This window comes from Hemitrygon akajei, chromosome 3 (assembly GCF_048418815.1).
Source record: "Hemitrygon akajei chromosome 3, sHemAka1.3, whole genome shotgun sequence".
Taxonomy (NCBI): Eukaryota; Metazoa; Chordata; class Chondrichthyes; order Myliobatiformes; family Dasyatidae; genus Hemitrygon; species Hemitrygon akajei.
The window spans coordinates 138,084,381-138,156,469 of NC_133126.1; positions in this window are offsets into that span (position 1 = coordinate 138,084,381).

Below are 72,089 nucleotides of genomic sequence, written 5' to 3' on the forward strand. Positions count from 1 at the left end.
TTCAATATAGTTATTGTGAATTAAACCCCACCTACTTCCTGTATGGAGTTCGTACAATCTTCCCTGTGAACACGTGGGTTTCCTCTGGATGATTCGGTATCCTTCCACAGGCCAAAGGTGTACTGGTTGGTAGGTTAATTGATCATTGCAAATTGTCCCTTGATTAGGCTAGGATTAAATTGAGGGTTGTCGGGTGGCACAGCTCAAGGACCGGAAGGACCTTTTCTACATGGTATCTCAATAAAATAAAGCATATGTGGAAAAGTGATATGAAGAATCAAATGATTTGTGTTCTTTAGTTTGAAATTTAATTCTGGAACTGCAGTATCAGCCATCATAGGAGCATCCAGGAACCCACTTGATTGCATTCAAAAGTTGGATTCACGGGTTAGAAATAGATTCCCTGCATTTATTTCTAAATTAGCCCTGTATTTTAAATATGTTTCTTTGACTCTTTTCACAAGGATTGTCTGACTGCACCATTGTGCTAGAGCTCATGGACCAGCTGATGCTTTTCTCTTTGCCTTTCTTGTTCATTCGTTGAATACCAGGTTGACTATTTGAGAAAACAAACCTGGTAAAAATGGTTCATGAAAACTTCATACAGTATGTGGCCTGTGATGCTTTGATACTGAATATGTGCAACTGATACTATTTTAGACAAACTCAACTATTTATTAAATGCTAAACAGAGGAAAAGGGGAGGGAGGACCTTGCCTATTCTCAACAGCTTCCACAATACATGATAACCAACAGAATTTTAACTGGTCCATACATACAACCTAGCTGCAGTTGACATTTCTATCTTCAAACATAAAGTCCTCGACCTTGCTTTGAACTCCATTAAGTTGTCCCTGACAATTTCAAGGAAGAATTCAGTAGCATTATGCATACTTCTTTAAAAACATAATTCAATATTTTAGTTGTCAAGGTTGAACTTCATCAAAATCCTTGCTTGCTGTTTAATTAACTGATTGAGGGGCATTCTGTATCCCCCTCCTCCTCATTTTAGCTGCAAGTTCTTGTACGATAGATGAAATATTGGAAGAAAGAACTTCCACTTTAACTTTTTAATTGGTGTGTAAAAATGGATAGTGATTGATATATCTTATGAGAGGAGGAGCTGTAATCCTTACAGAGCAATATGATAACAGCATCCAATTAAACACACTGAAAATTACCACAATCAGGAGGTGGTGAGCAGCAGCATGAGGAAAAAATATTTCTTAAAGCGTAATCTTTAACAAAGTAGTAGTAAATTACAATAAAGTGTAAAAATATATTTTACCGTTTCAATTCAGAAGATGATTTGGGATTGAGATTTAACATATTATGCCCTTTTCATTTTACTGGATTTTTTAAGATTAGTAAGTAAAACAGGGATCTGAATTGCACAACATTGTGCTGTGGGTGCTGCGATTGTAATGCATGCTTAATTCACAGCCATACAATCTCATGTGGAACATGTACAGAATTCATGCTCCAACTTCGTTAACATGATTCCAATGACAAGTGAAATCTAGGTGTGAAACCTATTGCATTGATGATTAACCACAAGAGCTTTTGTGGTGTATTTTATATTTCAGTAATTTTTGAGCAGAATTGTAAATACATTGTTTGATTAAGCATTCCTTGTTTATTTCATAATTCATAGTGGGTGATATATAAGATGTATATAAAATCATACAGCCTAAACCCATCACATCTTATGTGAGCACCTCATTAAAAAAAAGACTAAGTTGACAAGAATCCTAGCTTGGGTGTTTTTCTTAAAATTAGTATTTGAAGTTATAAAGCATAACAGTTGTGATGAGGAAGTTAAAAATAAACCCAAGACAACTGTTGAAACACAGCACATTTTTCTTCAGTAGGGAAAAGAGGCATTCAAATTTAAAAAAAGGAAGAAAACAGATGAAATTAACAAGCCACAGGTTCATAACCAATGAGTGCCGGGTGGTAATAATAAATTCTTAAAAAGCAGAAATGGATGGATACATCAGAAAGATAGACATATTCAATTGCACAACAAATATCTGAATGAAGTGAGCAGTATTTTGAAGCAAATTAAATAGCTGATGAAAATTGAGTGCCAGTGTTTAATGAGTGCAATGGGTATAAAAGCAAACAGTTTGCCTAGAAATTTAATTCCTCTGAGCAAAGTAGCTGAAATAAACTTTTCTGATATTCTGAACATAATGCAGGAATACTTAGAACCAAAACCATTGTTGATTGCAGAACACTTTAACTTTCATAAGTGGAATCAAAAGGAAGGGCAGTCCATTTCAGCTTATGTGGCTGAATTGAAGAAATTGTCCAAGGGTTGTCAATTCAGTGATCAACTTAGTGATGCACTGAGAGATTGTTTAGTTTATGGAACCTTAAAAGAATGCATTCAAAAATATCTCCTAACTGAAGCAGAACTTACATTTTAAAGAGCAGATGAAATCACTGTAACAATAGAAACAACAGCTAAAGGCGCAATTGAGTTGTAATCAGGAATGAAAGGGAGCATAAGTGAAATTACAACATCTAAACATTGCAGCCTACTTGGCTGAACAAATTGTGTTACCATTGTTGCAGGGGCCAATGCAGGTTTAAAGTCGTAACTTGCAGAAAATTCACCAAAACTGGACACATGCAAAGATCATGTCAGGCAGTCAAAAATAAATGGACTTCACGGGGAAGAGATAAAGAAAAAAATTCAAGTTGTAGTTTCAAAGAGAATACTAATCTGCATGCTGTTGATGAAAAATCTGATAATGATGTGAGTGATACAGGACATAGCAGCCTTGTGATTTACAATGTGAACACTAACAAGAGACAAGCAATATGGCTTGCAAAGGAAGTGAATGGCAAATTAATTAAAATAGAATTGAATACTGGCTCAGATGTTTCAGTCATTCCCCAAAATGAGTTGGAACAGTATTTGAAAGATATTGAACTGAAATCTGCTGATATCCAAATAAGAGTTTATACAGGAGAAAATATAACTGCTCTGGGAATGACATTTGTAACAAGAAACACTTCAACAAAATTAAGCCTACCTACAGATGGAGATGCAGAGATGGCAGGAGAATTCAAAGTGTTTCTCACCATAAATACTTACAAAGGGCTTTATCATAATAATAGGCTTATTTCTGGAGTGGCAGCAACACCTGCACTCTAGCAGAAAGCTGTGGACCAGGTGCTGCAAAGCTGGCCAGGCTGACATCATTGTTACCTGTGAGGATGACAAGGAATATCTCCAAACCCTGAAGACAGTATTGAAATGATTAGAAGATTATGGCCAAGAGTATGATGTGACAAGTATCACTAACTGTGGTCACACCATTGATGCGCAAGTTTTACACAATTGTGCTGAGAAAATTCAAGTAGTGATGGATGTCCCAAGGTCAAAAGAATTGCCCATTTAGGATTTATCAATTACCTTAACAGTTTCCTGCCAAATCTGGCTACTGTGCTCCACCCCATGATTTCATTACTACTGACTGTGAATAAGTCAGTGTGAGGTGGTTTCCAAAATGCAAAGGAAATGGTGATGTTAGACACTATACTCACACATTATGATCCACATTGTCCATTGAAGCTTGCCAGTGATAGCTCACCTTGTGGTACAGATGCATTCATGTCACATGTTATGAGAGATGGAAGTGAGTGACCTATAGAGCCTTTGCATCATGTTCCCTCAATGACACAGAGAAAAATTACATACAGATTGACAGAATGGCCTTGAGTCTGGTTTGGGGTGTAAAATGTTTCAACCAGTACTTGAATGAGTGAGAGTTTAGCCTCATTACTGACCATCAACCATTGTTGTCCATTTTCATTCCACAGCAACAGCACAAATGCAGAGATGGGCCCTGTTTCTTGGAGGACACAATCACAAGATCGAATTCAAGGGGACAACTAATCATGGTTCGAAGCATTGGCTTGAAGATTTTCTCTGGTGACCTAGGATAGATCAGCAGATCGAGCAACTTGCCATGCACCGTGCGGGATTCCAACATGTCCAGAAGATGCCTCTCCATCCCTGGGAATGGCCTGCATTGCCCTGGCAGAGGATTCATGTGATTTTTCTGGACCATTCATAGGCAAAAAATTCTTGGTGGTAGTGGATGCAGCTACAAAGTGGCCAGAGGTGTTCCCACTAGGCTCCACTACAGCCTCGCATGCTGTTGATGTGTTAAGAAGCCTTTTCTCAAGGACTGGTGTTCTATTACACCTGGTCAGTGACAATGGACCACATTTTGTTGCAGTACATTTTCAGTCATTTCTGAAAATGAATGGAATGAGACATATTACACCTGCACCACACCGCCCACCTCCAAATGGCTTGGCGGAAAGGTTTGTCCAAAGTCTAAAGAGTGCATTGCAAGCCATGTCAGCAGAGCACACTACACTGAATCAGAAGTTTCCTCTTTGCATTTTATAATGCAGTTCACTCCACAACTAACTCTGCTGTTCCTGGGTCTTCCCTTGTGCTCAAACTGAATCTCAGAAGGAGTATGCAGGGCAAACAGCTGAGACAAATTGAAGGCTCCTCATTCAAGGAGGTTTGATGTTTCACTCCTGGGCAAGTTGTCCTGGCAAGGGACTACAGAGATGATCAAAAGTGGGTACTTGGAAAGATAAGGACAGAAATAGACCATTTTCCTACACAGTGGAGGTTGAGCCTGATGTTATCTGGAGATGACACATTGATCATTTGAGGAGAGTGGAGTACATTTTTAGAGAAGAAAGGTGTCCAGAGCTGTTGGAAGTACTTTCTGCCTTCCCAGAGTCAACTCTTTCAACCACCACAGAGGAGGGCTCAGAATCTGAGATTGTTTCACCTGCCAATCAGAGTGACCAACCCCATCAGGAACAAAGTTATTTCATGAGAATAAGAATAAGAAATCCTCTGCATATATAAGATGACTAGAGGACTTTGCATATTTGAGTTGTGATGCAGTCTATCATAAGACCATGAGATGCAGGAGCAGAATTAGGCCATTCAGCCCATCGAGTCTGCTCTGCCATTTCATCATGAATGATCCAATTTTCCTCTCAGCTCCTATCTACTGCCTTCTCCCCATATCCCTTCATGCCCTGACCAATCAAGTATCTATCAACCTCTGCATTAAATATACATAAAGATTTGGCATTCACAGCTGCCCACGGTGAAAAATTCCACAGATTGAGTTGGAGTTTATAGCTAAAGAGGGCAGAGTGCATTGCATTTTCTACTTTGGTAATATTTGAGCAATATTGCAAATGCATTGTTTGATTAAGCATTCTTTGTTTACATAAATCATTATATGTAAGTATATGTTATACGTAAGTACTGCTTAAATCATATACTGTACATCATTACACCACCATGTCATATGTGAGTATATCACTAAAAAATACATAAGAAGACGCGGCTCCTGTTTTTTCTTCAGTTAGTTTCTGGAGTTACAATACATAACAGGTTTAAAATTAGAGAAAAGGTTTTAAATGGGATCTGAGGATAAGCTTTTTTATGCAAAGTGATTGGAATTTGGAACATGTTGTCAGGGGAGGTGGTAAAATTAGAGGAATTTAGACAACCACATATAGGGAAAGCATAGAAGGATATACTGTAGTCCTATGGTGGGTAAATGCGATAACTATAATTAAGATAATTTATAGACACGTACATGATGGGCCAATAGGCTGGTTTCTGTGCTGTACAGTTCTACTATGCCATGATTCTCCAATTCAGCCCTCCAATTTTTTGCAGATGATTGCAGTGTGAGTTGACTAGGGCTGAATGAATCCAGCCTGCTCTTCTGGAATAATTTCCTGGAAATAGTTACTTTGACTTTGCACCTTGCTGGAAGAGAAGACAGACACAGGAGAGAGTTGAAAGACTCACCTTCCTAAGCAGTTCTTGGTGGTAAAGGTAGAGTAAATTGTGGAAAGATATAGAGTAAATGAAAGAGGCTCACACCAACAGTGGAATGAGAATCTACTCCAAATACTTACGAACAATCAGTGAGAGGAAACAAGAACTGAGGTGAAGGTAATTAGTCAAAGTGAGAAGTAGGAAATATTATCACATGCATAGCCATGTAAATAATTACAGGATCATACCTCATTTTCAATCACCTGAATCAATAGACTCACAAACAGCGCAATGCAATTTTTTCACCATATTCAACAACTAATATTTCCAGAGTAAGGTCTAGAACCTAACATCCAAATACTCCTCCAAGCGCTCACACAATTTACCAGTGGATCAAGGATCACTACCAGTTACTTGGTAACAGCATATATATTACCTATATGTCTAACACTCTGACTGATTCACTTCCCTCTGTCCTGCACGAGATTGGGGAACATATATGCCAATTGACAGCAAACTAGTTAAAGATCCTTCTCCTCTCCTTTTTCCTCATCCGGCAAATTGTCCTGTTCTGTGAGCATGGTCCTATTCCATTCTGTATTGCTAACTGATAATAAAATTGCAACAGAGGACCCATGTCTGTGAGTAACAGCATCCTCTTGAAGCTTGAAGCTAAAAACCAACACACACTCACTTCTTTCTGCAAGATCTACCAAAGTTGTTGTGAGACTTAGGACAGGACTAACCATAGACCTGCATCAACTAGCTATCCCCCAGTCTGCAAGTATCTCAGCACCAAACTTGATATTAATGTGTTGACCTCCTTAAATGGATTGAGTTCTATGTATAAGGGGAGGACATAAGTGATCCCCTTATGGCTACTTTGCAACAATGGTACTAAATCAGTGTTGCCTACTGGTTTACTAGACTGCCTATTCCCTGCTCTTCAGGATGAACAAGAGTCTCAAGCACTCCTACATTCTCAAGGTGGTGATTGGTGAGTACATTACGTTCCAGCCAAGATGGCAAATCTAAACAAGAGACAGAATGGAGTACAATCTCCTAGCTAATATAAGAATTATATAGAATAACAAATGAAAGAAAAGTAACATTGAAAAAGTAAGTGGAATTCTGAATGGATATCCCCCCCCACCCCCACCACCCCAGCCCTAATAGGATAAATCCTACAAAGCTAAAGGAATTAGCCCAGGTTTCATTCTTGGATTGGATGCTTTGTGTGGACAAAAAAAATGCTCATTGATCCTTCTCTGTGAAGCAGGATAAACCAGATGATATTTAATATGAGTTTTTAAATCTCATATTACCCTATCAGAAATAAAAACATGGCTCAGGAGAGTAGCCGGTTTGCATTTGTAACAAAGCAAGTTGCAGCTGATAAATTTATCAAAGCTCACTAAGGAAAACATGAGGTATACAGAGTAACAGAAAGTGATGCAGATGTGTATGTCTATTTTTAAAAAGTCCCGAAAGCATGTTGAAAATAGACAGCATGTGAAATCAAAAGAAATATGACCCCATATTTAGGAAGCTGGTTACAAGGCAGAAAACAGTCTCATCAGTAAAGGATTAGTTTGACAGGGGTAAGTGAGTAGTGGTATTCCCTATCCAACTACAAAATAAATACAAACAATATAAGTATGCTGTAGAAAGTGCATCAGTTGCTAATACACAAGAATCTTTTCATTGTGTAAATGAAATACTCTCCAACCGAGTTCAGCTCCAACTACGGTACATTCAAGAAGCTCATCATTGTCCAGCATAAAGAAGTTGGCAATCCAACACCCTCCATCACCCTTGCACTACCGTCTCTACAAAACATACACCACAGTTACTCACCTGGGCTTCTTTAAATCACCTCCCACAATGATAGCTTCTACCATCAAATAAGATGAAAATAGCAGGTACAAGGAAACACTTACGTAAGGTGTAAGGTACGTAACATTCTCAAATGGAAATATATTGTGGTTCCTCCATCAATGCTAGGTGCAAATTCTGGAATTCCCAAAAGATGTTGGCAGTAGAAGGCAGCAGCTCTCTACCATCCTCTTCAGCACTATTAGGGATGGACAATAAATGCTGTCATCGCCGTGAATGTGTACTTTCATAAAAGATGATTAAATGTGAAGGTCAATTTCTTTATAGAAAGTAATGACATTTTGGTGTCCCAAAAGTGCTACTAAAGCTTATGCAAGTGAAATTTTATATTTAAGGCTGGTAGGTTGTTGCTATTGAAGTTTATAGAACATTGGTAGGTAGATGGTCTAACTGAATGTTACAAGGTTCAAGGATCTGAATGGCTTACTACTATCACCAAGGTTTCATTTTGGAGACTGCAGATATTTTACTGCATATCAAAGGCTTTATCACCATGGCTTTACTAACTGTGAATGCAGTTGTTGGGACTACGTGCAAACTGGGGGTCATGGGATGGTTGTCTGTCACATCCAATGATGACAGGAACCTACGCAGAAGAGCGTTTAAAGTGGAAGAGGCATTGCACTGTGACAGTTCCCCTCTCTTGGCCTCAGAAATCCTGGTCCAGCGGTACAAACAAACTGGGAGCTTCCTGGATTGCAGTGTATGACCACGTTGTCTTCTGTGCCTTGTCGTGGCCTTCACTCTCCATGGAGCGTTGCAGTACCACCTTTTTGGCCATCAGATCGCACTGTAGATCTTATCTGTCCAGTCAGCTGGAGCTGACTTCGCATGCTAGGACAGACATGTCACTATCTCACCAGGGTATGAGGCTGAAAGGCTACATTCACCTGGTTTAGCCCACCTGCCGAAGCTGAATACCAGGGTCTGGCACTTCAAGTGTGTGAACAGCTACTTGGAGCCACATGTACCCACATGGGTAGCACCGGTCTTATTGTGTGAGACAAGTTGTCGCACTCTTTTGAGAAAATCAAATTACGCGAAGTGCTAATAGGCCATCAGAAGGTTCTAGGTATCAGAAGGAGGCACGAATAGAAACCACACATTTTTGGAAATAATGCTTTGTTTATAAGGAAAAAAACAATATGTAGAAAATATTTACATGAACAAGAACAATTCAAAATTCAAACATTCTGTTTAAATTCCAAATCTTAGATATCAACAGAAGCCAAATTCCTGTTCAGTTAGAATCAGTGATATTCATTAAAATAACTTTTGTTTCTCTAACTAATTAGATCTAGTGTTATTCCCTATTTAAAAGTTTACAGACTAAACTTACCTTTTTACTTAACCCTAGTTAGTTAGAAAACCAAATACAATTCCTATTGTCAAATAATTATAGTTAACTTCAGTTCAGTTCCAGGCAGAATTATCTAAAAGTTTAAATTCAAATTCAAAAATTAGATACACAGTATACGCATTTTAACTCATTTCACGACAATTCTCCAACTTCACAACTCTTAAGCAAAGTAAATCTCATTCAGTAACTTAACAAAGACTGCAAAAATAATCAGTTCTTGCAGAAAATCAGATTCATATTCTTCAAATGAAATAAACTTATACATCCAACCATACTGAATCCTCTACATCATTTTGTCCCCGCGCTGGTTCTTCATCTTGAGAGGTTCGCCATCTTGTTTCTTGGTTCATTGCATTGAAGTAGTTTATCATCCACAGAAAGTCGATTCACAAACTTGTACAAATACTTGACCAAATCCTTTGGTATGATTTTACAGAATTAATTCCTGACTACACAGTCAAGATCTTGGACAGTTGTCTCTGCCGATATTGTCTCATTATTGCTGCTGCATGTTATAGCCATAGCTTTAATAAATCTTTTATCACTATTGTCTCTCCTGCAGGGGTTTCACCCTGAGGGTTTCAAGTTAGTAGGGTAAAGATACTCACCAGTAATTCCACTCTTAAACAGTTCCTGTCTTCAGCTTCTAACCGTTGCTGCATCTTTCTCCTTGTCCATCCTGTGTCCAGCCCGCCCCGCCCTCGCATAGTGATTTTTTTCAAATTCTCCTTTTTTAAAAAAAATCGGTTAATCTCATTTTCATCCCTCTGCAGGTGGTACTTTTTAACATTACAACTTTGGGTTTAATTAACCTGGGTTACACACAGGTGAGAGATGTGTGTCCGGTGGGGACCAGAGATGAGGCTAGATCACTGGAGGAGATGGATACATTTTTGAAAAATCAGTGATGTGAGGACTATGCAGACTGGCACAATAAGGCTTGGAATGAATCAACCATGTCCATATTAAATGGAGGGCAACTAGTCCTGAGCCGATATTATTTATGTGTTCCTATCAGATGCAGGTTCAGTTGATACCTTGCTCCTCTCTTAGACTCACCACTAAGTATGGGATGTCTGTTAGCTGTCATACTGAGAGGCCTGATACACAAACTGTAAGCAACACCCCCCCCCCCATCTAACACAGTCCATTAATTTGATTATGGTCACAAATCTTCAAATAAACTGGATTCTTTAGCTATGTTTTAAATTTATTTTATTACCATTCATATTTCAATTGTTTGACTGTAGCTTTTTTTAGTTTTAGTCAATTAGCACTGTATTTAAATGCCTCTGATCAATAGTTTAGGTATCTGAATGATAGCCCAATAATCAAAGTTCAAAGTAAATTTATTGTCAAAGTACATATATGTTATCATATACAACACTGAGATTAATTTTCTTGTGGGCATACTCAGGACATGCTAGTCATTATGCAACCTCATCCATACATTATGCAATAGAATCCTTCGAAGCTGATTTGACAAAAGTACAAACATTTGTAGAATTGATAGGTGAAGTCCACATAGTAAGTATGCATGATTATTAAAGAGATTTAACAATAGTGTAACTGTTTTGTACCAGATGTTTCTAAAGGCCTGGTCACCATTCTTTTCACAGGATGACTATGCAACTTGGGCTAAAGGTCACTGGGGTTCATGCAGCCACAGATGGTTAATGGGACCATGAGACAGTGTGGGTGAGGGTGTGAATATCTCATCTGTTCCATATCTTTTCAACTGCTACTTCGGAATGTTTTGAAAGAGAAGAGAAAAAGATCAAAATACAAAGTGGGACTGACCCTCCTGGCAGACTGAGACAATCAGTTGCTTAGAATTGCAGGCCTCCTCAGTGTGTAAGGCACGAGGAAGCATGCACCTGCTTCACACACCATTTCTAACATGTAGGAACATTTAGTAAGATTCCATTGCACACATAAGGGTGTGGCAGCATACTAACATCTCAAGACCTGGACTATTGATCCAAATAACACGAATTTGAATCCTGCTGTTATAGCTGGAGAAGGCAAATATTGCTAACTAAATAAATCTAAGCAAGTATCATTGATGATAACCACGGAAGAATCTAATAGCCCCTATAAGAATCCAACTCATAAGTGAACAGCACATTTGTGTCTGGGATGCCAATGGTGATTGACTACCTTTGTGTCTGGATTATCCTGGGATGGAGCATTTCAGTTATGAGAAGTGACTAGGAGATTGGAGAGGCTGGGTTTTATTTTTTTCTTTTGGAGCAATGAAGGCTGAGGGGAGAGCTATTGAAGTATACTAAATCACAAGGGATGTGTTACGTTTGAAAGTGAGGAAGTATCTGCAACTAGAGGAAAAAGGTAGGGGGTTGGAGAAGTAGAGAAGATCTGAGGAAGAAAATATTCCCTACTGTTTAGGTACAATGGCCAGCATGGGCATAGAGGGCTGAAGGGGCTTGTTTGAATGCCACATGACTCTGTGACACAATGACACCAGAAAAGGGCTCTTGTTATCTGGCATTCAAATTGCCAGTCATTTGTGAACCTCACAAGGCTGTCTGCTGTGAACCGAGATCCATTACTTCTGATCAGCACATCAAGGATGCTATATCTTGTCCTTTCAGTTTGCAAGTGACTGTGGATGTGTGGATGGTCTTCCAGAGGTCAGTTGCCCAAAAATGTGTAAAATGCTCACCAGTTAAAAAGTGCTCATTTGGGTAGAAACTGATCCAAGGCAATTTTTATCCAGAATCTTTCAGAGACTGTGAAGCATTTCCTTTGGTTCTGATGTAAGTTCATGGACTTGATATTTTAACTTAATTTAACTCTTCAATGATGCTGGATGATCAAAGAGGATTTCTAGTATTTTCTCGTTTCTGTTTCCTTTGGCTTGTTCTTTCCTTCATGTCTGCAGGTGTCACACTGCTTCACAAGTTAACAGAACCCACCACAACTGCAAGCAAGAGTGTTATTCCCTCATTGGTTTTTGCACCTAATTTCTGAGCCATCAAGATCTCCTGTAATAAAAAAAACAGTTTCCAGGTAACAAATTTTTAAATAATAGTAAATAGGAAAGAAACACCATTCAGAATATTGTGAGAAGCATGTTTTTGTTATACAGTGATAGCTTTTGGGTGAGTGCTAAACTTTGTGATTTATAATGGGAGATTGCTAAACTCAGCATGATTGCTGATGGCATTAATTAAATTGTCTTAAACTGCCAGTGATATCAGTGTCCACGAACTCTGCAAAATTCCAAGCAACATCTCGTAGTAAGTTATGCGGAGGAGGAATTCTGCCTAGATAAGGTTTAGCGTGTTTTTAATACATCTCAGCATTTGTGATAATTACAGCTAGCTTTAGAGAAGATTTAATTGGATCACTTAACCAAACTGGGGTAAAATGTTAGGATTCATAAATGTTTTACATTTGCTAATCATTAACAACACAATTTAAGAATATAAACATAATTACAATGTGTGAATGTTATGGTTTATGATGGATGGTGGCCTTGTACAAATTTGCTTGATTTTCTAAAAGTCTGAAGTCTCAATAAAGCTAGTTTTAGATTACTGGATAGCTTTTCCACTACTGTCACGAACTTCTATTATAAACCATTAATTCTATTAAAAACCATTAATGCTGCAGACTTTTGATTTGTGGGAATTCATTAAGAGTACAACCTTACTGTTTTACCAAGAGTTAAAGTTCTATACAAGTCATTGTCTACATTAGGTGTCGTTACTGGATCTGTGAAAGCAGTAGTTGAATGCAACAATCATTTTTCCTTGAAGCATAGTTACTTGGGATAATCAATTTGCACATAAAATATACCACAATGTGAGATGCAGATTATCACAATATTTCTTTGGAATATTCTGTAAAAATTAGCAACTTGTTGAGGTTCAGAGGATTCCAAACAATGCTAAATGAAATGCACGAGAGTCCCTGCAACTAGATCCAAAATGTACCCATTTTCTTAAAGCATGCTGCAGGTACTGGCCTGCATTACAAAATAACAAAAAAGCCTCCCAAGGACAATAGGCCTGATAGCCAGACTTTCCAGTCGCCTGAAAGAGACAGTCGTAAGATAAACAGAGAAGTGCAAGGTCATTTGCCCCATCTCAACGCCCATACCCAGACAAACTGTTTCTCAGGCATGTCATATAACTGTTACTTCAACAATTTCAGTTTGCTCTCTAGCAGTATGACCTTTGTATATTCCAAGTGTGATGGAATAAAAATAAAAATTCAGCATGTCAGGCAGCATCTGTGGAAAAAGAAACAGTTAAGTTTTCCAGTCCAATTTGCTTCACTCTCGTCAAATCCCATACAGATTCTGGCCAAAATATCTGTCAAATCCGTTCTTACTGAATGAAAAAAAATGCCACATGCTGAAGTTTCATATTGGCCTCTGGTGAAAACTATAATTCTCTAATAAATATTCTTGTCTAATATAAAAAAATCAGTTGGCATTATTTTTGAAGGTGAAATCACTATAAAATGCTTCCCATCTAGTTTTAAAATAAGGCATTAGACAACCAAGAGAGAGAAAAAAGAGTATCACTAGTGTCAGGATTTTTTTGTGCAGAACTCTAATGCAATTTGCAGAAACCCTGTACTTATTATGTAAGAGTGACGCTAAGCCTTTGTTGCTTGCTACTTTACTTTATACAAGGCACAGAATGCAATTTTCAGCTAATAACATTTGAAATGACAGTAAATAGGAAAGCAGTAGTTTTCAATATTCTGTATTGTGGATTAGATTGTCAGGTTTATAGTTGAACTCTGTTCAGATCATACACAGAATTATGAAGCCAATAGATCCGTGAAAAACATTGCCAAAGGAAACAGAAAAAGAAAATGCTAGAGAAGCTCAGCAGGTCAGACAGCATCTGTGGAGAGAGAAGTAGAGTTAAGGTCCAATTCAAACACTGGTCTGATAAACTGCAGTGAATGCTATTGCACCTTAAATTGCATTCCAGTTTTGGCCCCTAATTTCTATGATTATTTTTAAATAATTCAGGCATGGAAGGCCGTCACCAGTGGGGTGCCTCAGGGATCTGTTCTGGGACCCGTACTGTTTGTGATTTTTATAAATGACCTAGATGAGGAAGTGGAGGAATGGGTTAGTAAATTTGCTGATGACACAAAGGTTGGAGGTGTTGTGGATAGTGTGGAGGGCTGTCGGAGGTTACAATGGGACATTGATAGGGTGCAAAACTGGGCTGAGAGGTGGCAGATGGAGTTCAACCCTGATAAGTGTGAGGTGGTTCATTTTGTTAGGTCAAATATGATGGCAGAATATAGCATTAATGGTAAGACTCTTGGCAGTGTGGAGGATCAGAGGGATCTTGGGGTCTGAGTCCATAGGACGCTCAAAGCTGCTGCGCAGGTTGACTCTGTGGTTAAGAAGGCAAACGGTGTATTGGCCTTCATCAATCATGGGATTGAGTTTAAGAGCTGAGAGGTAATGTTGCAGCTATACAGGACCCTGCTCAGACATCACTTGGAGGACTGTGCTCAGTTCTGGTCACCTCACTACAGGAAGGCCGTGGAAACCGTAGAAAGGGTGCAGAGAAGATTTACAAGGATTTTGCCTGGATTGGGGGGGTATACCTTATGAGTATGGGTTGAGTGAACTCAGCCTTTTTCCTTGGAGCAACGGAGGATGAGAGGTGACCTAATAGAGGTGTTCAAGATAATGAGAGGCATTGATCGTGTGGATAGTCAGAGGCTTTTTCCCCAGGGCTGAAATGGCTGGTACAAAAGGGCACAGTTTTAATGTGCTTGGAAGTAGGTGCAGAGGAGATGTCAGAGGTAAGTTTTTTATGCAGAGAGTGGTGAGTACATGAAATGGGCTGCCAGCGGCGGTGGTCGTGGCGGAAATGATAGGGTCTTTTAAGAGACTCCTGGATAGGTACATGAAGCTTAGAAAAATAGAGGGCTACGGGTGACGCCTGGGTAGTTCTGAGGGAGGGACATGTTTGGCACAGCTTTGTGGGCTGAATGGCCTGTATTGTGCTGTAGGTTTTCTCTGTTTCTATGGTTCTAGTACTTCCAAGTAACAACTTTTGAAAGGATATTAACCAGGAAATAAGTAGAAGACTGCATGCTTTCAAGCCTTCCCTGTGATCTATTTACTCAATCCTATACAGTTCTTGTTTTGGATACCCAGTGTTTACCATAGCATGAACCACTTGAGTGATTTTCCCAGAAATGACACTCGGCCAATCTAATCCAAGTCATTCCTATTGCCTTTGTCATCATTCCTCCTCTCAGGCTTGTTTCAAACTTTACTTTACTTGTAGAAGTTAAACATTGTTATCCATTGAACTTCACTGCAAAAAGTGGCTCAATGGGCAACAAATGAAATATATATAATTTTCCAATGTCCCTTTGCATCAAGGATATGAGCGCACATCGTTAATCACTGTATGCATTTATTATGTTATTGTCAAAAGGAAAGCATTGCAGTGCAGAAGAGAGATTTGCAAGCTTTCTTTGCTCGAATTACAATGCTTGAAAACCAATCTAAGAATTCACAAGAGCATTAGGATAAGAAGAAGGAGCTGGTGTAGATCATTTTGCCTCTTCAAACCTGTTTCCCCATTTATCAAGATCATGTCTGATCTATGACCTCAGTCACTTTCCTGCTGTGTCCCCATACCCCATTATTCCCTTAACATGCCGAATGAACTCAATGTCCAAGCATCCATAGAATTTCAGTGTTGAGGATTTGAATGATTCACAATCACGATGTGATGAAATTGTTCATATCTCCATCTACAATGGCTTACCCTTATTAATTCCTAATTCTAGACTCAGGCAATGTTTAGCCTTTCAAATCCTGTAAAAAATTGTAAGGCTTAATGAGTTCTTCATTGATGCTTGTAAACTCTGGAGAATAAAGGTGCAGTCTACTTAGTCTTCCATCTTACTACAAACTTTATTGCAACCAGTTTGGTGAACCTTTAAGGCAACCCCCCTCCCCATAGCAAGTATATCCTCACTTACACAATATCCCAGGCTTGCTCTTACCACCAGCTCATACAAGACTGTAAGACCATGAGCCACAGAAGCAGAATATGGCCATTCAGCTCACTGAATCAGATTCACCATTCCATCAGGGTTGATACAATTTCACTGAGGTATCTTTATTTCTATACTCAGTTCTTCTTGTTATAATGATTATAATGATAGTTATATGATTACATAATAGCTACAAAGAATTGCAATGAAATAAATAATGGTAGGTTGATTTGATAACTTGACGGGAGATTAAAATTTAAAAGATAACAATGGAAATATGTCATAGAATTTATGGAGACACAGAAGTGTGGCATTACTCAGAGATTATTGAAGTGTTACCTTTTTCTCTCTTCACACATGCTGCACAACGTCTGCTGAAGCTAATTTTACCCAGCCTTTCCCTTGTCCGTGGTTTGCTTGAAAAAGATAGATATTAGGCAAATGTGATTGTGCAAATAGGATCAGAAGAGTTTAATGGTGAAAGCAATCAACACAAATCTGAAGGGCTGAGTGGCCTCATTTTCACTGACGTATTCTTGTTTACAAGTAGCCGTAAATTCTTAATTTGCTGATAGCTGGTCATATCTATGCCATGGGTCACTTTCAAAAATATCTATATTTTTTTCCTGATTTATCTTGTTTTGCTGCTTAACACATTGAGTCATATCCAAAGCACATGATAACCTACAGTAAATGCTAATCCGTGGTCTTAGCAATGCCCTTTTCATTTAGACAAATAGGAAATACCGCATGTGAATTGAATATAAGTCCACACTAAAACTATTTTAATCAGCTTCCACTCAACTGCAGAAGAATGCAGCCCACCTTCAGTTTTCAACAAAGAAACAAAAAATATTTCAGTAAATCCCATTGGCACTATGCTTTGTTTTGTTTTTGCACTGCAGAACCCATCCAGGCAACTGAGTTAATTCAGTGCTTGTGGATGATGTTAAATTCGAGCTTTTGAAAAATGAATGGAGCAATATCTAAAACCATCACAGCTAATCCTTTAAAACCACAATATCCAACAATTACATCCTGATGCATGTAAAATATCTGAAAGTATACAACAGTGTTATTAATAATTAAAAGATATTGGCTGTTATGCTTTTAATATTTATGTCAACTACCTGAGACCTTTGAAATGTTTGCTAGAAAATCTCTAAATCTTTCATACAACATTAAAAGAACAAAATTAAGACAGTATCATAAAATAAATTTTAGTTGCCTTAGCTGTTGTCAAAGGGGCGGTCATGTTTTCATCAATGAAACCATAACTAAAGAGATTTGTACATTCAGCAGCCAGTTATTTTGCTGCCATTAAACATCAGCAACTAAAGAACATCTCATATCGATTATTTAGAAGTCGGTGAGATGATAGTATCTCATCTGGTAAAATGTTGACACAAATGCATAGCTTTTATTTTGAATGTTATCTTTTCAAGGTATCTGAACCCCCTCGATCCACATAGAAATGTCAAAGGTCTGTTTTAGTCTCGTATTATACTTGTGCAGATGTTGTACCTTTCCCTTTGTAACAATGAAATCATTCCTCATGCAATGTTCCTTTAAAATGGGTTCTTAACCTGGGTCCACAGACCCCCTTGCTTAATGGTATTGGTCTTTGGTATAAAAGAGGTTGGGAACTCCTGCTTTAGAATATTGCCAGGATAAATTTGTAAACATGATTCTGAAGTGTGCCTATTTTTGGTCACTTCCACACTGAGAAGATTGTAAGAAATACAGTGTAACCTCCCTGATTGCTGAGTACTTGATGCACCATCACTTAATCTTTTTCTTTTAACCCTGCTCTTTGTGATGCTCCCACTTCAACCTAAGGAATTACACCCCATCTGCGAACTTAATGATCGGACTTAACTTTTTCTAATTAATTGCCCTTTGATTCAGGCACACTCCAACTGACTAATTATGAGCCACATTAATATCAATCACCACAAAGTACTGAATACAGATCCATAATCAAGCATACTTCATACCTCAAGTGGCAATTGCATACAGCCGACCCTCATTCTGGCTTGACCCTTGGTGGTCTCACCACCCTCCCTATCACCCCAGATCCCAAACAGGCCTTCAGACTTTTCTGTTTTCCACTACATGTCCCACATTAGCTCAGGACTTACTATAAGGACACAAATTTGAACTTCAATTGTTCCTTATGTTGTGAACTTTAAGGGCTACTAAAATTTAACAGTAGGGTCAAAGACTAAAACAGTCATGGTCAATGCCATGCAAAGATGGATAGCATAACTGTGTAATTGGCCAACAGACACATTTTCCTCTTGGAGAATGTTGGTAAAACAATAGATTTCTCGTGGGACATTTTCTTCTTTCTTCAAACTTGCAGCTTTTTTTAACCTCTTTGTAGTCAATGGGCAGAAATTCTGGGCTGATGAAAAGAAAATTGAATCCTTCTGTGGAGGGGGCTATGCTTAACACATGTGAGTAATCTCAATCCAGTTTCCAAGGAAGGGAAATCTAACAGAATGGCTCCACATTGTAATTGGGTATGGGAGGTGATTAAAAATGGTCTAGAAACACCATCACAAAGTGTAACAATTATGTGCACTTAGAACCATAGAACATTACACCACAGAAACAGGCCTTTCGGCCCTTCTTGGCTATGCCAAACCATTTTTCTGCCAAGTCCCGATGACCTGCACCTGAGCCATATCCCTCCAAACCCCTCTCATCCATATACCTGTCCAATTTTTGCTTAAATGTCAAAAGTGAGCCTGCATTCACCACTTCATCTGGCAGCTTATTCCACACTCCCACCACTCTCTGCGTGAAGAACCCTCCCTAATGTTCTCTTTAAACTTTTCCCCCTTCATCCTTAACCTATGACCTCTAGTTTTCTTCTCCCCTCGCCTCAGTGCAAAAAGCCTGCTTGCATTCACTCTATCTATACCCATCATAATTTTATATACCTCTATCAAATCTCCCCTCATTCTCCTACACTCCAGGGAATAAAGTCCTAACCTATTCAACCTTTCTCTGTAACTCAGTTTCTCAAGTCCCGGCAACATCCTTGTAAACCTTCTCTGCATTCGTTCAACCTTATTAATATCCTTCCTGTAATTAGGTGACCAAAACTGCACGCAATACTCCAAATTCGGTCTCATCATTGTCTTATACAATCTCACCATTACATTCCAACTCTTATACTCAATTCTTTGATTTATAAAGGCCAATGTACCAAATGCTGTCTTTACGACCCTATCTCCTTGTGATGCCAATTTTAGGGAATTACGTATCTGTATTCCCAGATCCCTCTGTTCTACTGCACTCCTCAATGTCCTACCATTTACCTTGTATGTTCTACCTTGGTTTGACCTTCTGAAGTGCAATACCTCACACTTGTCTGCATTAAACTTGAAGATTAATTTTAATTGGAGAACTGAGCACTGAAAGCGATAAGGTGTTTGCTACGCAATGGAATCCAATGATATGCACTCCATTGATCTAGATGATTCTTTGGTTACATACACGCACACACACACACACACACACACACACAATCATGATCCTGATCCTCACCATCTCCACAACTCTCAAACTCACCTCATTCCTACCACTAAACATTTGCAGTCCCTGATTCCAGGTCCTGATCCAAAACAGCCCTCGCCTCCTCCACTGAAAACAAACTTCATTTCAATGCCCACTTCCCAAGGCCTGTGAAGTTCACCCTGTGCACTGTGACCTACTATTCCACAATTGGAGAGCTAGAGTGCGTATTATCTAAATCATTGACACAAAATGTGAAAAGAAGTGTTCCTAACACTAACTCTGTGGAACACCTCCAGTCATTGGAAGCTAACCAGAAAAATAGCCCCCTATCATATTACAATCACTACCTCCTAACATTTCCTTTATCTTAAGCTCCCTAATTACATTTGGTTCATTGCACAACACCTAATCCAGAATTGCCTTTCACCTAATGGGCTCAACAACAAAAGTCATCTCACAGGTATTCTACAAGTGCCCTCTAAAAGTCATCTCACAGGTATTCTACAAGTGCCCTCTTTTGGGATTCAGCACCAGTCTGATTTTCCCAATCTGCCTGCTTATTGAAATCACCTGTGACTATCATAACATTGCCCTTATTACAAGCCTTTTCTATTTCCCATTGTAATTTACATCCCACATCCTATTGTTCAGAAGCTTTTATATAACTCCCATCAGAGTCTTTTTGCCCTTACAGTTTCTTAGCTATACCCACCAGGATTCTACATCTTCTGGTTATATGTCACATCTTTCCAAGGATTTGATTTCATTTTTTACCAACAAAGCCACCCTATCCCCTCTGTCTCTCTGCCTGAACTTTTGATACAATGTGTATCATCCAATGTTAAGCTCCCAACTATGATCTTTGATAAGCCACACAATGTCATACCTGCCAATCTCTAACTGCACTTCGAGATCATGTACGTTATTCCGTATACTGCTTGCATTCAAATGTAACACATTCAACCCTGTATTCATCACTCTTTATGATTTTGCCCCCATGTTACACTTCAACTCATCCCACTGTCTGCAATTGTTCCCTATCATCTGCCTGTCCTTCCTCACAGTCTCATTTCACAATGTACCAACAGCCCTACCTTTAGTCCTATCGCTCTGGCTCCCATCTCCCTGTTAAATTAGCTTAAGCCATCCCCAATAGTTCCAACAAATCTGCCCCCAAGGATATTAGCCTCCTAAGGTTCAGGTGTAAACCATCCTTGTTGTAAAGTTCATACTTTCTCCAGAAGAGATCCCAGTGATCCAGAAATCTGAAACTCTGCCCAGTGCTCAGCTTCCACAGTCACTTACTCATCTGTGCTATCATCCTGTTTCTGCCCTGACTAGCACGCGGCACTGGGAGTATTCCACAGATTGCTATCTTCAAGGTCCTACTCTTCAGCCTATTGCCTAACTCCCCATTCTCACTGCAAAAAAACCTCTTCTGCCTTACTACCTATGTCATTGGTAGCAATGTTCACCACATCCTCTGGCCGCTTACCTCCCTTCTAAGAATCTACTGCAGCTGACCTGAGACATCCTGGAGCCCATAGGCATCACACCATCCTGGTGTCTCTTTTGCAGCCACTGAAACTTCAGTCCGTCCGCCTAACTATTGAATTTCCTATCGCTATTGCTCTGCATAACTTTACACTTCCCTGATGAGTCAGCTCCAGTGCCACTGATCTGGCTGCTGCCACCCCCCTCAGCGGAGTCCAAAGGGATATACTTGTTGCTGAGGGGAATGGCCACAGGGGAACCCTGCATGAACTGCTTATGCCTCTTATGTCTCCTGGTGGTTCCCCATCTACTAACTGAAACCTACAGTTTGGGTACGACCACATTAGTAGAAGTCTCATCGATGAGGTTTACAGCCTCCAGCATCCAGCACCCGCTCTGTTCCTTGTAAGTCAGGAGATGCATTTGGATACACTGCCTGCAGATGAAGTCATCAAGAGACTGTCAGGTGCCCTGAAATCCCACATCTCACAGGAGGAGTATTCCACTGCCTGAACTACCATCCTGTCTATACCCCTAACTTCTCAAATTGAAGTTCTAACCTCGATCTGTTCTTGCCTCAAGACTTTTGAGCCAAAGCTTGACCACTCTAACACTGGCCACTCCAACAATGGTCACACCGCTTATACCTCACATCTTTTTATTAGCTGCTGCTGAGTGCCTAAGTGATTGTTATAATTGCAGTCCACCAAAAAGTTCTGAATGGCCCTTAACTCTTTTTATATCTGGCATGTAAAGTCCACAAGCAACTGTCTCCAACTCACTCTGCGATCTCCCACTGCACTGCGCAGACACATGTCCAACAAAAAACTTACTTGCAGCAACATCACAGGCACGTGGCATTAGAAACACAACGTTTTCAAGAAAAACTATGAAAAGTTGTACAAGAAAGGACACAAGAACAAAAAGAAACAAAGTTACTATTGTGCAGTGTTAATAAAATTGCTATACTGAGGTAGTGATTCAGGTTTTTCCTATTAGTTCAAGAACTAAATTGGAAATGATGGATCTATTTCTTTTAGAGCAATGACTCCACCTTAGCACTTCATACAAGAGTTAAAGCCAACTTCCACATGCATGCTTTTATTTAATTGATGTGTAGTTGCACAAGCACAACAAATTGGAGACAAGTAAAAACCTGAAGGACAGAAAATATTACAAACTGCACTGACAGTTACGGGACGAGATAACAAGAGGAAAGATTTAAACAGTACAGAGAAAGCCGTCATGGACGCTAACGAAAGGGCACGTGAGTACAACATAACACACAATGAAAGATGTGCAACTAGCAAAATTTAAAGTGAAAACATGGCGATGACGTCAGACAGGAAAATCGATGAATTTGATAGCACTAATGATGGCTGGGAGTTGTATATCGAGAGATTGGAACTGTATTGTAACACGAACAACGTTGAGGAGCAAAAGAAAGTCCTTAGCTTAATGGGTCCTAGGACATACAGTCTCCTACACAACCTAATAACACCTGAAAAGCCAGCAAGCAAGATGTTTGATGAAGTTGTTACAGTACAATTTTGCAAAATCACTTGAGCCCTAAACCACTGGTTTTGGCCCAAAACATTGACTGTGCTTTATTTGATAGATGCCGCCTGGCCTGTTGAGTTCCTCCAGCATTTTTATGTGTTACTTAGATTTCCAGCATCTGCAGACTTTCTCTTGCTGATAGTAGCTGAGAGATTTAGATTTTACAGAATGAACCAGTCAAAGGAAGAACGCATTTTTGAATACATTGCAGAAGTGCACAACCTTTCCCAGCATTGTGACTCTAAAGATGGACTTTCTGATGCATTAAGGAACAGGCATGTATGTGGCATACATAGTCAAAGTACTCAAAAAAGGCCATTGTCAGAAAGAACCCTAACCTTAGATTGGGATTAACCATTGCAATATCATTAGAAAGTGCAGAAAAGGATGCAGCAGAACTACAGAAAGAGAGGTTAGAATGAGAAATCCACAAAATTGTCCCTGAATGGTACAAAAAGCCAAAACTGTTTTCGATCTGGCAAATCCTCCCATGATGCAAATGACTGTTGGTTCAAAGATAAAGTTTGTAGAAAGTGTCACAGACAAGGTCACATAGAGAGACTGTGCAAGTCAGACAAAAATCACAGCCAAAGAGAAAAACCACACTGAGTGAAAAGTTTCACACACAAAACTAAGCAAAAGCATAAAGAGACCTAAGCGTGAACCAGACAACACAGAGTCTGACAAAAGTGAACTCTTATGTCTAGAATTGCATACTGAAGCAGTTCACAAAATTGTCTGGATCACAATCGATGTGTCTGATGTAAAACCGAAAATGGAGCTGGATTCAGGGTCAGCTTTGTGTATAAATTCAGAGGCTGACTAAAACAGACTGCTTTCTAAGATACCATTAGAGAAAACCTCAGAGATGCCGACATAGGCTAAGAACTGTCTCCCAAAGGCAAACTGAAGGTGAATGTGATGTATGGAGGCCAGACACCGCAGTTTGAGCTTTACGTATTGAAAAGTGGAGCGCCAGCACTTTTCGGATCTGAATGGTTGAGAAAAATCCAACTGGACTGGCACTTAATCAAATCTTTCAGTGTGGCATCAACAGGAAACGGCAGTCCAAATGGTAGCACTAACCAGAGAGTGGGAATAGATAAACAGATTGAAGACTTGGCCAAAAGCTCTCAGAATGCTATAAGGTTCAAAATGCACCCCTACAGGCACCGTTACACCCATGGGAGTGGCCGTCTTCACCTTGGCAAAGAGTACATATTGACTTTGCTGGGCTATTCATGGACTCAATGTTTCTGATTACTGTGGATGCTCATTCAAAGAGGCCATAAAATGAGTCAACCACCTCAGTAAAGACCGTTTCAGCTCTGAGAACTATCTTCACTAGAAACACTTACCAGAACAAATTGTGAGTGACAATGGACTACAATACATGTCAGAGGAATTCCAACTGTTCATGGATAAAAATGGCATCAGTCATTGCAAGTCAGCTCCTCACCACCCAACAATGAATGGGTTAGCTGAAAGGTTTACCCGTACCTTCAAGAAGTCCATTAAACTGATGGACAGTGAGGGTATTTCTATGTAGCATGTGGACAGCTTCCTTTTTATGTATTGGAACTGGTTCATGCAACGACAAATCAAAACACCAACAATGCTGTGCATGAGCAGGAATCTGAAATCTTACATGGCATCCCAAATCCAGATTTAAGGAAGGAGATGCAGAATAAACAGTTCAGCCAGTTGCCAAGTGAAGCAGCAAGGAGCTTCGAATTAGGACAGGAAGTCCCAATGTGCGATTACCGAGAAGAAAGGGGACACCCGGCAGGGTAACAAGAACTGGACCATTGCTGCAGACAGTGGATGTTGAAGATCATATATGAAGGCATCTTGTGGAACAGATACTGGATGCTCAACTGAAAAAAACACCTGAGCTGATTGCACCCAACAAGATGAACACATTATGGCCTCCAGACCTACTGCTCAGTAATGATCATGTCACTGAGAGTAATGTGACACCGGCAACTGAGAACATTGTCTTAGACAAGACCAAACCTAATGCCACTTTACAGGTCCAGAGGCGCTACAAGAAGGTTATCATTGGCAAGTCACTTGCCAAACCTGATGCCACTCCACAGGTCCAGAGGTGCTATCCTGAAAAAAACAGAGCGCCACCCAAAAGTCTGAATCTTTAGTATAGTGAAGTTAGTTATGGACCATTATTCTAAAAACATGTTTATTTGGATAATGGTTTATGAAAATGAAATTGAATATTTTGTATATACAGCTTTATGTTGCATTAATCTAAAGGGGAGGAAATGTAATGTACGGATCTAATTCTTCTAGAGCTATGCCTCGCCTTAACACTACACATTGATCTGTTCTCCATGCATGTGCATTGATCTCTCACTCTCTCCCTCACTGCAATGTGAATACACCAGTTAAAGCTATATTACGCACGCCTGCTTTTTATTTAATTGATATGTAGTTGCACAGACACAACATAAATGACTGAGGGGAACAAGCTGTTTTTGAACCTGGTGATGTGGGCCTTCAAGCTTTTGTACCTCCTGCATGGTAGGAGCTGCAAAAGGGTGGCATGGCCCAGATTGTGGGGAACTTTGATGATGATTGTGCAGTGCTTCATGTAGATACTACCAGTGTTTGGGGGAGGCATGTGCTCATGATACTGTATGTTGTGCTGAGTCTACCCCTCTCTGCAACTTCTTATGTAATACCAGCTCCCTTTCCTCCTCCTGTCTATATACATAAGAGAAAGTTTAACTTTACCAATTAACCTGCATCTTTGAGATGTGGAAGAAAACCAGAGCACCCTGAGTGAAATCCATGTTGAGTTACAGAGAATATGTAAACTTCACATAGACTGCCCCAAGAGTCAGGGTGAAGCCTTTATTGCTGGAGTTGTGTGGTGGCAGAGATATATGTTGTTTCACAGTTCAGGCAGGATTTTTAATATTAATATAGATTTTGTTTTTACTTTACTTTGAACAAAAGTCACTCCTGATTTACATCCTAGATATCGAATCTCACCTATTTTTGTTGTGCTAAAACATGGCTGTATTTAACACCAATTCCAATTCAGGTCCTCACCAAAAAAAGCTAGAAAATTGGTCAAAAAAGATATTTGCAACAGCAGAGGGTCATAGTGGCACAAACCATCTCATGGGCAGAGGGTGAGTGGCATCTACCAGGTAATCTCACTGACAGTGCTCCATTGTTGTCACTGCATGCCCATTGATCTGATCACCACCCAATGGCACCACTATATCTGTGCAGGGTATCACCCTCACTTTCAACCCCAACATCACTCGCGACAGGACAGGAGAATAGAGGGAGAGGCAGTAGAGAGTGGTAATGAGATCAGTGTGTCACTGCACTCAAAATGTGGGTTGCAGGAGGGAAATCTGATGTGGAGGGCTGTCCCAGAAAACTGAGCATTGTGATTCCCATACGGTGCCGCGTGAAGTTGTAGATGAATAGAAGTAACGATGCACATGAGCCATCTGTACAACAAGACCCTGCATGAGGAGACCTGCTCTACTGTAGGACCAAGGAGAAATTAACCCTGAGCAGGTAGCTTTCCCCCACGAGACAGATGTGGCTTGCGTTAACTTGACACACGTCTGCAGGACGATTGAAACTCCCCCACATCCAGCTTCATCATAAGCGGAGTCCAGCTCAGATTGTGAAGAATATGACTCTAAGGAGGACAGCACCAACCTATAAGTCAGTTGGGTCAGTTACGTGTCTGGTGGTTGAAACAATAGAGGAGTTGTCGCGATACTAACCTGACAATTGCAACCTTGCCTGAGTCTCCTGTGCATTTATAGTACCTGAGATTCAGGATAACAATAAAGCATTCTTTGTGAAGGCACCAAGTCCCTTTTACTATGGCCTCTCAGGCAAGCCATCTTAGACTGTCAAGGCAGCAGATATGTCTTGTTGGCCATCTAGGACATTCGTATGGACTCAAAGGGAAGTTGAACAGTCTTCCAGCAGTCACGTAGGGAATGTTCTGTGTTGTGAGAAGATGTTGAAAACCACATACAAAGTTGTAAAGTAGGTGCTTAACTCTACTGATGAATAATATTATTTTCAAACAATATTTTTATCTGCTATTGATGATTCTTAATGTATTAACACAATTCAAATGTGCCCTCATTTAGCACAATAATATTCTTCATTAGGCTGGGATAAGTGGTGCTTGTGTGGCAATTATTCTCATTGTTACAGACCCTGGCATGTGTCACATTTGCTAATGTCATACATGACAGGTCAATGAGCCTGAATAAAATGACTAGCATGGGACAGTGAGGAGTATGTTCCCCAAAAGTTATTGCCATATTGCAAAAGAATCAGGTGATTGTGAAATAATTTGACTGGTGTTGTTCTGGCATCGATTCTGAATGTCCTTTTATGCAAAATTCATTCCTATTACACTGTTTCCATCCCCTGCTTGTTCTGTGTGTACATTATTGTTCTTGGCAATCTCTGTGAAGAAGACTCTCGTGAGAGAGATACAAATGTGAAGATCATTTGCTGAGATGAGACCTCCATTCTATGTTGCCTGGTCTGTAGAAGGCTCCCTCTACCAACCTTCAAATGAGAGATTGCAAGCAACAGGACTAGGCAAGAGAGCGTTAGTGAAAACTTGTGCAGGAGACAATGACAATTGTGTGCTGAGTTGAACATGGGGCTTCTCCATTTTATACTTCAACAGTTGAGCCACATAGTGTACCTTCAGATGATTAATTGCAGCAGTGGCTTAAAATGAGCTTCATTAGGAATATCATGAAGGATTTCTCATTATTGAGTGACTGTGACTTTGTTGGCTTAAAATATTTGCTTCTCAATAGGTTCTCCCTGCATAAGGAATGCTAACTTAATCAAAATGTAAACAGAAACTGCAGATTATGAGAATCTGCAATCCTGCAAAAAAAAACTCAGCAATTCAGGCAGCACATGTAGAAAGAGGAAACAGGGTTAATGTTTCAGCTCAAAGACCCTTTGTCCGCTTCACAATCTGATCAATATCTAGTTATCTACATTACTGTCAGAAGCTGAAGGTACAGGTGCATCCATCACTGATGTGAGCAGTAGTCCAAAGGCTTCAGAAAGGAGCAAGTATCTTCTGTGTAAAGTTAGAATCTTTAAGCTATCAGGAAAGACAGAGCTTTATTTGTCATAAGGCCAGGAAATTGCACATTGAAGTAGAGAACCATGAAGATTCATTGCAGGTAGATATGTACAATGAGATGTGAAGGAATTTGATACATGATTTGGGCAATCTTGGATAATTCTATTTTATTAATGTTAAGTCTTTAATGTGCAGAGCGTCACAAGAAAATAGGAACAGGAGTAGGCCATCTGACTCCTCAAGCATCTGCTGCCATTCTACTTGATCACGGCAGATCGACCCCAGACCTCAACTCTGACTTCGTGCCAGATCCCTACAGTCCTTAATACCCCAAAATTTCAAAAATGTATTTACTTCCTCCTTATATACTTTGGATGATCTGGCCTCCAGAACTCTAGAGACCAAACACCCTCTGCAAAAGTCACTTAGTTTGTATTGATTTCAATGATTTATCAGGTTCCTCATGAAAACATCACTCTATGATGGATTAATTCAAGCAAACCATGTTCTTCTACTCTACTTGCAAAATGATCATTTGAACTGCAACTTTACCAGAGATCATCAATGTCCTCCTCCACCTCTGTCCCAGCTGCTGTTCAGGCAGTGTTCCCAGATTCTGTGCCTGCTTGCTGCTCTTCTGCAAATGCTCGCTGCAGTCTTTGATTGTAATTATTCTACGCCTTGGCAAATCAAGTGCTTGCTTAGATGCTTCCTGGAAGTTTTTCTTATTGAAATCCTTACTTATTAAATTGAGGATTCCAGTGACGAGTTGGCTTGGGAAAGCACATGAACAACTTAAAAATATTAAAACAGACAAGGAGATAATTCAAGGGGCGGTGCTGCCAAGTTTGGAACATAACTGAGTCTCTGTGGTATTTTAAGTGATTTTCCAAGGTACTGCGTTTACTTTTAAAGCCTCTAGCTGATTCTTATATGTGGGTGGGTAAAATCTAAATAGGCAAACGAGGTGATATGAAGCTGAGTCATTATGATGGCAGGCTGGCTCAAGTCTTGTAGTGCAAATGAAATATTTCTCATAAGTTTCAGACAAAAATCTGCCAACAGGCTAAATAAATTGTGGAAAATTAAATAAAACTGGTCTATTTAAAATGTTATCAATTAGTATCTTCAACTCCTATGTTGTTTCCTTATAAATGCTCTTTCCTTTTTTGAAATTGCCTCTTCATATTCCTGCATAGATCATATTACAAAGGAAAGGGGCCTTGCTCAAGCAGCTAGATTAACCCAATGGGTTCGAAACAATGCTTTGTAGGCATTGCATGCCCAGGGTCACAGGTTTGCTTGGAGGAAAAATAAAGATGATTTTATAATTGTTCCCATCATCAAAAATTCAGCTTTTTCCCCCTGAGAGCTGTAAATTATATTATATGAGTGTTGTGAAAATTTAAAAACATATAATCTTAAGGACATATTCTGTACTCCTAAGAGCTGTTATGGAAAACAAACAACTGAAGCCTCCTGATGGTTGAAGTAATTTCCTGGATCCCTTCTATTGTTAAAATATAAGGAAAAATTTCAGCTGAAGTAGTTATAGAGAAATACAACATGAAAACAACCTCTTTGGCCTTACTGATCTATGACGATGACCATATCCGCCCTGCCTAGTTCCAGTTGTCCGTGTTCAGTCCATAAACCTCCAAGCCTTTCCCCTCCGTGAACCGATCCAAATGCCTCTTAAGTTTTGCAGTTGTACCTGCCTCAACCATTTCCTCTGGCTATATACAAACGTTTGTAAATGCTATTCTATCATTTTCGTTCTGACTTGTAGTTTCTCAACACCCGCTTCTTATTTTGTTACTGTCCCATTACTTTCCTCCTTTGCGTGAACATTCCTATCCTCATTTCAAATCTGGGTCTCTGCCCTATTTTTCTCAGTTGTTTCATTTTCCTGTAGATACACTTGTTTAGAGCCAGTGACATGTACAGGCAATCAATATTGCTGGTTTACGGAAAGGGATAAGCATCTAGGCATTGTGTCTTTAACTAAATGGTTTTAGGTGATTTTTAGGAGGTTCCATGAACTTCTACCATTCCCAAACCCTGCCCCGGCTCTCCAGCACCATCTTGTCAATGCCATGCTCAAAACCTGCAGCATCTGTAACAGATTTTCAGTTTGGATGAAATATCACTGACTTGAGAAATTTCTATCGTTCCAAAGTTGCTGTCCGACCAGCAAAGTATTTCATGCAGTTTCTGAATTTGCATTTTTCATTTTCTGATTCTGATTAGCTTGTAGTGCATTTTGAGTATTCGTTGTTTTTTTCCCCAGTAATCTGTTGTTCATAGATTCCAGTGTGTGTAAGAGTCTAACACATTCAATGACTTTTGCTGGAAGATCCTTGAAAAGCAATGTAGAAATTAAATAATGAATAATAAGGTGATTTTCTTTTCTATGTGTGAAGATGATAACTTTGTCAAAAGGAACACACACAAAATGTTGGAGGAACTCAGCAGGTCAGGTAGCATCCACGGAAATGAACAAATGAACAATCGACATTTCAGGACGAGACCCTTCTTCAGGACTGGAAAGGAAGAGGCCAGAATAAGAAGGTGGGGAGAGGGGAAAGAGGATAGCTAGAAGGTGATGGGTGAGGCTATGTGCATAGAAAAGATAAAGGGCTGTAGAGGAAAGAATCTGATAGGAGAGGAGAGTGGGTCATATGAGAAAGGGGAGGAGCAGGGAAACCCAAAGAGAGGTGATAGACAGGTGAGAAAAGGCAAGAAGCCAGAGTGGAGAACAGAAGTGGGAAAGGTGAGGGTATTTTTTTAACTAGAAGGAGAAATCAATACTTGCGCCATTAGATGGGTTGGAGGCTACCCTGACAGAATATAAGGTGTTGCTCCTTCACCCTGAGGGTGGCCTCAGTGTGGCACAAGAGGAGGCCACGGAATGACATATTGGAATGGGAAATGGAATCGGAAATAAAATATTTGGCAATTGGGAGGTTCTACTTTTGGCAGATGAAGTGGAGGTGCTCGACGAAGTGGTTTATGGCGGGTCTCACCAATGTAGAGGAAGCTGCATGGAGAGTATCCATGAGAGACACAATAGACGACTCCAACAGATTTGCAGGTGAAGTGTTGCCTCACCTGGAAGGACTGTTTGGGGCCCTGACTGGAGGCGAGGGATGAGGTGAATGGTCAAAAGTAGTTGTAAACCAAAAAAAAAATTATAAATTTAATTTCAAATTTTATTTGTTGTTTTTCCTGCACTGATAACCATTAACACCACTGAAACTAAACTGATTGCATTCTCAGAGTAAATTCTGTTTAAGTTGGTATGAAGTGGCAGCTTATTTTAGTTTTGGAACTAATCTTTGAATGCAATCCAGTTATGGAAAGGCTCTACTCCAATCTTAGCTTACCAGGCCCTAAGAAGTTATTCATTAATTTTAGTAGTCTGATCTCAGCTTTTCATAGGTTTTAACCTTCATGTAAATCACGTCCACATATACGCTTTCAGTTTTTTTTAAACTAAACAACCTTGTATGCAGAATTGCTTCAAGGTTAGTCACGATTCAGCAGCTAAGTTGAGGTTCATTCATCTGTACTTAAAATGTTGCTTATCAACTTCAAGAGACATTGTGAAATAAAGCAAACCAGATGTCTGTCATTTTGAGCCATGGTAATGTTCTTGCTGTGGGCAGGTGAAAGAGGCAGACTTTCCTTTTCTTAAAAGAAAGAAGGAATTGGGGGTAAAAGGCAGAATGCTTTTTGTGAGTTTTAACATAAGGAAGTGCTTCTTGTCTTTTCCAATAACCATCCAGGATTTTAATAGAATTCTAATTGATCACCATAGCATTGCACATGAAGAGTCAAGACTAAATGTAGTCTTTAGCTGAAATGGGGTTAGAGGCCACAAGCAAAGATGAAGTTCAGTTCCCAAATTAAAGGTAACCATACTGTTCTTATTTTTATATCACCATTTCAAATTCCTATGTCCATGTATATCACAGAAGCTGCCTATGTATACTTCATGTGCACTGTACCTTTCCATCTGTTGTGCTGTCTGTCTCCAATGGGGGAAGATACCTTGCACCATGTCAGGATTACAAAGGTAATATCCATTCTAGATTGGATTGAGAGGTTTATAATGGGAATAATAAACAGAAAGTATACAAATAATTAAGTGTTTTACACAGCAAACACGAGGAAATCTGCAGATGCTGGAAATTCAAACAACAACACACACAAAATGCTGGTAGAACACAGCAGGCTAGGTAGCATTTATAGGGAGAAGCGCTGTCAACGTTTCAGGCCGAGACCCTTCATCAGGACTAACCGAAAGGAAAGATAGTAAGAGATTTGAAAGTAGTGGGGGGGAGGGGGAAATGTGAAATGATAGGAGAAGACCGGAGGGGGTGGGATGAAGCTAAGAGCTGGAAAGGTGATTGGCGAAAGTGATACAGAGCTGGAGAAGGGAAAGGATCATGGGACGGGAGGTCTCAGGAGAAAGAAAGGGGGGGGGGAGCATCAGAGGGAGATGGAGAATAGGCAAACAACTAAGTATGTCAGGGATGGGGTAAGAAGGGGAGGAGGGGCATTATCGGAAGTTAGAGAAGTCAATGTTCATGCCATCAGGTTGGAGGCTACCCAGCCGGTATATAAGGTGTTGTTCCTCCAACCTGAGTTTGGATTCATTTTGACAATAGAGGAGGCCATGGATAGACATATCAGAATGGGAATGGGATGTGGAATTAAAATGTGTGGCCACTGGGAGATCCTGCTTTTTCTGGCGGACCGAGCGTAGGTGTTCCGCGAAACGGTCTCCCAGTCTGCGTCGGGTCTCATCAATATATAAAAGGCCACACCGGGAACACTGGACACAGTATACCACACCAGCCGACTCACAGGTGAAGTGTCGCCTCACCTGGAAGGACTGTCTGGGGCCCTGAATGGTGGTGAGGGAGGAAGTGTAAGGGCAGGTGTAGCACTTGTTCCATTTACAATGATAAGTGCCAGGAGGGAGATCGGTGGGAAGGGATTGGGGGGGGGGGGGGAACGAGTGGACAAGGGAGTCATGTAGGGAGCGATCCCTGCGAAAAGCAGAAAGAGGGGAGGGAGGGAAAAATGTGTTTGGTAGTGGGATCCCGTTGGAGGTGGCAGAAGTTATGGAGAATTATATGTTGGACCTGGAGGCTGGTGGGGTGGTAGGTAAGGACAAGGGGAACCCTATCCCGAGTGGGGTGGCGGGTGCATGGGGTGAGGGCAGATGTGCGGGAAATGGGAGAGATGCGTTTGAGAGCAGAGTTGATGGTGGACGAAGGGAAGCCCCTTTCTTTAAAAAAGGAAGACATCTCCTTTGTCCTGGAAAGAAAAGCCTCATCCTGAGAGCAGATGCGGCGGAGATGGAAGAACTGTGAGAAGGGGATAGCCTTTTAGCAAGAGACAGGGTGGGAAGAGGAATAGTCCAGGTAGCTGTGAGAATCTGTAGGCTTATAGTAGATATCAGTAGATAGGCCATCTCCAGAGATGGAGACAGAAAGATCACGAAAGGGGAGGGAGGTGTCGGAAATGGACCAGGTAAATTTGAGGGCAGGGTGAATGTTAGAGGCAAAGTTAATGAAGTCAACAAGCTCAGCACGTGTGCAAGAGGCAGCGCCAATGCAGTGTTTTATACAGTATTTTTTAAATTGTTAGTACATTTCCATTATAACTGTTTGGATATATTTTTTAATCTATTTAGCATCCGTCAACTTCTGTTTAGAAATTTTATAAAAGTGAACTATCCATCAACCTATATTTGCTGGTCATTAATGTTATAATTTTTTCCCTTGATATTGAAAGCATTTATTTCTAAACAAAGTTGATAAATTTTATCTGCCACATTCTTATTCACATTTTCTCCTTTTTTACACCCCAAAACTCCTTTCTGCACCATCCACTATATTTACAGCACAACGGTTTTATCCCTGTTGAAAATCTCACTGATCCTTTCCTCTTGGAGACTTTCTTTAAATAGATATCTGTGTCATATCAAGCGACTGCTGTAATCTTCCCAATATGACCAGGTTTCTTTTTCTTTTCATCATAATTTCTGACAACATCTTTTAACAGACAATTGAGTTTTATTTTTGTTTATTTTGGCATTAATTCTGGAAGTCTTTCGATTTTCTCCTGTTCCTAAAACTCATCAGTCACAAAGAATATAGCTTCAATTTTTTTTTCTCTAAAATGTGCTTTGTGGTCAATTTTTCCCTACCTGTCTATGTCATCGACATTCTTCTTTTTCTCATGGAAATATTTTGATAAAATATCAATAGTGCAATATCATGATATAAAGTATCAACAGCTTAGATAATTTTATCATAATATCATGTTTTTGAACACTTTATGTATTATCCCTGCAGTATTGCAGAGATTATAAACATGTAGTTACCATTTTTGAAAATAATTAATTGATTGCTTGGTATAAGTCTAAAATTTTGTTAAAATGTAACTATTCAGTAGCTATATTTTCAAAGTATATGTGATAATCAATACCAACATATTGAGGAACAGAGATGAAAACTATGCCATTACACTGGGTTTCCATGAACCCGCAACCCTCATACCTTCGTGTGTATGGTTGAAATGAGAATTATAATCTGCATAATGGGGTGAAATTTGAGTGCCACTCCTGTACTTCCTAACAGCAACACCAGCTTGACTCCCTGTGGAGGTTTTAGAAGCCATAACCCAATATTTCTATTGAATACGTCATAAACTCGATATTTGGAAGTGGTACCAGTATTTGAGACGCCTGCTGTATATTTTGTGTCAGCAATTAGGATACACATCTGTTTCATTTTGAATAAACCCATGTGCCTAACCAGCTCAATATATCAGGAATTTAGGTCTCCAAAGGCCAATTTGATCCAGTCCAGCTATCTCCACTCTGAATGTAGTAAAATGAAAGCCTTATCTGAGTATGCTTGCAAATCTCAACATTTTTCAGTACTCTTTTGTGCATTATTTTATTTTTAAATCACTCAATTTTTGTCCAGAAGGATATTTTTTTCAGCAATTGTAGACAAATACTTCTTGTTGAATTACAATCCTGAATTAAAATTCTGCCCAAAATGTACAAACCAGCTCTCCGTGTAAAGCAAATTTTTTGCCCAGCTGTTTGTCATCTATTGCAAAGAGTGTACGGGGATTTACAAATCTGAACTGGTAATGCACCCCGGCTTAGAATTAAATTTACAAATCATTTATCCTACGATTGCTTAATATCATTCACAGAATTTAAATTGGTCAGGTAAAAAAAATCTTTCATTGACACTGTGTCCTTGAGAGCTCAGTAATGTGTTATTGGCATACTCCATCATAGTAAAGTTTGTGTGCATCTGCATTGAAATGATTTTTGAGAGATTTGATATGTTTTATTAAATTATCCTCAATGCAAAAAGAACAGCTGCAAAGATGGGAAATTGGAAAACTCTGGGATTGGAGAAGTAAACTTTCATTATTACGTTGGGTTTTGCAAATCAACTCCCTCAGTGAAAAGCTTTCCGTAACAGGAGCACAGAAGCTGGATGCAGAGGTCAACATATCTTGAATGGTTCTCCATCACTCAAAAGTCTTATCACAAACTATGCCCTTAGGTTATTAATGGAGCTTTAGTCTATTTGCTGAATATCATATATATTGTAGGTATAAGTTAAGAACACACTATAATAGAATATTATAATATGAGTTAGAAATAAAGATCTGACATGATTTCATACCTTCATTTCATTCATTCTGTCTTATTAAGGTAATTACTTTTAGTAACGGGGTTCAACTTCCCTTCATGATTCAAATTCTGATATGTTCATTATACACTAAATTTACAGAGCACATATGAATCATTTTACATGGTTCATTATCCAACCTATAACCAACCTATTTACATGACATGTATCAATAAAAATGCTTGGTAAGTAACATAAAAAATCAAATGATAACATAATATTAAGTAGATAAACTTTGCACTACTTAAACTTCGCAATACTCAGTATATCTTCAGGGAGCGATGTCTCAGAAAGGCAGTGTCCATTATTAAGGACCTCCAGCACCCAGGGCATGCCCTTTCCTCACTGTTACCATCAGGTAGGAGGTACAGAAGCCTGAAGGCACACACTCAGCGATTCAGGAACAGCTTCTTCCCCTCTGCCATCCGATTCCTAAATGGACATTGAATCTTTGGACACTACCTCACTTTTTTAAAAATATAGATTATTTCTGTTTTTGCACATTTTTTAATCTATTCAATATACACAATTGATTTATTTGTTTATTTATCATTACTATTATTTGTATTTTATTTATTTTTTTCTCTGCTTGATTATATATTGCATTGAACTGCTGCTGCTAAGTTAACAAATTTCACAACACATGCCGGTGATAATAAACCTGATTCTGATTCTGAAATATAGTTTGCTCTTAGAATGCTTTAAATGTTACTGTGTTTAATCATCATCCAGTATGTTACTGTGAAATTTTTTTGAAGGGGAACACCATCTACGGTTAAGAGCAACACACAAAAAAATGCCAGAGGAACTCAGCAAGCCAGGCAGCATCCATGGAAAAGAGCACAGTTGAAATACTTCGGCAGGACTGGAAAATAAACTGAGGATTAGATTTGAAAGGTGGGGGAGGGGAGAGAGAAACACCAGGCAATAGGTGAAATTTGGAGGGGGAGGGATGAAACAAAAAGCTGGGAAGTTGATTGGTGAAAGAGACAGAAGGCCATGGAAGAAAGAAAAAAGCGGGAGGGGGAGGAGCACCAGAGGGAGGTATTCGGCGGATGGGTGTGCAAGGAGATAACATGAGAGGGGGAAAAGCGGATAGGAAATAATGAAGTGGGAAGTGGGGGGGGGGGTGAGGAGGAAGGCATTACTGAAAGTTTGAGAAATTGATGTTCATGCTATCAGGTTGGAGGCTACACAAACAGAATATAATTTCTCTCCCCTCCCCGTACCTTTCAAATCTGTTCCTCCAACCCAAGTGTGGCCTTATCCTGACAGTGGAGGAGGCCATGGATGGACATATAGGAATGGGAGTGGTAATGGGAAGTAGAATTAAAATGGGTGGCCACTGGGAGGTCCTGCTTGTTCTGGCGGACAGAGCATAGATGCTCGGCGAAGTGGTCTACAGTTAAGAAAATGTTCACATTTCTGCAAATCTTACTTTGCTCAAAGAATAAGTAGTCACAGCCAAACAAAGAAGTCAGCTCTTTTGACACTGATGCAGGCTGTGACAAACCTTAATGGACCCTGAATGACTTTCGGTCTTCTCCGTGATTTTCTCTGGGTGCTCCTATTTCCTCACATAGTCCAAAGATGTACCAGTTAGTTTGTTAATTGATCATTGTAAATTATCCCGTGATTAGGCTAGGGTTAAATTAATGGTTGTCAGGGGTTTCAATGTACCATAAGTAAGCATGGCACTTGCTGGCAATGCATTTAACGAGTGCTATTGGCCATTTCATGGATATAAATAAATGTAAATTTATGCCAGGTGAACTGATTCTGATTCTGAATTTACTGCAGGAATCACCTATTCTGCTTCTAAGCCAAACTGATGAAAATCTCACACATATTCTCAGATAATCTGTAAAAGCTTTCCCTGCAGACAATTTGGTATTGTGCATTTTATATATTAATGTATCACTCACTACCTTGTAAATGCTTGTATCAAAACAACATAGCATTTTGATATTGCTATTGGTTTATTATTGTCACAAGTACCAAGCTATGGTGAAAAGCTTGTCTTGCATACTACTTATTTATTCAGTCAAATCATTACACACTGCACTGAGCTAGAATAAGGTAAAACAACAACAGTACAGAATAAAATGTTAAAAGTTGCAGTGCAAGTAATCAATAAAGTGCGAGATCATAGCGAGGTAGACTGAGGCCAAGACTCTGTTTTATTGTTCAAGAGTCTAATAAGAGTGGATGGAAGCTGTCTTTGAGTCTGGTAGTATGTCCCTTCAAAGTTTAAAGTAAATTTACTATCAAAATACATATATATCAACATACACTACCCTGACATTCACAGTAGGTATAAAGAAGCACAATAAAATCAATGAGAAAATTCACACAACAAAGATGGACAAACAATCAATGTGCAAATGCAACAAATTGTGCAAATACAAAAAGAGAATAGAAAACAAAATAATATTAATTAATTAATTAATATGCAATAACTTGAGAATATGGATTGCAGAATCCTTGAAAGTGAATCCATAAGTTGTTAAACCAGTTCAGTGTTGGGCTGAGTGAAGTTTCCAGAGCCTGATGGCTGAAGGGAAATAACTCTTCCTGAACCTGGTGGTGTGAGACCAGGGTGGCTGGGGTCCTTAACTATGGTGGCTGCTTAACTGAGACAGAGGGAAGTGCAGATAGAGGCCATACAGGGGAGGCTTATTCCTGTGTTGTGCTGAGTGGTGTCAAATACAGAGCCATTGCCATTCCAAGCTGTTATGCATCCAGACAGAAGGCTTTCTATGGTGTATCATTAAAAATTGGAAAGAGTTGGTGGAATGTGCCAAATTTCTTTAGCTTGCTGAGGAAGTAGAGGCATTGGTGAGCTTTCTTGACCATCACATCAATATGGTTGGACCAGTACAGGCAACTGGTGAAGCTTACCCCCAGGAACTTGAAGCTCTCGACTACATCAACCTCGACATCATTGATGTAGATAGAAGCATGTGAACTGCCCTGCCCACCTCTGTCTTATGTCAATGACTTTGATTTTTTTTGTTGACATTGAGGGAAAGGCTGTTGTCATGATGCCATGTCACTAAGCTCTCTATCTCCTTCCTGTACTCCAACTCATCATCATTTGTGTTGGTTTACAAAGGTACAGTATGTAAGATTTTAATTCATTGAAAATGTTTTATCAGTCAATGAACTGCCACTGTGATTACTAGGAATTTTCAGGTGATATAAGCAAATGACCTCCTTTTATTAAAAAAAAACACTAAGTATCTGCTGTTCTTTATTTCAGCCATATCATGTCTGTCAAGCAAATCAACTGAGATTTTCCAAGAGCAAATACTATTTAATATATTTTCTTAAATGTTTATTCTATTTTAAACAGGTAATAATAGAAAATTTAGTATTAGATCAGCTGGAGACAAAATAAAATAAATTGGTGACTATAGTTAATTCAATCTTTCAAACAAGAAGAAAGTATCAGTTGTCAACTCTTTAGTAAACAATACATTATTAGCCAAGATTTTTAAAATATTATTTATATTTATTGACTGTAAAGTCTACTATGGGAGAAGAATGAAAATTTCTCCCAATTTTCCCTCAAGTTACAAAACTACCTTTCAGGAGCACAAAGTTAAAGGATTCCAGATTTGTGCAAATCTTTAACAATCTGGGTAATATAGGAAGAAAAATATGAATTTACATTGTTTTTCACAATTTAATGTTCTCATTACCAATAAAGTATGATGAAGTGTGGCATCTAATGCAATTTGGGTATTAATTTTCCGTAACTACAAATCCTTAAGTACTTATGCGGCATTCTTATTAAAGCAAGTGCTAATCTGTTTGAAAAATATTGTAACATCTGCACTTCAGAGGTTTATTTATAAAAATATTTCAATATAAAATTTTATTTACCTACAAGAATCAGCATTTATTAAATTCCAGTTATTCTTGATAATTAACTCTAACATTCTGTAATATGAGTGTATTTAGATACATGCCCCTGTCATCAGCTTCATGAATAAGCCACAATGAATATATGTCAATTATTTACTAATTGCTGAAATACTTAGCAAGGTGTTAATGCATTTAATTTTTTTTAAATATTCATGATTTCATTCTTAAAAAAGATGAAGGAATTTCACATGAACATTTTAAATGTTTCTATATTCATATCAAACAGAATAACTCTAAGGTCAAAGAAAGATATTAAAACACATTCAAATTTCACTATTAGAATATGCAGAGCTAGAAAGCTCCAAAACAATGGTTTTATGCTATTAAAAATCAGGTAACCTGAACGAAAATAATTTCGTGCATATTTCTGGCATTAGGAAATGTGTCTCCCCATTATTTGTTAAGCACTTCGCACTTTCCTTCCTGCTGTTAATATCCAGATGACATCAACAATAGTGCAGTATGTTATATTTGGGCATCATAAAACTTTCAAGCTCACTAGTTAGAAAATTGACACTTCTTAATTACTAACCTTGTTTCTCTGGAACACTTCCATTTAAAGGCCAGCACTCAAACTGTTCTCTCACTGAGATCTGTGGCCTGCAATGACACAAATACAACTTTAAATGACTAAAATGTTTTATCCTTGGCAATCAGAATTGTGGTTAATGCTCAGATTCCTGGCCTTAGGATGAGTCTGAATTGCCTTTATATATCAATACCTCATCTCACAGCTTGCTGCCTGTCATAGAGAGGTCACCCAAGCTCTATACTTAAGGAGAGAGTTCACTTACTTTCCCTTTTGCCCACAAAAGCAAGCAGAGTGGTCACATGCCATACTATGAATATTCCTGCCCAATGTCATTATTGCATTTGTGGCCTTACCAAGACCTTCTTGGCATCCTCTTGTTGAGGCAGCATGGTTGTAGCCTTGGAAGGTGAATTTTGAAGGCATTGCTCTTCACCAACTTACCATTTAAGAACATTACTCCCTCCTTCTCCCATCATTCAGCAGCCGGTCATTTAGTAGCAACACTTTCCTATAGCTGAACAATTGTTCATTGTTTTGTGGTATGTCCCTTTAAATATTGATTGCAATGATTGCACATTCTAGGAAGTGCATCAAGAGGAAATACCACGCTGAAAGCAACAATGCCAGATTCAGCACAGTCTTGCACGCAGGGACCAGGCAATGCTCTTCTGTACCTTTGCAACAGCAATTCTCACTCTGTGTGCAAATTTAACTAACAGCATCTGAGTAACCAATGACACAGTTTAATACCAAATAAATAGCACGGAGCATTATCTCGGCCCAACTGTTCAGAAAACTGGATTTCTTTTTAACTTCTGAATGTTAATTATATTGATTAGGAAGGTGAAGTTTTCAAAAACTGCTCCACACTCCACTACCACTTTTGGTATCCCCGATGAACAATCAGGAAATGTGGAAAACATTGACAGTTGTTCATGAGTTAGGATATTGCACTAGAAATTTGATGAGTGGCGCTGTTTCTTTCAGTGCCATACTTCTAAAACAAAAGAGAAAATCCTTGAAAATATTTCTAGAACCATCCATGGAGAAAGAAACAAATGCCATCCTTGAGAAAGAAAGAGATTCTGCGTTCTTCCTGAAATAAGGTCATCCTATACTGACAAGTGACAATCAGAACAATGATGTTATGTAATGCTTCTCCCAATGGCTTGCATGAACTTGTTTGTTATTGATTTTTACTGCATCAAGGCCTTGATCAAAATAGTCATTGGATGTTGTGCAATACCCCTTAACACATTTTTATCAGCAGGGATAACTTTGTAGGTCACTTTAAGCTAATTCTGCCAGCGCAGACATTGGTGCAATGGATATTGGTTATTGTTTTCCCTTCTCCTATTCAATGTTGTTGGGGATATTTTCTTAAAAACCCAAAGGCTCAAATGATGCTATCTCTCTCTCTGAACCCTTAGTGCCTAGGTGGCACATGGGGCCTCAAATGATGCTATGCAGTAATGGTAATTTATTGTGCATACTAAGAGTCCCTTTCTGAATGATTTTGTTTTTAAGTTCATCTTGCAAGGTATTTTTTAAGTTGATCATGCATTGTTGGTGCCTTGAGTTGTCCTTGAATGATGGTGAGTTATTGCAATCCATGTGGTAAAAATGCCTTAGGTGTTCATGTTCACCTACAAGTTGCATTATGATTCAACACTACTGTGCGCTAATAGCTGCATCAGGTTCTTAAAAAAACAAAAATAAAAAACATAATAGGCTAGAATATTCATCATGTAGAAAGGAACCTCAACATGTATATCTTTAAAAAGGTGGAGAGACGAAGGACTTGAATGAAAGCTAGTACCAATGCTGATAGCCGATACTGTTTTCCCTTCTTTAAGTTGTCACATTCAGGAGAAGGCCTTTTGGCCTACCAATCCAATGCTAGGTATCAACAGAACAATGCTGTTAATTTCAATGACCCCTCCTGATTTCCCTGTAGTTGTGCAACCTTTTCTCTCACACATATCCATCAAATCCCCTTTGAATCTTTTTCATCATTGATCGATTGGTGTATAAGATGATGAGAGGCATTGATCATGTGGATAGCCAGAGGCATTTTCCCAAGGCTGAAATGGAAAACACGAGAGGACATTGTTTTAAGGTGCTTGGAAGTAGATACAGGGGGAATGTCAGGGTTAAATTTTTCACACAGAGAGTGGGGGTGCGTGGAATGCACTGCCGGCATTAGTAATGGAGGTGGATACAATAGGGTATTTTAAGGGACCCTTAGTTAGTTACACAGAGCTTAGAAAAATAGAAGACTATGAGGTAGGGTAATTCTAGGCAGGTTCTAGTGTAGGTTATATGGTCGGTACAACATTGAGGGCCAGTAGGCCTGTAATGTGCTGCAGATTTCTATGTTCTATGTTTTCTGACACTCAGGGTAATTCATAGTTGCCAATTAAACTACAAGGTAATCTTTAGGATGTGAGTGGAAAGCAGAGGACCGACCACACACACACACACACACACACTCTCTCTCTCTCTCTCTCTCTCTCTCTCTCTCTCTCTCTCTCTCTTGAACAGTTTTAATTGGCTAAGCTAATACTACTCAGTTGTTTTTTTCCTAACCAAAGCACTAATTTTTATTAGTTAATTTATTTTGAAGCAACAACCGAAGGAAGATGCAATTTGCAGTAAAGCAGGCCCCTGCCCACTTCAGGTTATTTATCCCACAAAATACCTCACACAGGAATGGTAGAAGGCAAAGCCCTGTGAACTTTGACATTTCCCAGCTGTGAATCCAAAACCTAACTGGGCTGCAATATGGGGTAGTAAATAACCGCTCAACCTGGAACACTGGTTTAATAAACAAACCTGAGAAAACTAGTCACATAATACCAGGAAATCAATCAAATGCTCTATGTGTTATGACCTGAATTATTTGTCTAAATGATCGTAACTTTGCTACTGAATGTTCTTGCTGATTAATTTAGCAGGTTTGTATTATGCAAGCTAGAAAGTGCACAAGTGGATACAAATCTTTCAACCCATAATTACACAATTTGCAAACTTCCTTTATGAAAAATGGAGTAGAGCTATTTAATACTAGTAGCTATTTATTTTTTAAGAGAAATGGGTTAGCTGAAAAAGAAAATAACTGTATCAGTTTTCTAAAAGTAATTGGCCATTGTAGAATATGGCGTTAGTTGTATGGTTGTAAAATGACTTGGCACATCATTTTAGTGGCGGCTATTAAAAAGAAACACTATACTTTCAGTAATCACAAATTTTGATCTTACAGATCATGCATACTTAGAAAATTGTCTTTGAAAACTGTTGGGTGAAACACAAAGCTCTGCCTTAAATATCAGTGTGTTGGCCATAAAATTAATTTTTAAAAACTTGTTTTGTTTCCTTATACACAAAAAAATCATTGGTTCTTCCTTTCCACAACAATAGTGTTTCCAACTTAAAATCATGCAACATATTTGTCAGAGTTTACATAATAGGTTATTAGTAAGAAAGTGTTAACACCATCCCCTGCAGGTTTAGCTACCTCTCCTCAAAGTGCTGACCTGTCGGTAAATGATACCAAAGTTCTCTATGCAACTACAACAACTTTGTAATGTTTAAGTGCTTTTGATGACTGTTGCTGCTGAATTTTCGTTTCCATCTGGCTCAGGTCCTCAGGGCTTTGTGGTTTTTGCCTATTGATACAGGCCAGGTGGTCGAGTTGTGCGAGCTGTCTGTCATTGATTCAAAAATGGGACATGACTGTAGCTGGCAGAATATGAGGATGTATAGAAACAAAAGGCAGTGACAGCTGTGGCAGGCAGTGCAGGAGAATTCCACTCATTCTTTCAGAGCTCTTCTGTTAAAGCTCACCAACACCTGGATGTGTCCTCTGGAATGTGCTACTCCAGGGAGGCGTGAAGTCAGAGAGAAAAAAGCTTTCCAGGAGCAAGGACTGCAAGATATAGCTTTCTAGACAGATCTGGATGTTAGGCAGCTGGAAAGCATTTTCTGATTTCCTGTACTAAGGATGATTTCTTCTCGGTATATTTATTGGGAAGCCCCCCTTTTTTTTAAAAAGGGACTACACCAGAACTTTCAGCTACACTCAGTGGCCACTTTATTAGATAGCTCCTGTAACTAAGAAAGTTTCCACTGAATGTATGTTTGTACTCTTTTGCTGCTGCAGCCCATCCATTCCTAGGTTCAAAGCATGGTGGATTCAGAGATACTCTTCTGCACACCACTGTTGTAATGTGTGATTATTTGAGTTACTGTCGCCTTCCTGTCAGCTTGAACCAGTCTGACCATTCTTCTCTGTCTTTTCTCATTAATAGGGCATTTTTGTCCATAGAACTGCACTCACTGGACACTTGTTGTCTTTGGCACCATTCTCGGTAAATTCTAGTCTAGAGACTGTTGTGTGTGAAAATCCCGGGAAATCAGCAATATCCGAGATACTCAAACCATTCCGTCTGGCACCAACAATCATTCCATGGTCTAAGTAATTTAGATCACATTTCTTCCCCATTCTGATGTTTGGTCTAAGCAACAACTGAACCTCTTGACCATGCCGACAAGCTTTTATGCATTGAGTTCCTGCCACGTGATTGGCTGATTAGATATTTGCATTAACGAGCAGGTGTTCAAGTATACCTAATAAAGTGGTCACTGAGTGTATATCTACTGCTAAATCTCCATGAGATATCTCCCGTAGTTTAAACTCGTGGCCTGCGCTTTTTTTTGGTAAATGGCAAGAAAGAAATTACACTGAAATTTATATCAGCCATATTTTTGGTGAGAATTGTGCTAACATGTGCTAGTCAGAATTAAAGAGGATACAGAGGCCCTCTTTTCAAAGATAGATAATTACATTTCATTTCCACAAAAGTGATCCTCAGACATCTTTCTTTGTCTATCAGTAGCTCCCTTTCACACAGTATGTGTTCCATACCCCACATTTCTGCTCTAACCTTAGTCCCTCCTCTTTGCCCTCACCTATCTCTTAGCCAGCAATGGGTCATCAGCATAACTTTTACCCTTCTTCATGTTCCATTTATTGTTGCAAGTAATCATCCACCACTAGACATATCTTCGCTCTCACCTTTCAATATTCCAAGAAAGATCAATACCTCCATTACTCCCTGAGTCACTTTCACTTCTTTTCATTTATTACACTTGTTGTTTACAAATGTCATCTCCACATTGGTGAAATCAAATGCAGATTGGATGATTTCATTACAGAATCAAAATCTGATTTAATATCACTGACGTATGTTGTGAAATTTGTTGACTTTGCAACAGCAGTTCAATGCAATACATAATAATAGAGAGTAAAACAGTGAATTATAGTATGAATATATATTAAATGTTTAATTACATATGTAGAGCATCTTTATTCATTCTGAAGTTGTCACCATAAGCTTCCAGATACCTGACAGCAAAATTCTCCATCTTACTCCTATTCCAACCATTCTTTTTTGGTTTCCTACTCTGTTTCAACAAGCAGATTACAGAGCAAAATTCCATTTTATAGCTGGCCCCTTGGACTTAATTTCAGATGTCAGCAAAACCAAGGAAGTGATTGTATACTTCAGGAATTGGACATCAGGAAAGTACACACCAGTCCCCATTTAAAGATCAGCAGTAGAAAGGGGGAGCAGCTTCACATTCCTGGCTGTCAACATCTCAGAGGATAATCCTGGGCCCAACATACTTTTACAGTCATACTCTTGTCATTACTACTCAATAATTCAGGAAAAGATTCTTCCCCACTGCCATTAGATCTTCAGACAAAATGTAAACCCATGAACATTGTCTCATTATTTGTTCTATTTATTTTGGTAAATTTTTCTGTAATTTGGGAGAACTCAGCATGTCAAGCAGCTTCTGTGGGAGGGAAGAAATTGTCAACTTTTCAGGTTTAATCCTGCAGCAGGGTTTCCTAGACTATGGTTGACAGAGCCTGCAATGCTGTGTGTTATTCTGCTTCCACTCTATCCTCTCCACAGAAAAATTCCCCTTATCTTTTTCTAAGCTTACTTCATTTGTTGCGTACTGCCAGCACCTACTTCGGACATGTGATATACCCCTTAAAGAGGGGATGGGAGAAGGTGGTGTAAGGGAATAATAATTAGATGTAGGTCCTTCAAGCCTGTTCGATCATTCAACAAGATCGTAGGTAATTCTGTCTTTCAGCTCCACCTTTCTTGAAATCCACCTGTCCTTCAACAGCTGCATGTATGAAATAGGGCAATTTAAAGAACCTGCTGCATAAAATAATTTATCCTCATTTCAACACTGAGTCGTTAACTCATTTTGCCATAATTACTTGCCTTGGTTCCCATTGAGAGGGAGAGGCTTCTGTGAATCCAGATTTGCTCAGTCTACTCATGCCTCTTTGTTTAGCCTATTAACTACATTCACAAAAAAACCTATTAATTTATCAAATAGAATGCTCCCTTAGAAAGTTCTGCTGATTCTGTCTAACCATACTGTGATTTTCAAAGTTCTTTGTTTTAATGATGGTCTGCTGCATATTTCTGAAAACTGGTGTCAGGCTAAATGGTGAGTTGTTCACTATCTTGTCTGCCTGCTTTCCTAAGTACTGGTTCATTTGCTACCTTCCGGTCTCTTGAGAACTATCCCAGAATCAAACCAACTTAGTATGTCTGAGCGAGCTTACCTTTCACTCTTCCAAACTCTTGTGGGTATAGGCCCATTCTCCTGCATTCCTCTTCTCATGCTGGTACACAATAAAGAGACTCTGCCTTTTCATCTTGTCATTTATAAAAATTGTAAACTCTAGAAAGCCCAGCATTGAACACTGTAGCATCAAAGTACTAACAGTCTACTGACAAGGAAAGGCTGAATAATTTCTACCCTTTGCTTTCTGTTCCATCCATGCTCCAATCCATCCTTATCCCGCAGGCCATCATTCTTTCAAAACCACTTTTTAAAAATTATTCCTTATTAATGTCTTCTGAAAATCCTCATGGACTTCATCCAATTGCTTCGTTATCTACTCTGCTAACTGTGTATTCAAAATCTCTTAAGTTCATCAAACACAAATATCCCATTATAAACCTATGCTGATTCTGTCTAAACATGCAATAATTTTCTGAGTCTCCAATTATCACAGCCTTAGTGATGCATTCTGGTATCTTTCCAATGGTTGATGTCAATCCAACTTGTCTATAGTTCCCTATTTTGTCTTTCCTCCTCGCCTCAGTAGAAGAATCACAATGCATTGCAACTATTCCAGAAGCTAATAAGCTGTGGAAAATCCTCCACTATCTCTGGGTTATACGCTATCATGTCTAGGGTCATGGTTGTTTATTTAGTAGAACAAACAAGTTATAATATTGTGTCTGCTGCTGATTTGTGCATGATTAAAACTGCCTGCACATAGAAATTGGGACTGGCTGGGAGCACAATGTCAGCATGCTCTCTGCTTTACTATCAATTGACGTGGTTTAACACTGCATCAGAATCCTTGTAACAGGTTTTGGGGCTATCCAAATTAATCTCCAGCATGCTTGAGGAAATGTAATTGTGCAGGATTTTTCAATCTTTGCTGCAAATTCCATTGGCTAATATTCATGCAAATGTTGACGTTTCTCCAAATCACTTGTCATCAACTTGGCATGGTACTTTTCAAGAATACACTCTAGTTATGGGTGAGAACATAAAACATGGAACAGTGCAGCACAGAAGCAGGTTCTTCAGCCACAAAGTTATGCTGAACCAATTAAATTGGTAATCAAACGACCACCTAAACTAATCCCTTCTGCATACACAATGTTTATATCCTTCCATTTTGCTCACATTCATGTGCTTTTCTAAACATTTCTTAAAAATCTCTAATATATTTGCTACTACCATCACTCAACGCATTCCTGGCACCCACCACTCTCTGTTTAAAGAACCTGCCCCTCACATCTCCTTTGAAATTAACCCCTCTTACCATAAATGTATGTCCTCTGGCAATAAACATTTCAACCCTGGGGAAAAGATACTGTCTGTCGACTTGATCTATGCCTTTCTTAATCTTAGAATCCTCTATTAAGTTCAAGCTCAAGGTCAAGATTATTGTCATCTGACTATACATATATACAACTGAACAAAACAACATTCCTGCAGACAACAGTGTACCCACAAAACATATATCACAGACAGCTCATAAAACAAAATATTAGCACAACTAAGTTAATAGCATATAACTCAAAGTAAATGAAGTGCACAGCACAATTAAACAGTAAAGGGTAAAGAGCTCGCTATCTTACTAACGAGACCTTGGTGGTAACAGAGTATTCATTAGTCTCACAGCCTAAGGGAAGAAGCTGTTACCCAGTCTGGCAGTCCTAGTCCTGATACTCCTGTATCTCCTTCCTGATAGTAGTGGGTCAACGAGATGGTGAGACGGGTGGTAGGGATCCTCAACAATGCTTCGGACCCATTGTATACAACATTCCTGGTAAATCACACATATAGTGGGGAGGTAGACCCTGGTGATCCTCCCAGCAGTTTTTAGTATCCTCTGTTGGGTCCTGCAGTCCGATGCCTTGCAGCTTCTGTACCACACAATGAAGCAGCCAGACAGGACACATTCTATGGTGCTCCTGTAGAAAGTTATTCGACTGGGGGCAGAGAGCCTTGCACACCTTAATCTCCTCAAAAAGTGTGGACAGTGCTGTGCCTTTCTGACAAGTGAGGACGTGTTGTGGATTGGTTATGTGCACACCAAGGAGCTTTACATTTTTCACTCCCTCCATTGGAGAGTGGTCAACCTGTGCCTTCCTGAAGTCCGTAATCATCTCCTTTGTCTTGTCCATGTTGAGACTCGGGCTGTGCTCATACCATTTGACAAGAATCTTTACCTCCTTTCTATATGCCAAATCATCTTTGCTGCTGTTGTATCATCAGCAAACTTGATGATGGTTTGAGCTGGATTTGGCAGTGGAGTCGTGGTTGGCAGCACGATCAGCAATGGGTTGAATGCTCAACCCTGGGGGGCACCAGTGCTCAGTGGGATGGAGCTTGAGGTGTTGCTTCCAACTCGGACTGACTGAGGTCTTTCCATCAGGATGTCCAAGATCCAGTTACAGAGAGGGCTGTTGAGTCCCAACAACTTACCCACTAGCCTCTGAGGGATGATTGCATTAAACGCCTGGATGAAGTTGATGAACAACAACCTGACATATGAGGCATTATTTTATAAGTGGGACAGGATGGAGTGGAGAGCATCAATGCACTAGTTAGAGTGGTACCCAAACTGGAAACGGTCTAATGTAGCTGGAAGGTGTGATATTATATGATCCATTACCAGCCACACAAAGCACTTCATGATTGCTGAGTCAGTGCCACAGGTAATCATTTAGGCCAGTTAATCGTTGCTCTCTTTGGCACCAGAATGATAGCAACTGCCTTAAAGCCTGCAGGAACAGTGGACTGTAACAGAAAGATTTTGAAGTTGTCCGTTAAGACCTCTGTTAGTTGGGCCGCACAATAACTCAGTACCTGACCAGGTTCATTGTTTGGTCCTGCCACTTTGCGTAGATTTACCTGGCTAGGATTCTCCTCACCTAGGCTGCAGCGGACAGGTGCCTGCTCTTCAGGGCAAGAGGGGCTTTCTTTGATGTTACATCATTCATTGCGTCAAATTGTGAATAGAAGGCATTCAGCCTATCAGAAAGGGAGGGGTGGTGTCTTTGTCATTGATGTGCAGGGTGGATTGTATGGTTCGTATACCTTGCCACATGTGCCATGTGTCCCTGATGTCACAAAGGTATCTGTGAATTTTCTGTAAGTACTCCCACTCTGTCTTCCTGATGGCATGTGGGAGCATGGCTCTTACTGACCTTAGAGTCGTCTTATCCCCCTATCTGAAGGCAGAATCTCAATCCCAAAGCAATGCACGAACATCTGCAGCCAACCATGGTTTCTGTCAGTGTAGCGTGTAATCGCACTAATGTCCTCAATGCATTTTCCTATGTAGCCAGTCACCAATCCCACAATGGTCACATGATGATTGTAGGAAGTCGCCTTGCTGAATGTGCTCCACTCCGTGCTTTTGAAACAGTCCTGCAGTGCTGAGATGGCAGCTTTTTAACCAGGTCCTGATCTTCATGTGAACTGGGTTGACTCGTTTAACCAGAGGTCTGTATGCAGGGATTAACAAAGTGGATATATGGTCTGAGTATCCGAGTTGGGGGTGGTTGGGGTGGGTAGGGTACAGCCTTCTAGGCTCCATGAATGCTGGTATAGACTAAATCTTCTGGTTGTGAAGTTGACATACTGGTAGATATTTAGAGTACAGGACTGTTTTTAAGTTGGCATGACTGAAGTCACCAGCAACAATGAAGAACACATCAAGATGAGTGACTTTGAGGTTGCAAACGGTGCCATGGAGCTTCTGCAGTGCTTCCCCAGCCTCTAGCACAGTGTGGGGGGGGGGGGGGAGGGTGTCAACAGCAACCATCACAATGGCAGTGAACTCCCTCGGTAACTAGAAGGGCCTGCACTTCACCATTGAAAACCCGACCTGTGTAAGCACTGGGTCTTGCCCTTAACAGTACACTGTCTCGTTACAGTTGGCCTACCAAGTTGCAACACTTCACATTTTGCCGGGTTAAACTCCATCTGCTATTTGTCTGCCCATATCTGCAACTGATACATATCCCATTGTATTCTTTGCCTGTCATTTATATTATCCACAACACCACCAACCTCCATAACGTCTGCAAACTTACTAAACTACCTATCTGCATTTTCATCCAGGTTATTTATAGAAGCAGAGGTCGCAGTATAGATCCCTGCAGAACACCACTAATCACAGATTTCTAGCTGGAATAAGTACTGTCGACCACTATCCTTTGTCTTCTATGAGCCAGTTTGTATCCAAATGGCCAGCTCATCATGGATCCCATGCATCTTCATCTTCTGGATGAGCCTCCCATGTGAGTGCAGCGGTATGTATATTAACTTACCCACTCAGCAAAAACCACTCCCCCATGGGAGGCAGTGATTGTCTCACGTAAAGGAGCAGTGCAACCCCTCCCATCAGCATCCATTTAACTGATGACTTAACGGTGCCAGTAGAGTTTAAATCTAGTACACTGTAACCAAGTTGTCTGGGTCGTCACAGGCTGATCAGTGGTGCTATGGAAACAGTAAACAGTGGGGGTGTGTTGCAGTAAAGAAGGCTCAGGTGCACACTTTAGATAAGTATTTGCCACTGGGTGTATGTTTAGTGACTGTTTGTCTGGCCACTTCAGGCGCTCAGGTTAGAAGAGTATTTGTAATTGAGTTTAGCTTGAAGCATTTACTGAATGTTTAGTTTCAGTCTTGTCTTGTAAATGAAGAGTTAACTCAGTTACTGGTAGTGAGTTCCTTCTAGCCCCATTCATCGAACCTCCAAAACTGATTTTGCACAAGAATTGGCACTGCGAGCATGGTTCAGTGATTAAGCAGAAGATAGATATCTTTTGAAGCAAAGAGAAGAGAGAGAACCCCTTCCCTATATATGGAATCCCAGAGTGGACTGACAACAGTGTGGAATTTAGGAGTCTCTCCATGGACTACGGGATGCCCTTAGACTGGTCAGACAAGTTGGACGCTCATGGGGTGAAAAAGGGACACCACATCATGTTCATACTTAATAACTCAGGGTTTCACAAGAGGAAGGGGAGCTGGAGGGATGCTGTCTGACTGCTGGCAGCTGTGGTAAGGCATAATCCCACAAAAGGAGAAAGAGGTAGATAGTGTGAAGAATGAAATAAAATTACTAAGCCAGTGATGTGTTACCAAGGGGGAGGTTGCCCAGTCAGTGCAGACCGGGGCCAGAGAGTTACAGGATAAGACCACAGAGATGACCTGTTGGCTGGTAGAGGTGCAGCAGTTAAAGGCTGCCCACTGGGCTATCTGGCAACCTGACCCCATGAAGGTCCGAGCCCTGATGTTGTGGGGAGGCAACCCAATACATGGGTAGGGGATGGGGACATCCGGTTAAATAGTGAGGATGGGGAGGAGAGGTTAGTAGAGAGCATCAGGGCTCCCCCTCTAATTGAGCATTCTTCCATCATTGGAGCTGCACCAGTATAGACCAGACCAGTGGCTATGAGGTCTCAGTTAAGAGGGCTGTCTCCCCATAGCTCCAGACTCCATGAAAAAGGGTGAGGAAGAGCAGCAGGCAGGGGAGAGGGACCTGTAAGCTATCGGGGAGCTTTCTGCTAAGGAACCAGCAGAGCTGGGAGACGGGTTTAGGCCGAAGCCAGGGAGTTCCTGCCCATGTGGTTGCTGAGGATCATGGATGGGGGGTGGGGGAGCTGGAATGAGTCTATGCAATAGCAGAATGGGTGTCCTGGAGAGCTGTCATCCCACCACACAATCAACAATGCCCTGAGAGTGCCACCCACTTCCCAGGGGGGTGAGGAATCACTATGGGGCAAAGTGATAGCAGCAGTGAAGATTAGGAGTCCCTCACACAGAGATTTGAACTCCCAGGAGGAGTGGAGCACAGTGGAGGGAGGGACAGAGCCCCTCGCCAGTGGGCCCTGATCACAGAGATCCATCCCGATAGTGACAAACCAACAGAAGGTCATAGATTAACCTTGGCCATGGAGAAGTATCTAGTAAAAGCAGCAGCTTACATTCTAAAGGGGGTACACTCCCTTTATTGGGACCAGTGATAGGGGAAACCATCAGATTATTGGAGGGATTAGAGTATATGGGGGAAGCCCCCATAGTCAAGTGCATAAGTTTGACGGGCAGCCTGGAGGTGGAGGGCCCCACGTGACCCATAAGGAAATGTTTTGGGCAGTGCTCAGAACTATGTTCCCGAGGGAGCACATAGATAGGGGTTCCCATTCCCACCTCCTGTGCCATGTGGAAGAAGCACTGCCAGGGGAAAAGGGACTAGGAGGCCATTAAGGGAGAAGAGCCCTTCTCCAAGGCCTTCCCCAATAAGGGATTCTTCTGTCCCCTGCAGGACTGCTTGCCTACAGCTCAGGATTCCCTACATCCCTTGCTGGAGGCTCTGGAAAAGGCACTGGCAGACCTTCAGCTACAGCAAGGGTCAGACAGTGGGTGACACTTTCCCGCCTCAGTTCCGTATGGAGGCGGCCATTCGCACTGCACCCACCGCATAATAAAGAGTGAACGCTTTGAATTCGAAATAAGTTGTGCGAGGTGTGGCCACTCGCCAGTTTACTTGAGTGAGAGTGAGAGTGGGTGTGAGTATGGATGTGTATGTGTGTTTGAGTGAATGAGTCAGTGATGGCGAAGTCTGTCACGTGCGTGTTAAACCTGTATCAGAAGGGTGTTTGAATTAATCCTATGCTTCAGTGGAAAATGAGACTAATTGCAATAGCAACATACACAAAATGCTGGAGGAACTCAGCAGGTCAGGCAACATCAACGGAAAAGAGTAAACAACGACATTTTGTGCCAGCACCCTTCTTCAGGACTGAGAGGGAAGGGAGGAGATGCCTGAATAAAAAGGTGGCGGTGAGCGGGAAGGAAGCTGGCTGGAAGATGATATCTGTATCAGGTGTGTAGGAAAGGTCAATGTCTGGAGAAGAAAGATTCTGATAGGAGAGGAGAGTGGACAATAGGAGAAAGGGAAGGAGGAGGGGTAACAGGCAGATGAGAAGTGAAAGGTCAGAATAGGAAATAGAGGAAGGGAGGGGGGGATTCTGTTCACCAGAAGGAGAAATCGATATTCATACCATCAGGTTGGAGGGTACCCAGAACGTTCATTCTGTAGGTGGCATCATCTTGGCACAAGAGGCCATGTATCAACATGTCAGAATGGGAATGGGAATCAGAATTAAAATGTTTGGCCACCAGGAAGTGTAGAGGAGAGTGCTTTAGAAGCAGTGGACACATTAGAGAACCCCAGCGGGAGAAGTGTGTTGCGTCACCTAGAAAGACTGTTTCAGGCCCTGAATGAAGGAGAAGGAGGAGATGGATGGACAAGTGCAGCATTGAGACTGCTTGCAGGGATTAGCACCTGGAGGGAGATTAGTGGGGACAGACTATTGGACAAGAGAATTGTGGAAGGAGTGATGCCTGTGAAAAGCAGAGGGGGGAAAGTAAAGATATGTTTCGTGGTAGGATCCCTTTGGAGATGGCAGAAATTGCAGAGGATGATATGTTGGATGCGGAGGCTGATGTGGTGGTAGGTGAGAACAAAATGGACTCTATCACTATTATGGCAGTGGGGAGGTGGGGTGAGCATGGAAGTACGGGAAATCGAGGAGATGTGGGTAGGGGGAAGCATCAATAGTAGAGGAAGGGAAACCCTGGCCTTTGAAGAATGATGACATCTCTGATGTTCTGGAATGGAAAGCTGCATCCTGGGGACAGATATGATGGAGACGAAGAAATTGAGAAAAAGGAATAACATTTTTACAGGAGCTACAGTGTGAAGAGGTACAGCTGAGTATCTTGCCACTTGGTGAAGTGAATTTGCAGGCGCTCCTTTCTTTCAAGAAGGTTTTGCGTTTAAGAGGTTATGTTGATGTGTAACATGTTGGGGGCCCCCACCCAGCTGCCATTTCTTTCCTTTTGTACCTTGGAAAATGTGTTAAAGTTTTGCATTGTCTGACAAACTGTGGGAGTTCCATATTCCCTACTACCCACAAGTGGCAGGGCTGATCATGCACATGAACAAGCTGCTGAAACAGCAGATTATGTTGTTGACACCCAACCGCACCTTTCAGGGGTGTCTGAGTGTGTTGGAGCATGGGGTGTTCAACCTGAACTCCCAACCAGCGGACGGAAGGGTTCCCCAATGTCCCAGCACCTTACAGTGTTGGGTCCTCCAAAGGTGGGAGAGATGGAGGTGGAGGAGCATTTGGGGAAGGTTTGGTGCAGCAACCACAGAGGCCACCAGAGTGGGGAGATTGTGTCGTGCAGACCAGTGAATACACAATGGGTGGCGCTACTGGGGTGATAGGGTAAAATCTGTCTAAATACACAGCAACCAACCAAGAGGGAGTGAGTTTGTGTTTCCCTACATTACAGAATGGCAAAGTGGTGGATTCTGACGGCTGCTGCGATGATATTGGTTGGTATGAGATCCTATGGATGACATATGAGTACACGAACCACGCCAAGACTTTGAACTGGTGGATCTGCATGAGGGCTCCAACCCATGCTGCAGAAGAGGAGCCACTGTTAACGATCTCCTTTACCAAAGAACAGGCCTGTAGCAGGATTTTGGCCAGCTTCTGTGCCTTTGGTATTCTGTTTTTTTTGAGAGACCGGGAGGGAGTAATTCATTCCAGTCTACCTCATCCCATTGTATGGGAATGGCCTTAAAGAAATTGAGTCTTATTAAGCCCCAGTGGAGAAGTGTTTTAAGAGCTGTTAGTTCCCTACTTATGATTTGTCTAATCCCAAGGTCCCATCTCTGAGAGTAATCTCCCTGGCAACAAGGAAGGGGAAGGAGTGTTGGTGAAGGTGGTAACATGAGCACAGGTCCAACCAGTCAGTGGGGCACAGTGAGTGAATGGTGACACTGAGTGGTGCCACGAAGGTGGGCACTTCTCAGATGCTAAATGGCACATACTGGATGTGAAGCGCCCGGGCCTACCCATGGCTTTTTATGGGATGGAGCTGTTGCTGCTATCCGAGGTACAAGGCACCAAATATAACAGACTGAACGAGCACACTGTCCACGAGGTGCATCACAGAGGTAGAAGTGTTCTGGATGACAGTGTTTCCCCCGTATGGTGTGGCCAGGCTGTCCCAGGAACTGATGCACATTGAATTGACTTTATTTCTTACATCCTTCACATACACGAAGGATAAAAATATTTACATTACGTCTCCGCCTGAATGTGCAATGTGCAAATTATAGTAATTTATAATAAATAGTATGTACAGTAAGACATACAACAGGACAGTCAATATAGCTTGAAATACAATTGTGTCAGGGTGAATTAATCAGTCTGATGGCCTGGTGGAAGAAGCTGTCCCAGAGCCTGGTGGTCCTGGTTTTATGCTGTGGTACTGTTTCCTGGATGGTAGCAGCTGGAACAATTTGTGTTTGGGGTGGCTCGGGTGCCCAGTGATTCTTTGGGCACTTCTTACGCACCTGTCGCTGTAAATGTCCTGAACAGTGGAAAGTTCACAACCACAGATGTGCTGGGCTGTCCACACCACTCTCTGTAGAGTCCTGCGATTGAGGGAAGTACAGTTCCCATACCATGCAGTGATACAGCCAGTTAGAATGCTCTCAATTGTGGCTCTGTAAAAAGTCCTTAGGATTGGGGACTCATGCCAAATTTCTTCAACCACCTGAGGTGAAAGAGGCGCTGTTGTGCTTTTCTCACCACACAGCTGGTGTGTACAGACCAAGTGAGGTCCTCAGTGATGTGTGTACTAAGGAACTTAAAGCTGTTCACTCTCTCAACCCCAGATCCATTGATGTCAATAAGGGTAAACCTGACTCCATTCTTCTTATAGTCCACAACAAGCAACTTTGATTTTGCAACGTTGAGGGAAGGGTTGTTTTCTTGACACCACTGTGTCAGGCTGATGACTTCTCTGTAGACTGCCTCGTTATTATTTGAGATTGGGCCAATCAATGTAGTATCACCAGAAAATTTGATTAGCAGATTGGAGCTGTGGGAGGCGTCAGAGTCATGGGGTTACAGAGAGTAAAGGAGAGGGCTTAGGACACAGCCCTGAGGGGCACCTATGTTGAGGGTCAGAGGGGCAGAGGTGAGGGAGCCCACTCTTACCACCTGCTGGCAATCTGACAGGAAGTCCAGGTTCCAGCTGCACAAGTCTGGGTGAAGTCCGAGGTGTCTAAGCTTCTTCTCAATCCCGGAGGGAATTATGTTGTTGAATGCTGAACTGTAGTCCAAGAACAGCATTCTCACATAAGCATCCCTCTTCTCCAGGTGTCTAAGAATAGCTGTGGCTATTGCATCAGCTATCAATCGGTTGTGTCGGTAGGTGAATTGTAGAGGGTCTAGTGTGAGTGGCTGCATGCTGGAGATGTAGTCCTTGACCAGCCTCTCAAAGCATTTGCTTATTACTGAACAACACAAAATGCTGGAGAACTCAACAGGTCAAGCAGCATCAATGGAAAAAATTACAGCATCTGCAGATTTTCTCTAGTTTGTTTATTATTGAGGTGAGTGCAACAGGACATCAGTCGTTCAGACATGTTACCTTGGTCTTTTTAGGTACAGGGACAATGGTGGATGTTTTGAAACAGGAGGGCACTCTGCACTGGGAGAAGGAGAGATTAAAAATGTCTGCAAACTCATCAGCCAGTTGTGCCGTGCACATTCTGAGTACCTGCACTGGGATATCATCCAGTCCTGCAGCCTTGTGGCTGTCCACTCATTGGAAACACCTGTTTACTTCAGCCTCAGACTTGACTGAAGTGCAGGTTGCATCAGCAGCTCTCCTCAGGGGCTCAGTGTTAGCGACATCAAACCAGGCATAAAAAAGGTTAAAAGAGCAAACACGAGGAAATCTGCAGATGCTGGAAGTTCAAACAACACACACAAAATGCTGGTGGAACACAGCAGGCCAGGCAGCATCTATAGGGAGAAGCACTGTCGACATTTCGGGCCGAGACCCTTTGTCAGGACTAATTGAAAGGAGAGATGCTAAGAGATTTGAAAGTAGTACGGGGGGTGGGGAATGCAAAATGATAGGAGAAGACCGGAGGGGGTGGGATGAAGCTAAGAGCTGGAAAGGTGATTGGCGAAAGTGATACAGAGCTGGAGAAGGAAAAGGATCATGGGACAGGAGGCCTCGGGAGAAAGAAAGGGGGAGGGGGGAAGCACCAGAGGGAGATGGAAAACAGGCAGGGTGATGGTCAGAGAGAGAGAAAAAAAACAAACAACTAAATATGTCAGGGGTGGGGTAAGAAGGGGAGGAGGGGCATTAACAGAAGTTAGAGAAGTCAATGTTCATGCCATCAGGTTGGAGGCTACCCAGCCGGTATATAAGGTGTTGTTCCTCCAACCTGAGTGTGGATTCATCTTGACAGTAGAGGAGGCCACGGATAGACATATCAGAATGGGAATGGGAATGGGACATGGAATTAAAATGTGTGGCCACTGGGAGATCCTGTTTTCGCTGGAGGACCGAGCATAGGTGTTCAGCAAAATGGTCTCCCGGTCTGCGTCGGGTCTCACCAATATATAAAAGGCCACACCGGGAGCTCTGGACGCAGTATACCACACCAGCTGACTCACAGATGAAATGTTGCTTCACCTGGAAGGACTGTCTGGGGCCCTGAATGGTGGTGAGGGAGGAAGTGTAAGGGCAGGTGTAGCACTTGTTCCGTTTACAAGGATAAGTGCCAGGTGGGAGATCGGTGGGAAGGGACAACTGACTTTTTGTTATTAACAAGTGACAGATGTTATGATGGACAGTGAGCTACTTATGGAGTGCAACACACACAACTTTCTGGAGAAACACAGCAGGCCAGGCTACTTACAGAATGCTCAGTTTGTTTTTTTAATAGAACCACATGATTCTATAAAAGCCTCAGATGAAATATAGAAAGAAGATGGAAGCGATGATCCTGAACATAAAGGCAGCTCTTGACCTAATGTGGTTTCAAGGCACCAGTCCTTCTCCCTCGACTCCAAGGTAGCGGTGGTGAAATAGGTGAGTCTCCCATGAATTGTGTAAGCAGAAGTTCCCAGTGTAGAAAAGGCAGCATGTTGTGTGTAAATGTTCTCTTCACGATCTTCAGAGAGTCAGTCAATCGTATCAGATGTGCCTATCAGCTTCTTGAACAAGAAATGTGAAAGAAATTGCAGAAATGAGCAGTACACTGTAAAGCTGGTACGGAGCTCAAAACATGGCTGCCGTACACGGCGCCATCTTGAATGGACTCTGTGATGGAGATGCTGATCAACACGATGGCCAAAATGCTCAAGTATACAGAGGATGCACTGATCAGAGTGTCAATTGAGATGATGGCTATTCAGATGGTGGCTTTGCAAAATTGGGTGTCCTTGGACCACCGCCTCACAGAGAAAGAGGGCACCTTTGGCTCAGATTGGTCACGAGTGCTGCAACTACATCCCCAATGAGTCTGGGAACATTACTCACCTATCTGATCATACCCAGCAGTCAGTAAATAAGATCAGGAAAGTAGGGGGGCAAGATCCGTAGCTACTGTACTCTGGGGGGGGGGAATATTTGTTACTTTTTGGATCATTGGGGGGCTAATGAACTACTGTAGTACACTGGGTAGTAACGGGTGGGCTAATAATTCTGGGTATTACTGTGTCACGTTTTGTGTGTAGTATTGTGGGGTGGATGCAGGAGTTACACTAGCCTGTGGGTCAAGTATCACAGTTTCAATCATTTCTGAAAATGAATGGTGGTATAAGACATATCACATCTGCACCATACCACCCAGCTACAAAGGGCTTGGTGGGAAGGTTTCTTCAGAGTCTAAAGAACATACTGTGAGCAATGTCAGCAGAGTACACTACACTGACACTGAATCAGAAGCTTGCCAATTTCCTCCTTGCATAATCATCATGAAGCACACTCCACAACCAACAACTCATAACCTACACTGTTCCTGGGTTGTCCCTTCCACTCACGCTTGGATCTCCTCAAACCCAGTTTCAGAAGGAGCATGCAGGACAAACAGCTGAGACAAATTGACGGCTCCTCAAACAAGGAGATTCAGTGTTTCACTCCTGGACAAGCAGTCCTGGTGAGGGACTACAGAGATGATCAAAAGTGGGTATTCAGAATGATTAAGGACAGAACTGGATCATTTTCCCACACAGTGGAGATTGTGTCTGATATCATCTGGAGACAACAGAGTTGAAGATCAGTTGAGGACAGCAGAGAAGAAAGGAGGCTCGTGCTGTGAGCACCTCCTGCAGTCCCAGAGTCAACTCCTGCAATTACCACGGAGGACACCCCAGAACACGAGATTGTTTCACAGCCACAAGTCTCACCTGCAAAGCAGAGTGATCCCCTTAGTTAGGAAAAGCTTTCCACAAGAGTAAGAACACCTCCACTGTGATTAAATCTGCATGGGACAATTTAAAATTTACTACACTGTGGATGACTATATAGTAGTTGTATTATATAGTATAATATATATATATATACACACACAATAGTTGCAATGTATTCTATATTGAGTTGATAGATAAGCAGGGAGGAGTGTGTATGTTAATATTGTGCATTTAATATTTCAATAAGCTGGTAAACATTTTGCTTCATTAGGTATTCTTTGTTTAAATAATTCATTACAAGTTATATGTAAAGTATGTGAATAGTGTACATCATTAAGCCAACACGTTATATGCACCTCGCTTAACATAACAACGAAGTTAGACTCACATTGTGTGCTCCCTTGATTTTCTTCCAATTAGTTTCATGTTTTGGAGTTGCAAATCATTACAGTGTCTTTCGAGGGGTGAAATGTTGCAGTAAATGTCTTAACTTACCCACTCATCGAAAGTTACTCCCCCTGGGAGCTGGGGATTGTCCCATGTCAGGAGCATAATAACCCCTCCTACTAACTTCCATTTAGTTGATGATGTCATGCACCAGTAGGGTTTAAATCTAGTGTGTGGTAATCACGTGGTCTCTCTTCGCTCTTCAGGTCATCAGGGGCTTATCGACATTGTCGTATGAACAGTAAACGGTGGAGGTGCACTGCAGTATAGAGAGCCTGATATCACACTTTAGATAGGGAATTGCCTCTGTGTGTATGTTTAGTGTCTGTTTTGTCCTGCCACTTCATCCACTCCGTTTAGATAAATACTTGTAACTGAGTTTAGATTGAAGGGTTTGCTGAATGTTCAGTGTCTGTCTTGTCTTGTAAATAAATAAATAGTTAAACTAGTTACTGGTACTGTGTTTCTTCTGTCTCCATTCAGCCAACCTGCAAACCTTATTTAACACAACAGAGTGACCTTATCAAACACCTTACTAAAATCTACGTAGACAACATCCACAGCTCTACCTACATTAATCATCCTTGTCATTTCATCAAAAATCTCTGTCATATTAATAAGGGTTCTTCTTGGTGCCCATCAGCAAGATGCAAAACTGATGTTGTTCCCCAGCCAACCACTCCAGCTTATAACTGTGCAGGAACAAGCTTCTTTCGTTTGAATGAAATGGAATAGCTGTGAAGGAAAAGGTTCATTAAGTTACATTTTCTCTGACCTGTTTTAGTTTATATAATACTGTGGAACTCATTGAGAAGTAATTAAGTAAAAACTGATAAAAGATTGATTTTACAGATTTTAGGGTATTTTTATGCTCGTCAGCCACTTATGTACATACAGGATATTTGCAAGGACTGCATTCTTGTATACATTGTGATGTGGCAGGAGTCACATTTCAATATTTCAGTGGTGAATTCATGTTATTCTTCATGGTACATTTGGAACCACTTTCTATTTTGCAATGCATAAATAAATGAAGCAATTCCCTCAGAGTTCCAGAGTACGTAAAGTTGCTATCCATGCTGCTCCTACTGAGAAATACAGCTTAGGATGTGGGACATTACAAGCTATTAATCAGCTCTGTAATGGAAAAAGACATATTTACGTAGCCCAGGTCTCCAATGTCCTGCCTGAGAGATTTGTGGTATATAAATGGAGGGTGGAAGTGACCATCTCTGCTGATAATAGTATTGTTAAGATGGATAATATTCCCCATTGGACTTGATGATATAGTCAGTTCACTCAGTGTAGCTGAATTTACTTGCGTGAAATATTTCCCAGTGAGCAAATTCTCTTGGTGCTCCTAATCTGCAACCTCAACATTACCTGGCTTTCCACCTTCTTGCTAACTATGACATATCCATCATTTAACTGCTGGCATGTGCTTTGATGTGTTCATCAGAAACTATTGTGCACATTTTACCTCCCTGTATCTTCTGTTCAAAGATTAATAGCTGCTCATTGATCTTACTTAGCTGCATGATGGGATACATTTGTTTTCTGATTTGCAGTTCAAAATGTTAATCCTGTTTTTGTAAAACTTTCACTAGAATTAGTAGTTTTAGAGCCACCATTCATTAGCCTGTGTCAAGAGGATGGCAATAAAGTCAATAGTGGTGACAGAAGAGATGCTACAATCTGGAGCAAAAACAAGATTCTGAAAGCTCTCAGTGAACTAGGAATATGGGACACATGGGAAGGGAGGGGCAGAATCCACCAGCCATTTACAGATGACATGAAGGTTGGTTGAGTTGTGAATAGTGCATTGTGGTTCTCAAAAGGTCATCGATAGGAAGCAGAGCTGGGCTGAGAAGTGGCAGATGGAGTTCAACCCAGAGAAGTGTGAAGTGATTCACTTTGGAAGGTTGAATTTGAAGGCAGAATACAGGGTTAATGGCAGGAGTCTTAACACTATGGAGAAACAAAGGGATCTGAGGGTTCACATCCCTTAAAGTTGCAGAGCAAGTTGACAAGGTTGTTAGGAAGGCATGCGGTGTGTTGGACTTTATTAGATGGGGGATTTAGTTCAAGAGTCAAAAGATAATATTGCAGTTCTAAAAAAACCCTGGTTAGACCACACTTGGAATATTATGTTCCGTTCTGGTCACCTCATTTGAGGAAGGATGTAGAAACTTTAGAGAGGGTGCAGAGGATATTTACCAAGATGTTGCCTGGACTAGAAAGCATGTCTTATGAGCATAGGTTGAGCAAGCTAGGGCTTTTCTCTTTAGAGTGAAGGCGGATGAGAGGTGATTTGATAGAGGTGCTCAAAATAGTAAAAGGCACAGATAGATTGTATAGCTAGAAACATTTTCCCAAGGTGTAAATGGTTAATATGAAGGGACATAATTTTAAGATGATTGAAGGGGAGTATGGGGGATGTTAGAGGTAAGTACTTTGCAAAGAGAATAGTGCGAGCTTGGAATGTCCTGCCAGGGTGGTGGTAGAGGACATGAATGAGGGACATTTAAGAAACTCTTAGATAGGCACACTGATGATAGAAAAATGGAAGACTATATATGAGGGAAGGGTTCAATTGATCTTTGATCAGGTTAATAGGTTGGCACAACATATTGGGCCAAAGGTCCTATCCTGTGCTGCAATGCTGGATGTTCTCTGTTCTATTCAACCCCTCCTTCTCTGGATCCACATATCACTTGCCAGCTCTCGATACAACTCCCCCCCCCCCCACATACCTCTTTATACTGGCTATTGCCCCTCTACTCTATCAATCCAGACCTAAAATATTTACTGGCTTTTTCCTTTCACAAACTCTGCAGGGCCTGCTCAGTTCCTTCAGCAGCTTGTCTTTTGTTCAAGTTAATAATGGTTTTAATTTATTTCCTCCAAAAACTTGCCTCATAATTTAATGTGCCAAATATTTCATGTGAATCTAAATGTTTATTATAAACTGATATCCTATGGTTGTTAAACAATTTTTAGAAGTATAATTCCTATAAGATGCTCCCTTTTTCACTTAATCTCTGTTAGGCAATATTCTGGAATTGGGGTATAAAGAAAACAATAACTTCAGCAACCTATGTTTAGCCTTGAACATGGATTGTAGATTAAATTTAAAATGCTGCCCTGATTTCTGGAGCTGTGAACAGCAGATAATTGAAAAACCATAACAAAGCTGTTTAACATTCATTTTGGGTATCTGGAGTGTGGGTGCAAAGAAAGAGGTGGTGAAAAAGTGTATGTAATTCAGAGGAAGCATTGTAGATACATTGCAAATATAGAATTGTCCTTTGATCTTTAGCATATCAAATGTCATGTAATATTGGGTTGAACAGGCCTCCTTTCTCCAAAAGTGCCTCAATATGATGCCTGCTGCTCGTTTTTGTTAAATAAAACACTTCTATACTTACTAGCTTCAGTTTCTGCCTGGTGACTTTGTTCACATTACAACAATCACTTATTAATTAACATACTCACAGTAAGTATCAACATTTTATTACATGTCAGTTTGTACTCTCACATAATTAATTGCACAACATGGAAGTAGTTCTTCAGAGTATTGAAATCTACTCAGATAACTATCTGTACAAGGTACCAAGTCATTAAATAGGGCTGGGCATACAATATGAATAAATATCATGTTATGTTCTCCAAAAGTCAAAAACCTCATTTCTTTTACACATTACCTGTATATTAAGTAGGTGCTATGGTAGTGAGCAATCAGTGTGATGATATTACAGCTTGGGGATTTCCAAAATTTGAAGCTCAATGCCGGCACCATTATATAAGGAGTTTCTCTGTATGTTCTCCCTGTGGAATGCCTGGTTTTTCCCCAGGGGCTCTGTTTTCCTCCCGCAGTCCAAGTACGTACAAGGTGGATTAATCAGTCATTTGTTTGTATATCTGAAACTAATAAGCAATTTTGACTTCCATTTGGACTCCTTCATTTTTGTGCTATTTATGCCTAGTAAAATGTAGATTGAAGGACATTGACTGTGTGTGTGTATGTGTGTGTGTGTGAAATTGTATAAAGTGCATCTCTACAGAGAAATAAGTAACTATTTCAATTCACCTTGATTGTCAATGGCCTCATTACAGTTTATAGAATTCTTTAGACTTTGATGATAAATTACATCCTAAGAATGAAAAACAAGTATTTTAATGATGAAGAAAATTCTTTCATCAGTTTTACATTTAGTAGAGGAATCTGTATGCCTTATTTAACATGTTAATTTTGGTATTTCTGATGTTTTTAATTCTAGTTTTAGTGAATAATTTTTTGAGGATGTGACTAAACACATTGATGAAGGAAGAGCAGTAGATGTAATGTATACAGATTTCAGCAAGGCATTTGATAAGTTACCCCATGCAAGGCTTATTGAGAAAGTAAGGAGGCATGGGATCCAAGGGCACGTTGCTTTGTGGATCCAGAGTTGGCTTGCCCACAGAAGGCAAAGAGTGGTTGTAGACAGGTCATATTTTGCATGGAGGTCGGTCACCAGTGGAGTGCCTCAGGGATCTGTTCTGAGACCCTTCTCTTTGTGATTTTTATAAATGACCTGGATAAAGAAGTGGAGGAATGGATTAGTAAATTTGCTGATGACACAAAGGCTGAGGGTGCTGTGGATAGTGTGTAGGGCTGTCAGAGATTACAGCAGGACATCGATAGGATGTCTGGGCTGAGAAGTGGCAGATAGAGTTCAACCCAGATAAGTGTGAGGTGGTTCATTTTGGTAGGTCAACTGTGATGGCAGAATATAGTATTAATGGTAAGACTCTCAGCAGTGTGAAGGATCAGAGGGATCTTGGGGTCCAAGTCCACTTGGAGTACTGTGCTCAGTTCTGGTCACCCCCCTACAGGAAAGACGTTGAAGCCATAGAAAGGGTACAGAGGAGATTTACAAGGATGTTGCCTGGATTGTGGAGCATGCCTTATGAGAATAGGTTGAGTGAACTTGGCCTTTTCTCCTTGGAGAGACAGAGGATGAAAGGTGACTTGATAGAGGTATATATGATGAGAGGCATTGATTGTGTGGATAGTCAGAGGCTTTTTCCTAAGGCTGAAATGGCTAACACAAGATGGTAGAGTTTCAAGGTGCATGGAAGTAGGTACAGAGGAGGTCAGGAATGAGTTTTTTATGCAGAGAGTGGTGAGTACGTGGAATAGGCTGCCGGCAATGGTGGTGGAGGCAGATATGATAGGGTCTTTTAAGAGATGCTTGGATAGGTACACGGAGCTTAGAAAAATAGAGGGCTATGGGTAACCCTAGGTAATTTCTAAAGTAAGTACATGTTCAGCACAGCATTGTGAGTTGAAGGGCCTGTATTGTTCCTTTTCTATGTTTTCTATATTTCTGTTTTTTATGTTTTCTAAGAAGCTAATCCTGAAACGTTCAGTGTGTGGCTTTGGGCCCCTGTATTTCCTCGTTACTGGTAGCAATGAGAAAGGACATGTCCTAGTGATGGAAATCTTTAATGATGGATGCCACCTTTTGAAAGCATCACCTTTTGAAAGTGTACTGGATGCTGAGGTGGCTAAAGCCTATGGTAGGGCTGGCAGAGCTTACAACTTTCTGCAGCTTTTTATGATCCTGTTTAGTGGTCACTCCATACCAGATAGTGATGCAACCAGTTAGAGTGTTCTCCATGATACATCTGTAGAAATTTGCAAGTGCTTTTGGTGATGTACCAATTCTCATCAAACACCTAATCAAATATAGCTGCTGCTGTGCCTTCTTTGTAATTGCATCAATATGTTGGCCCCAGGAGAAATCCTCAGAGATGTTGACACCAAGGAACTTGAAACTGCTCACACTTTCCACTTCTGATCCTTTAATGAGGACTGGTGTGTGTTCCCTTCACTTCCCCCTCCTGAAGTCCACAATCAATTCCTTGATCTTACTGATGTTTTGAGCAAAGATTTATGCTGAAACACCACTCAACCAGCTGATGAAACTCACTCCTGTACCCTCCTTTTCACCATATGAAATTCTGCCCGCAATAGTTGTATTGTCGGCAAATTTATAGATGGCATTTGAGCTGTGCCTAGCTACAAAATTGTGGGCTTACAGACAGTAGAGTTATAGGCTAAGCTTGCACCCTTGAAGTGCACCAGTATTGATTGTCAGCATGAGGAGGTGTTATTTCCAATCCACACAGACTGTGGTCTCTTGAAGAGCAAGTCAAGGATCCAGTTGTAGAGAGAGGTACAGAGCCCAGGTTTTGGAGCTTGTTGATTAAAACTGAGGGTATGACTGTGTTGAACACAGAGCAATAAGTCAATTCACAGCAGTCTGATGCATGTACTGCTACTGTTCAGGTGACCCAAGGTCGAATGGAGAGCCAGTGAGATTGCATCTGCTGTAGACCTATTGTGGCAATAGGTAAATTGCAACAGATCCAGGTCTTTGCTTAGTCTGGAGTTGATTCCAGACATGACCAACCTCTGAAAGCACTTCATCACAGTAGATGTGAGTACTACTGTGTGATAGCTGTTGAGGTAGCTCACCCCGATCTCCTTGGGCACTTGTGTGATTGTTGCCCTTTTGAGGCAGGTGGGACTGCAGCAGTGAGACATTGAAGGTGGCCTAGAGCACTCCTGCCATTTGGTTGGCACAGGATTTCAGAGCCCTACCAGGTACAATGAAAGAAATGGCGAGGTACTCTTCAGTAACACCTAGAGCAAGGCAAAAGAGTGATCCTGAGTCAGTTTGAGGAACGGAGAGCTAAATGGAGAGCACAGTGGATAGCAAACAACAATTTTACAATGCCCTACACATGCAGCAACTGTGGCAGAGTCTGCCGTTCCAGGATCGGCCACAATAGCCACAGTTGACGCTGCTCGACAAACCAGAGGCGCAGTACCCATGGTCGACCACAACTGACAGAGGTCACACCAGGTAGACCATCAGGGCTGATGCCCTACAAAGGTTCACCCTCTAGAAAAATGTTCTGACATTGGCTTCTGAGAGAAAGCTCACAGGGTCACGAGATGCTGCAGGGATTTGCACAGGTGTACATAGTTTGATTCTCCCTCTCAGTGTGTAAAAAAAGGCATTTGAGTTCATCAGGAAGTGAGGCATCACAACCATTCATGATAATAGGTTTCTCTTTGTAAGAGGTTAATAGCTTGCAAGCTCTGCCAGATCTGATGTATATCTGATTCCATCTCTAACCTCAATTGGAATTGTTTCTTCCCCCTTAAGATAACCTTCAGTAGGCCATACCGGATTTCTTATACAGTTCTAGATCACTGGTTTGAATGCCACAGATCTAGCTATCAGCAGATTACAAATTTCCAGGTTCATCCACAGCTTTTGGTTTGCTTTACATTGGAAATTAACAGAAAAAAAATCAATGATAGTTCTTGATGCTTCAAGTCATATACACCTAGTTTTTATAAATTAGTAATTCATAAGCACAAATCAAAGAATTGGTGGCTCTCTGCAAATGTGAGATTGTGATCTAAAGTACAATATAATCTTAAATATTATGACTGTATTGGGACTGATGGAGTTAATATGAGCTTGTCAAATTTGTCAGGCAAAATAATATCAAGTAAAATTCCACAGGCTCCAAACTCCAGTATTGCTTGGGAGGATTGACTTGCATTTCTTTGCCTGGGGGTGACAGTGCACAGACAAACAAACATTTCATTGCTTTGCATGTGGATTACATGTTTAAAAATCATTGTTGCATAATTCATTAGAAAAATGTGACTAAATATAAAAGTACTGCGGTATATAAATTCCTCATCAATATCGCTCTATGACATTTTGTTGAGTCATTTAAGACTGTACTTCATTTGTTTTTTTTTAGTCTATTCATTTTAGATGATTGATAATTTGTTAAATCTTTCCTAATGCTGAACCTTATCTGAAGTCATACAGTCACAGAGTAATACAACATGGAAACAGGGTCTTTAGTTCAATGAGTCCTTCCCACCCAGTGTGTCAAGGTAAAATTTGTTTAATTTCAGCCTGAAATTTTACTTCTTGCAAACATGAGAAAATCTGTTCTATTACAAAATTAACAGCCCTCAATATTTATCTGAGGAATGTGTGTTCTTGAAGGACATTCTTTTATTCTCAAAATGTCCACAGGGAATTCTGGGAAGTAAGTGTGTGTGTGTGTGTGTGTGTGTGTGTGTGTGTGTGTGTGTGTGTGTGTGTGTGTGTGTGTGTGTGTGTGTGTGTGTGTGTGTGTGTGTGTGTGTGTGTGTGCGCAAGAGAGATTGTGCGTGTGTGTATGTGTGAGTGTGTGTGTTTGTGTGTTTTCTAATATATTCAAACATTTAATGAATAAACTTCTCAAAATCTAATTAATATCATCTATATTTTATCCATATTAAAATCCTTTTAAAATTGACAGATATTTTTTTATCATTCTTATTTTCTTTATCTATTATGGTTAATTTTCTCCTGTAGTTTAGTTCTGTTAATGTGATTTCTTGAGACAGGAAATTAAGGGAAACAACTTATTTACCAAATTTGATCTTTCATTGGTCTATTTAAACTAATTAAAAAGAGTTCCATAAATTGCCTGACAAAATCCAGAAAATTTCAAAATATAACTTGAAGTTGTCCATACTATGATCAATTTTGCCGTTTTTTTTTGAAAAACCTAACAAAATCCCTTTACTTCCCTCCTTATGTCCCTGCAATTGCAGTGACATTGATGACTATTTGAGCCTTGTTGCTCAGTCTGCAGCCTGATGCACAATGCTCCTGTGAACACATTCTGTCTGTTAATTCAAGGTTATCTTCAAAATTTCCAGTCCAGTTGACCACTTATAACTTGTTCAGGTCTAAGATTCATAGCACACTGATCCATCAATTTCAGGCTTTGGAGATGAATTCTATTATCTTAAATATCAGAAAATCATGACAATTTTTGGTCTTTGGGAAAGAAATATATTGATCATGAATTCTGTTCTGGATCATTTGTGACCCAAGGATTGATACTTAATTCTGCTTATTCTTTTATTATTGTATAATAGTACCAGTGGAAAGCAGACAAAATAAATCGAAAGAGTTTTCAAATTCAGCAAGTGCCATGAAATGTATTTACAATAATATAAATCTGTAATTTAATAAAAACTAACTGTTGCACCTGAATTTGGAATGGGTATGATGGCAGGCTCCATCCGGTACATCCAAGCTAGCTGTCATCAAACTGGTGAGGAATGCACATTCTCGCTGACATTTCTCAGGTATGTGGGAACTGATGTTATGGCAGGTCACACAAAAGGGATTCAATAGCACAGATGCAGAAAATGATTCATTGTTAGGCTTTGAAAATGGTGATTTATCTCAACATGACAGTTTTGGAGAAAGATGTGTCATTTATTTTCTTCTCAATTTTAAGTAATTTGCTTGATTCTCAACTTCTATCTTGCATTTTATCTCTTTAATGATAAGTCGAATTGAATTGACTTTATTTCTTACATCCTTCACATATATGAGGAGTAAAGATCTTTACGTTATGTCTCCGTCTGAATGTGCAATGTGCAATTTATAGTAATTTATAATAACTAGTATATACAACAGGACAGTCAATGTAGCATAGAAATACAATTGTATTTGACGGCCGTTGGAAGAAGCTGTCCCAGAGCCTGTTGGTCCTGCGCTACTGTTTCCCAGATAGTAGCAGGTGGAACAGTTTGTGGTTGGAGTGACGCAGGTCTCCAATGATCCTTCGGACCATTTTTACACACCTGTCTCTGTAACTGTCCTGAATAGTGGGAAGTTCACATCTACAGATGCGCGGGGCTGTTACTTCCAGTGAAGACCTGACAGAGCAGAATGCTTTGAATGTTACAAAATCAAATAATTTACTGAAATAAATTGGTGGGTACTTATTGCCAAATGCAACAATTCTCAACAGTGACAGAAGATTAACATGAGCAAGTAACCAGTCCCGCTGTGGGCAAAATGCCATTTTCATGCCGACTCCTCTTATTGCCATTTAGCAACTGCTGTTGAATGACTTGATGTATCAGCAGGGGGACAATGTCCAGGGTGCCCACCTCCTTAGTGCTAGAAACAGGATTCTGATTGTGGATAGAGCAGCATTGGCAAGTACGTGGAAAGTGAATTTGAACAAGGAATCATTGGAGAATGGCACAATGAAGGAGAAAAGAAGATACTGGTGATCTTGTTGAAGGGCAGGGTAGGAGAGATACCTTGTATCTGCATGAGGTCAGGTGTCTTCCAAACATATATCCAAAATACAGTGATATCTGTGGTGATCTATGTTAGGGGTTAAACCCCATTGATCTCCCATGGATTGGAAGGAGATACTAGCGCGGGTGAAGGCAGAACCACAATGTCTGGAGTTTCTAGGAGTAACTTGCAAGGTGCAGGTTAAAAACATCCCCAAGATGAAGACATAATCTAAAGGGAAAATAATGCAACCATAGATGACAAGGGAAGTTAAAGACAGCATAAAAGCAAAACGGATGTTATATAATATAGCAAAAATTAGTGAGAAGTTAGAGGATTGGGAAGCTTTTAAAAACCAACAGAAGGCAACTAAAAAAAAACCATAAGGAGAGAAAAGATGAAATATGAAGGTAAGCTAGCCAATAATATAAAAGAAGATATCCTGGGGCAGCATGGTAGTGTAGTGGTTAGCACAACGCTTTATGGTACCAGCGACCTGGGTTCAGTTCCTACTGCTGCCTGTATGAAGTCTGTACGTTCTCCCTGTGACCGTGTGGATTTCCTCCGGATGCTCCGGTTTCCTCACACAGTCCAAAGACATATCAGTTGATAGGTTAATTGGTCATTATAAATTGTCCCATGATAAGGCTTGGACTAAATCGGATGAGTGCCAGGTGGCACAACTTGAATGGCCAGAAGGACCTATTCTGTATTGTATTTCAATAAAATAAAAGATTTTTCCAGATATATAAAAGGTAAGAGTGGATATTGGACTGCTGGAAAATGATGCGGGAGAGGTAGAGATTTGAGACAAAGAAATGGTGGACAAATTCAGTAAGTATTTTTCGTCAGTCTTCATGGTGGAAGACACTAGCAGAAATTCAAAAGTGCCAGAGGACAGAAGTAAGTGTAGATGTTATTACTAAGGAGAAGATGCTTGGAAATCAAGTAGGTCTGAAGGTAGATAAGTCATTTGGACCAAATGGAGTACACCCCAGGGTTCTGACAGAAGCAGCTGAAGACATTGTTGAGGCATTAGTAATAATCTTTCAAGAATCACTAGATTCTAGAATGATTCTAGAGGACTGGAAAATTGAAAATATCTTTAAGAAGTGAGGGAGGCCAACAAAAGGAAATTATAGGCCAGTTAGTCTGACTTCAGTGGTACGGAAGATGTTGGAGTCTATTATTAAAAATGAGGCTTTGGGGTACTTGGAAGCACATGATAAAATAGGCCATAATCAGTACATTTTCCATAAGGGGAAATCCAGCCTGAACAAATATGTTGGAAATCATTGAAGAAATAACAGGCAAGAGAGACAAAGGAAAGTCAGTGGATGTTGTTTACTTGGATTTTCAGAAGGCCTTTGACAAGGTGCTGCACATGAGGCTGATTAACAAGATAAGAGCTCATGGTATTATATGAAAGATATGGATAGAGAACTGGTTGACTGACAGGAGGCAAAGAGTGGAAATAAAGGGGACTTTTTGGGTTGGT